Source organism: Sceloporus occidentalis, unplaced genomic scaffold (assembly GCF_023333645.1).
Source record: "Sceloporus occidentalis isolate IW3139 unplaced genomic scaffold, rSceOcc1.0.p SCAF_1, whole genome shotgun sequence".
Lineage (NCBI taxonomy): Eukaryota > Metazoa > Chordata > Lepidosauria > Squamata > Phrynosomatidae > Sceloporus > Sceloporus occidentalis.
The window spans coordinates 240,138,913-240,210,247 of NW_028316981.1; the positions used below are offsets into that span (position 1 = coordinate 240,138,913).

Below are 71,335 nucleotides of genomic sequence, written 5' to 3' on the forward strand. Positions count from 1 at the left end.
CCTGTCATTTCATAGAATCATAGAAGCAGCTGGCAGTCCCACTCCCTACCAATAGTAATCTCGGGTGCAACAGGTGAAAGAAGGAACCTTGTTGCAATTATGCTTTGCACTGGGGATTGCTCATGCAAAGGGTGGGGGGGGGGGAGGCAGTAGAGCTGTTAGCCAGCTGCTTCCCAATTGACAGGAATGGACCCTTGTCAATTGCAGTGGCTGTTCCCCAGTAAGAAGAGACTAGGGAACTTTAATGGTCCCTATGTCACCCTTAAACACCATAGGGCTTATAAATACAAAACAATTACAAGAGTGTATAACTCTAGGTTATGCATTTTTAAGTGGCCAACAAGATTCTAGCCATTATACCTAAGTGTTTGGATGGATTGAATCAACAATCCACTAGTGTGCTACAATATCTGTTGCTATGTCTTCATGGTGGGCAGCAGAGTTCATTGTGTCAAAGATCATTCTGAAGAGAATAAAGTAAAATATGAGAATGATTAATAGTAGGTATGGCTATTCTTCGCAGTCCATTAACGTTGTGAGTATTGGCTTCTTCCAGCTTTGTCATCCTGAATGATTCTTTGTTTTGTATAAGCTGACTTTGTTCCAACCAGGCTTGTGCTTGCAGAATTCAGTCTTCAAACAATGGCTTCAGGTAACAAAAGTTTAAATTTGACACCCCACAAAACAGTGATTCAGGCTTGGGCTTGATATGTAGTCATCTCATTACTGGCATTTCCATCCAGGCAGAAGCAAAAAGCACAGCCAAGACAATATACAAACTTCATTGTATTTTAACATTTAGCAGTGACTAACTGCCGTGTTTAAGCTTATAGGTTATGTTTAAGCCTATCACTAGCATCCCCCTCACATGTGTGCTCCAAAAGATCTATATTTTTCATTTAGCTAGACTTATGTACAAGGGCTTATTTTGTCCACTGTTTTTCCCCCTAGCCACAATCGGAGACAAAGTATCTTGAGATTCATTTGACATATAATGGTTACAATTCATCATGGCTCAGTTTAGCATAGTGGTTCCATATATCTACTTATGCTAGGCCAAGCTATACAAAACCATCACCCCAATTTACTGTACAACCTCTGAGGCCCACCCCACCTCTTCATGACTATTCTGTGCCTCATGGGACGTAGGCAGGAGTGAAGAAGCAACTGGCTATGTCCTTGTTGGCAGAAGGGAAATGATTGCATCAATACTGAGCTTTACTGGGTCTTTGGAGGTAATCATTTTGCCACTGGCTATGGGGACACAGTCAGATGTTTCTCCAATACTGCCCAGTTCCATATATATATCCATGAAATATAAAATGGCCATGTATGTGACCTTTAGAAGCTGCACAGTAAGTCCAGCAGGAACTTTGGGTACTACAGCAGGAGGAAAGCAATACCAACCTCTGTATTTAGAGCCTAAAACATGACATACAGAGGTACAAGGGAGACGTACATGTCTGTATCTCTCTAAAATAATACCAGCTAGAGTTAAGTATGTGTCTTGGAGCAGGGTACACTCCTAAGATGTTTTAGGTCCATAGCTGAACACATAAAACTTCTCTCTTTCAAGATATTAAATAAACCAACCTAAACCCACTTGCTAGTTCCAATTAGAGTAGACCTATGAGTTAATTGCTGGGTGGCAAGTTAACATTTAGGGATGTCCCATTGATTTAAATGATTTACTCTAGTTGGAACTGGCAGTAGGATTTACACTATGGGGTAGGGTCAAACTGAACATGTTACTGGACAGCAGCTCCCATCAACCCTAAACTGCACAACCAATATATAGTCTACCACCCCCTCACCATACATAGAACATTACTATGTATGAGTCATTTGTGTAAGCTGTCTGAATGTAGACACCCTACTTAGAGATGAATTTTTAACTGTGCATAAACTCACAAAGGCAGTGCAAGAGGAACAGTCTTCATCTGCACAAAGCTAGGTTTCCCGTTAGCTTTGCAAAGTCTAGTCAATGTGGGCTGAGAGCCAAAGATAATGGCATTCTTGTTTTGATCAATTACCCATAGCAAAAATTGTTGGGCAGAAAAATGTATTACTTCATAGATCACAAGGCTGGTAGCTGTGTGTGGTTTAATGGGAAACAAACACTTGCAACAGACAATTCAGCTGAAGTGACATTAGATGTAAGTTTGAACCTTTCTGTTTCCTCAGAAAAAAGAAGGTAGCTGACCAATTGTCTACTCTCTTCACTAACAGACACCAAGTGTGCTTTGGTTTTCTTCATATATGAGAGAAATTGAGACTGTCCGTTTTATATTCTGTGTCAGCAACAAAGGAACCATTTCAGAATGGCTTCATTTCTACTGATGTCAGCACAGTGGACATTTTTGGCCAGAATTGTGTTGGTGCACTATGCTGACACTATTAGCAGGCAGGGAAAAGAACAAGGACAAGGGTACTGTGGCCACAAAGGAAGGAACACATGGTAAACAGGCTGCTCAGAGCTCACAAATTTTGGCCAAGACATCAGAGTTATGTAGAGAAACTCTCTGCATAATTACATATTGCTTGTGATTACACAACCCTTGTGTTAAATGGCAATGTTAGGTAACTGAAAAGCAAATGCACAACTGAATGCAGAACCAAATCTGCATGAGTGTCCATGTGTATCCACATGTGCAACTCCACTTCAACAACCTTGAACAAGATGTGGATGTGCCATATGGGGCAAAAACATCTAGCTGCTTCCATGGGGGAACGTATACATATGTATAAGACACCAACAGGATTCAAGCCTTTGTCGGCTTTCCCTTGCCAACCTTGCATGACCTTGGGGGGGAAATAACTGCAAGTGCATCAACAGGATTCTGGCCCTTGTTTCATTTTTCAGCATCATCCTTTTCCCAATATACAGTGAAAAAGGAGGTGAACACAGAAAACATCAGAGGGCCATTAGCTGCTTTTTTGGTGTTTCTGCACGAAGGAAAGGTATTCTTGAACATCCTCAGGAGAGCCAACAATAAAGGGAACTCTTTGATGAATCGATTCTGGTTTCACGTCTAGCACTGCCCCAGTCCCAGTTGTAGCAATCCCTCCGGCCTGCTCAATGATGAAAGCTATAGGGTTGCACTCATAGAGGAGTCGGAGCTGAAATACAAGAGGAAACCCTTTATTGCAATGTTTTTGCATTAGTTCAGAAAAGTGAAAAGCGTGTCCTCTAGTTTCAACAGTTTTGAAAGTTACAGACACGCTTTTGTAGATTTACTTGTCAACCTCAGTTAAATTCCAATTCTGCTTTATTAAACAACAACCAAAATCAAACAATTCAACTAATGTTAAATGTTTTAAGCTTCAGTTTGTTTCAGTGGGGAAACATAGGCCATGCTAACATTTTCACCATTGATATCAATGGGACTTAACTCCTTAATCCTGCAATTTGGAGTCCCAATGAAATTGATTAGGAGTAGATTTATGATCAACACATGAAAGGACTTCTCCAAGTATCAATGTAAGGAAGTCACTCACGCACAGAGTGCTGTGATGTCCACTAGCTTCAACAGGGGAAACTAGACAAGCTCATGGTAGACAGCTCTAACAACAATGACCCATAATGGCATTATAAAACTTCCTTAATCTATATTTTCTTTTCTTCTTTTTCTTAGCTACATTTGTATCCTGCCTTTTCTTTCAGTGAGGTCAAGGTAAAATGCATTGTTCTCCTTCTTACTTAATCCTCACAATAACTCTGTAAGGGAGGTCAAGCTAAGAAAGAGTGAATTAGGTAGGATGGGAATTGCAGTTCAACAATATCTGCAAGGCCATTTGTGCAGCTATCCAGATATTGAGCTGCAACTCCTAGCAGCCTTAGGCATCTTTGCCAATGGTGAAGAATGGTGGGAGTTGCAGTTAAGCTGCTTTGAGAGCAGGTTTTTCAGAAAAGGCAAGGTATCACTGGTAATGGTGGTGGTGATGATGATGACAATTAAAACAAGATTTGCAGACCTGTCAGCAATTCACACACTTGTGAGACGTTAGACATTCAGGCTATTTTCTGTACACTTATCTTATATTTTGGATGCTATAGAAATACTACACCAAAGCATAGAGAAAAAGATCCTCCCCAGTCCCCATTAAATTAACTTTACAATTTCATTTGTAATTTTCTTCTTGTAGGTCAGTTTCATGCTTTTAATACATAATTTGATCCTATAATCAGCAGTGACAATTTCTTCCCAAATTAAGTTTCAAAAGTTTTTTTGTAGGGAAAAAAGGGAACCCTATATTGTTAAAAGCATTATGGCTGGAATCTTGCATCTGCTTACATGTGACTGAGTACTTAACTGAATCACTTCTTCTCTGACTCTCCTCCCCACATACTTGATGGACATGGCATTCAGCTGTGCTCCTAGCATTGGCAGGATAGGCCTCCTTATACATATTTATTATGGCACACAGCCTCCTTATCCCAATGAAGCTGATGACTAATAAAAGGGGATGGGGAGATTTACAATCATGGATGTGGCAATAGTATCAAAATTGTGACTAAGTAACAATTGTGAACACAAAACTGTTACAGTAACCCACCTTTCAACCTACTTTACTAGGCATCAGGTCCATTCTGCCGGTAATCAGAGCACAGGTGAATGTTGTTTCAATCAGGTTTGGATGGGTCAGGGTAGAAGAAGTTACTTAGGGGCTGTGTAGACCACTCCTTTTACAGCCAGATTGGGCCCACGGCAACTGCACATCGCAGCCCCAATCTGGCCTTTGCAGGGTGCAAAAAGGAGCTGCAAAAGGTGGCTCCTTTTTGCACCCTGCAAAGGGCTCGATAGCAGTGGCACCACAGCTTTACAGTGCTCCTTCAGCAATGCATCATGTGGACACAGCGCCAGAGGAACACTGTGATGCCGTGCGCTGTGTGGTGTGGCACACGGCATCAAGCCACCCTGGGAGTGGAGCCAGGGCATGTGTCATATGGACGCCATGCCCCAACTTCACCCCCAAGCCGGCCTTGCCTGCTGGTGTGCACAGCCCCTTTGTCATGTACATGTTTAAGCTAATATAGGACCTCAATTAATAAAATGGGTCCTTGGTATCTGATGGAATCTGGTTACCAAATCTGTGGATGCATAAGTCTCATTATATTCACAGGGGTAGTAAAATGATATCTCTTATATAGAATGGGAAAATCAGGGTTTGCTTTGGGGGGTGAGGGGTATGTTTATTCAAGCTGTGGATGGTTGACTCCATGGATACAGAGAGCCAACTGTAGTATTTGTATCTCTTGTTTAAGCAGGGAACTCATTTCTGAGTTGTGCCCTTTTTCAAGTGAAACACTAGGTTTCTTTCACAATTATTTTATATAGGCATTCAGATAGGGCACAACACTAATGGGTCCACAGAAACATTCTAAGACTAATAAATAAAACATCGTAATGACATTTTATCTTAATCTTAATAATGTACATTCCTGTGGAGTCAACTAATTTATTCTTATTAAAATTCCTGCCTGGCCGGGGGTTGGACTGAATGGCCCTTGAGGTCTCTTCCAACTCTATGATTCTTCTTTGATTTTATCAGAACCTTGCTATGGCTCCTTGAAAACCATGCACAGCAGACTAAGAAGGTTACAAGGCAAGGGCGCATCTGCACTTCAGAAATAATGCAGTTTGACCCCTCTTTAACTGCAATGGCTCCATCCTATGGAACTCTGGGATTTGTAGTTTTTTGTGGCACCAGAGCCCTCTGACAGAGAAGGCCAAATATCTCACAAAACTGCAAACCCAGAATTCCATAGCACTGAGCCATGGTAGTTAAAGCATTGACAAACTGCATTATTGCTACAGTGCAGATGCAGCCTAAAATGTAGTCTTGTAAACTTAGGAAACAACACAGTCACATTATTTCAAACATGGACTCTGCTGATAATTGGATTTATGATGAGCTACTTGACTTCTAAATACCATAAAGGCACCAAATCCTGTCTGACACTGGAAGCTAAGCAGGGTCAGCCCTGGTTAGTACTTGGATGGAAGTCTGCTAATGAATACCAGGTGCTGTAGGCTATGTTTCAGAGGAAGAAATTGGCAAACTACCTCTGAATATTCTTTCCCTATGAAAACCTGTGAAAATCAGGCAGTCACCATAAGTTGACAGGTGACTTGCAGAACAGTAGAACAGCAACCGCACAGTTATAGTGGACATTATTAAACTCTATTTTCATTTTTCTTTTGCTTCATACAAAAAGTTGTGATACACCATTCCCTTCTTATGTCTGCCTCAAAGAGTTTGGTGGCACCTTGATCCCTAACATAGTTTTCTTGAAGACCCTGGAAAACCCAGTTTTTATGGGAAGGAGGTCGATAACAATAATTGGGGGGGAAAAGGACTTACCTTTCCCTTTGGACTCTTCTGGTTAGCTGGATACAAAAAGATCCCACCATACACCAACGTACGGTGAACATCAGCCACCATGGAGCCAACATATCGGGCTCCATAGGGAGCAGCGCCTTCCTGTGGAATAGAGACAATTGATATATTAGTTAGTCCTTGTTCACATTTGCTTTTCAATGCAAACCTTGATGTTAGTTCTATTTCCAAGAGAACCACAGGAGCATAAATGCCCCGAAGGCACATCTGGTCCTGTCTGATCCTGGAAGCTATACAGTTCAAGTCTAGTTAGTACTGGCAAGGGGACTGCCAGGGATACTAGGTGCTGTAGGCTATATTTCAAAGGAAGGAACTGGCAAAGCCATTGCCTTGCCTAAGAAAACCCTAGGAAATTCATGGAGTCACCACAAGTTGATAGGCAGCTTGCAGGCACATAGACACACCCCATGTGCTGGCAGCCAGTACAATGTCCTGGTTTCTTGAATTGTATCAGCACATGAAGGCATATATTACTGGTACTAAAGAAAACATATATGGCCTTCCAGATGATATTGTCTCTCAGTTCCTATCAGCTCTACTCAGATGAGCCTATTTGGCTGGATCCAGTCACATCTGGAGTAGGGCTAGCCAGTCCCCATCCCATGAACTAGACTAAGCAATTGGGTGGTGGTGGAAACATTTAATTTCAGCTGTGCCTCCAGTTATATATATGTTTCTTAAAAGCTACTCCATGTATGATGGATTTGGCTTTGAAATCAATTAGGAAAAGTTAAATTATAGATCAAAGAGTCAACAAATCCTTAAATGAAATATGGGACCTATATCTTTAAATGCTCTTGGGCAACAAGAGAGGAAGTCAAAGCTTCATTTCTGCTAATGAACCTGCCTCAGCCTGCCTGATGTGGAAGAGGACAGCATTAAAATCCATGAGGCTATAGCAGGGGAAAGCAAAGAATGGGCAAGGGAACCAACAGTAAGTCAGTCTTAGAGTGGCCTATTGCCTGTGTAATTTCCCTCGGGAATTGTTACTCTGCTTTCATCACCTGTCATATGCTTATAGTCATTTCACTTACAGGTGGGAAGTTAACATCTCTTTCAGTTGATAAAGACTACAGATATTCACTGACATCTTGGAATTATTCTGGTTTCCATTCCTTAAAAAAGCTAATGAGAGGAAGGATGCTGTAATAATCTACTTGCATCTGCCTATGTGTTTCTACAGGGCATCTGATACTTCCTAAGTGACCCACATAAGAGTTATACAGTAAGATCCCCAGAACCATGGGACTGGTACCTGTGATTTCACTTACCCACTTCCAAAAAATATATATGTTTTCTCTGCATATTTTCTAGGTCCTCCAGCATGATTCTATGGTTTGTAAAGTGCTATGTAAAGTCTATGGCGCTATATAAACAAACATAGTAATAATAATAATAACAATAATAATAATAGTATGCTTCCCATGGAACTCATTCATTTCAATAGGGTTTGCTATTGTCCATGGTTGTCTTTCCATGGTAAGTCCAGGATAAGGGGGTCCTACTGGGTCGATATGGGCAGTTGGTGGCAGTGGCACCCATGTCTTTGGCATGGTGAATTTGCTCCAAGGTTTAGTATGAATTTTGCAGGTGTTACCCAAGGTGCTGTATCCCAACTACTAAATAAGTTCAGCATTGAGAATAACTTGAAATACATTTTAATTTTTACTGTGTCATGTTTTTAACTTTTAAAAATTGTTTAATTATTTTTAAAACTTTGTATCCACATTTTAATGCTTTTGTTTTGTCTTTACCGTGTACTGTTTTAGATTTGTTGTTAGCCACCTTGAGTTTCTAAATCAGGAGAAAAGCAGGATATAAATAAATAAAATGACAACAACTGTAGCAACAACTTCTTAAAAGTTTGGAGTAAAACCAGGAACGGATTCATCACCCACTGACATCAGAGCAAGCCACGGGGGGGGGGGGGGGGGGGGCAGGGGTTTAACATGAATTGGGACGCAAAATGTACTGTTGAAAATAACTTTGCAATTAGAAAACTCATAATGTACAGTTGTAAACACAGGAGGAAAACTAGGCACATTAGGTTTGTTAAATGACAAGGACAGCATGGACTTGAATCAACACTATTTCGAAACAAACTGTCCAAACACCATTAGAACACCTTCTTCTTTTTGACCAGCACCTCTGCCTTCTCACTGTCCTCTTCTGGCAGGTGATATTTTGTGGTGTCCTTGTAAATGCCCTTGTAGTACACTTATTTTTGTGTCTTTTTTTCCTGCTGCCAATGCAGAACAGCTGTCTCAGTTTGGCAAAGATGACATATTACTGAAAGACTGCATTGTAGGTCCTATTGACTGAAGTGCAAAATGAACTAGTTTTAACCTGTTGCTGAGTTGTGCTCAGGCAATCCTGGCAAAAAACAGGTAAACCCAAGTTTTGAAGAAATGAAGCCGCAGGAACAGCCCTTGCACTGGTGTCAGTGAGCTGGGATTTCCATTGCAGCACAAGCCAAGGGGATATCCCACTAGTTAATGAATTAAGGTGGATTCCCAAATGACCCATTGCTCTATAGCAGATATAAATTATTGATTCTTGTTTTGTTTGTTTTTAACTGCTGCTAATCCCAGGTGCAAGCAAAACTTGCTTTGGTTTGATTTTCCTTTACTCTGCTTTTTTCATTTGGGGTGTCAGATGTGGAATTTGTACAGTTGGAACATCAGCTTTTGAGGTCAGGAGCCCTGCTAGATGCCATTGAGTCTGAATATTGGTTCCATCCATGATCTTAAAGAACCATACAAGTCACTGTTTAAAAACAATAGCAACTTGTATTCTTAAAATGCTGAAAAGGCTATTTTCACTTGCTAGATTTGTGTGTGTGTGTGTGTGTGTGTGCGCGCGCACTTTCTCAGATTGTTCATTTGTGATATTATCTTGCACCTGTATTCTGAGAAGGAACTACTAACCACATAACAAAAGAAACAATCCTGTGATGAGCACTATCACTAGATGTTCTGTTTCTTTTCATTTTATCTCAGGAAGCTAGTCTCAATACACAATGCAAGAGCTCCAGCCACCTGGTATGAGAGGCCTTGGGTTGGTTGGGCCTTACAAGGGCATCGGATAATGGTTCATTTCTCTGACACAGCAAATGTCATAACACTTCTTCAGCAGCCTGTAAAAACCATTTTTACAGCTGGGATGAAGGAGGAAACTCTTTTGAGAGGAAAATGAGCAGCTGGACATTAAAAATGACAAACAACATTTACTGGCTTTCAAACCATGAATCAATTAATTGATCCTGTTCCTTTAGCTGAAGGTTTCTTTCCTCCCATCAAATTGCACAAAGAGATAAAGAAAGTACAGCTGGAGTCCTCTAAGGCAATTAGTGGATGCTCAAGTATCATTTACTCTTTTAAAATGAATAATTCTTTCCAGCATTGCTGGAGATACAAGTTTAAATAACGTTATCTTAAACTGGTTTTTATAATGTATGCTTAACCATACTAGTTTTATTAAGTTAACAGTATATTGAAAGTATTGGTTAAACAGATGCTGTTGATGTTAGCTGAGCAAGCTGAGGAACGGAAGTGAACCGTCAGTGAATTTTGCTGTCTGAAGTTTCTTTCTTTGAAATGTAGGCAGCATGAGATGTACTAATGTCACTAGTTCGTTTTTGTTTGTACCGTATTCATTTTGGAGTTATTTTGCATTAGCTTTACAAAATGTTTGGTTTCAAAGGTCAGGTTTTTAGGTCATGTCCTAACTTGTGCAAAAATACCCTGATAAAAAAAACCCTGACATTGGAAAAATACGTTTCTGTATTCTCATGCTTGCTGACTTTGTGAAAGTCATCAAGCCAAAGAGTTTAGCATTCCATGAAATCAAACCACTTCTTGAGAAACTGCATAAATTGTTGTAATGCAGTTTAGCACAAACAATAATTTTCAGATCTGAGGACCAGTTATTTGATCTCAGTCCATCAAACCAGAATTAAAGCCATGATGATCACAGTGTAAAATAATGTTTTATGGAAAAGAAGGAATTTTTTTTTAAACTGAATACAAGCATTCATTAATGGAATATCTTTAAGTCAAGATCAAAATAAACCCAAATTTGTAGTTACAATTGCAATCTGGAGCTCTCAGTACAGAATCAGATGAAACACTAACGTGTTTGGTTCACAAGTCACAGTAGACCTTAATGCTGAGTGTTCCCTGTTTCTGTTTACAGTTCTGCTATGGTCCATAGGAGAAGATTAGAAGTATCCTAAGCTAAAATAACATCAGGTAAATATTATATTGTATATTGGTTTGCCAGATAAATAAGACCGCATTGTCTAGTGCTATGAATGTGGTTTTAAAATTGCATAAATTCTGGCATAGGATTGGCATGATATTGACAGCTAAAGTATATAAATTGTATAACTTTTCAGTGTATAAATTTTAAACAGTACAACATTGTACATCGTAGCAAATAGATTTAGTTCAGCAAGGATACTACAGTAACATCTGTAATAAAGTGGCAGCAAAATGATATACAGTAATTCATTACCTCAGGAAATTTCTTCTTCTGTATGTACTCTGTTACAGCAGGATCAAAGTACTTCGCATAACCCTCATTCAGGCTGTAGATTTTCCCTTTCTTTTTTATTCTCACATCTTTTTCCACCAAGATGAATTCACCAAGAGCCTGCAAAATAGTTAATTGATGGCACAGTTATTAAATGTAGTAATGTCACCTTTATGACATTCAGGAGACTTATCACTTCTATTCATCTAACTTAATAGATTAATGTTCTCCATTCCTCCAAACAGTAAAAAAAAAGATCTCTGGTAATGTTTCAAGATTTGATGCAATTTAAAACAGACCTACAAGGGAGTAGGACCCACTGGACTTTACTTCCAAGTAAGCACAGAAGGGATTGCACTGTTAATTACTTTTGGATAAGAGGATTTGGAGACTAATGGTGTCTTTGGCACATTTCTTTTCTTTCCAGATACATAAAGTCAAAGTCAAAGCAAACAGGCACTCTGAAGCAGGAAGCATAACCCCCTGTACTACATCAGTTTCTCCAAAAGTATTGATCTCACACTTCTTCACCCCCATTATATCCACATCTCAAAATTATGTCTCTGATCTTCAATATTTAGACTACAAGACTAGTACTGGACTATTTCTCTGAAGAATATCACTTTCCCATTGAGGCTGTATTCCTAAATCCAAAACAAGAACTTTCCACCAATCTGGAAATAATCATTCCTCATGACCTTTCATCAGCTGATTATTCTAGCCTATCAACCAATCATCACTTTAATGCAGGAAGACCTTATAAAAGAAGTCCAGACCACAGAGAGAAAGCAAAGAGAGGATGCAGTGAATGTGTCAAATGTTGATGGCAGTGATGGGAAATGTGTAGCCTTTCAGATGTTGCTGGACTGTAATTTCCAACACACCTTGCCAGCCTCATCAATAGTGATGGATGATAGAGATGAATCTGGAGAGATCACTGTAGTTAAAGATTTCCCATGCCTTGGATCAATCATTGACTGGGAATAGCAGTCAAGAAATAAGATGAACACTGGGATTGGGAAGGGCAGCTATGAAAGAACTAGACAAAATCTTAAAGTGCAAAGATATATAAAGCAGAATACCAAAGTTGGGATTGCCCAAACCATGATATTTCCAATCACCATGTATGGATGTGAGAGCTGGACAGTGAAGAAAGTGGATAGAAAGAAAATTAAATCATTTGAGATATATTGCTGGAGAAGAGTGTTAAGTATACCATGGGTGGCCAAATGATAAGCAAATTGGTTCTGGAACAGATTAGGCCTGAACTCTCCATGGAAGCCAAGATGACATGGACCTGAAATGCATGGGCCAATAAAGCATCTTCTGACTGCTTTGTAGGCTTTGCATTTAGATGACACACACCCACATAATGGCCAAAAGCCATGCTGCACTAAAGGGCAAAAAGCTGGCCCAAAAAGAAAGTCAATTTAGATTGACTCCTGGCTAGAACAGCTTGTGAATGTGGTAGCGGCCCACTTGGGAGCGGGCCCTGTGGTTGCTGTGGTCCCAGCCTGATAACAGCTGTAGTGACCAGATGCTGCACCTATGGGGCCGTCTGCTTTGCCCCTAAATTGAAGCTGTCCTACTTAGGACATATCATGAGAAAAGATTACTCACTAGAAAAAAAAATAACAATGCTGGGAAAACTGGAGGGCAGTAGAAAGAGAAGAAGATTACATATTAGATGGATAGACTCAATCAAGGAGACCACAGCCATGATTCTGCAGGACCTTGGCTCCATCTGATAGAAATCTTGGGATGTGCAGTAGTTTGCTGTGGCACCAGAACTCTCTGAGAGAGAAGGCTAAAATATCATAGAAAACGGAAACTCCCAGGATTCCATAGGATGGAGGCTCAGCTGCTACGAAACTGATCTAATAATGGGATGTCGTGTGATGTAGACACAGCGTTAAGGAGTGCTCTGCTTTAAAGTCTGGAGGAAGGATGTTTTGCTAATTCCGCAAATCCTGATAAATGGCAAGGGACTCGCATCTTGTGCCCCTGATGGACACAGAGAAAGAGAGTTTCCCATGTTCTCTGCCTCAGATCAGCCCATCCTAGCCAATAGCCTGATCCAGGAGAAAAGCAGGCTAGAAATAACATAAACACATAAAAATAAAAATCAGGTGGTTTGTTTTGGAGAATCCATGGAGAAGGAGGGGGAACTGATTTTATCAATACAATAAAATAAATGTTACGGTCTTATCCTATAAGACCAGATATCCACATCGTGGTCATAGTGGCCTCATGAAATTAGACTTTAGGAAAGCTCCTCCTGCCTAATTATCTCTTTCAGTCTCAAAGGTGCTGTGAGACACTGACTTTACAGAGTAACAAGGGCATATATCTTTGAGTCAACCATGACAGCACAGCAGAACCCTGAGGTCATTTGAACTCACAATGGGAGTTCAGCTACATGGCTCAAAAGGTTCCAGAATGCATCCAGTTGGGCACTAGGGCTTTGAGAACCGAACATGGCTGGATATAGTCTAGTTCTCCTGCTGTTTCTGCCATTGTTGGTCTTCAGCCGGACAGGTCAAGAAGCCCCCACTGTAGAAGAAGAATCATTCTGTCTACAGATCTGCCATGGGGCCCTCGAGTCTTTTTGTGGATGTGGATTTTGGTGTTCGTGAATGTGGGTGGCTAAGCAATGGGGGAGCAGAAGACAGCAGAGGCCAGCCAGCAGCAGGAGGTTGTGGCAGGAGTGGGAAGCTTCAAAAGCCATTCCTCCAGACCTCAGGAAGACCAGCAGCCAAGCCAGAAGCAAGCCTTCCCTCTTCCCCAAACTTCAGCAGGGGCACAGAATGCAGCAGAAGCCAGGCAGGAGCAGGAGAGAGTGGCAAGAATGGTAAGCTTTAAAAAGCCACTCCTCCAGCCCTCAGGAAGACCAGCAGCCAAGCCAGAAGCAAGCCTTCCCTCTTCCCCCAACCTCACCAGGGGCACAGAAGGCAGCAGAGGCCAGGCAACAGCAGGAGGGCATGGCAGGAGTGGTAAGCTTCAAAAGCCACTCCTCCAGCCGTCAGGAAGCCAAGCATCCAAGCCAGAAGCAAGCCTTCCCTCTTCCCCCAACACCACCAGGGGCAAAGAAGGCAGCAAAGGGCAGGCAGCAGCAGGAGGTTGTGGCAGCAGTGGTAAGCTTCAAAAGCGACTCCTCCAGTCCCCCAGGAAGACCAGCAGCCAAGCCAGAAGCAAGCCTTCCGTCTTCCTCCAACTCCACCAGGGGCACAGAAGGCAGCAGAGGCCAGGCAGAAGCAGGAGGGCATGGCAGGAGTGCTAAGCTTTAAAAGCCACTCCTCCAGCCCTCAATAAGACAAGCAGCCAAGCCAGAAGCAAGCCTTCCCTCTTCTCCAAACTCCACCAGGGGCACAAAAGGCAGCACTGGCCAGGCAGCAGAAGGAGAGCATGGCAGCAGTGGTAAGCTTCAAAAGCCACTCCTCCAGTCCTCAGGAAGACCAGCAGCCAAGCCAGAAGCAAGCCTTCCGTCTTCCCCCAACTCCACCAGGGGCACAGAAGGCAGCAGAGGCCAGGCAGAAGCAGGAGGGCATGGCAGGAGTGGTAAGCTTTAAAAGCCACTCCTCCAGCCCTCAGGAAGCCAAGCAGCCAAGCCAGAAGCAAGCCTTCCCTCTTCCCCGAGCTCCACCAGGGACACAGAAGGCAGCAGAGGCCAGGCAGCAGCAGCAGAGCGTGGCAAGAGTGGCAAGCTTTAAAAGCCACTCCTCCAGCCCTCAGGAAGACCAGCAGCCAAGGAGGAAGCTAGCCTTCCATCTTCCCACAACTCCACCAGGAGCACAGAAGGCAGCAGAGGCCAGGCAGCAGCAGGAGGTTGTGGCAGGAGTTGGAAGCTTCAAAAGCCATTCCTCCAGACCTCAGGAAGACCAGCAGCCAAGCCAGAAGCAAGCCTTCCCTCTTCCACCAACTCCACAAGGGACAAAGAAGGCAGCAGAAGCCAGGCAGAAGCAGGAGGGGGTGGGAGGAGTTGTAAGCATCAAAGTCCAGTCCTCCAGCACTAAGAAAGACCAGCAGCCAAGCCAGAAGCAAGCCTTCCCTCTTCCACCAACTCCACAAGGGACAAAGAAGGCAGCAGAGGCCAGGCAGGAGCAGGAGGGCATGGCAGCAGTGGTAAGCTTCAAATGCCATTCCTCCAGCCCTCAGGAAGCCAAGCAGCCAAGCCAGAAGCAAGCCTTCCCTCTTTGCCCAACTCCATCAGGGGCACCGAAGGCAGCAGAGGCCAGGCAGCAGCAGGAGGGCACGGCAGTAGTGGTAAGCTTCAAAAGTCATTCCTCCAGTCCTCTGGAAGCCAAGCAGCCAAGCCAGAAGCAAGCCTTCCCTCTTCACCCAATTCCACCAGGGGCACAGAAGGCAGCAGAGGCAAGACAGCATTAGGAGGGCATGGCAGCAGTGGTAAGCTTCAAATGCCATTCCTCCAGCCCTCAGGAAGCCAAGCAGCCAAGCCAGAAGCAAGCCTTCCCTCTTTGCCCAATTCCACCAGGGGCACAGAAGGCAGCAGAGGCCAGGCAGCAGCAGGAGGGCACGGCAGTAGTGGTAAGCTTCAAAAGTCATTCCTCCAGTCCTCTGGAAGCCAAGCAGCCAAGCCAGAAGCAAGCCTTCCCTCTTTGCTCAACTCCACCAGGGGCACAGATGGCAGCAGAGGCCAGGCAGCAGCAGGAGGGCACGCAGCAGTGGTAAGCTTCAAAAGTCATTCCTCCAGCCCTCAGGAAGCCAAGCAGCCAAGCCAGAAGCAAGCCTTCCCTCTTTGCCCAACTCCACCAGGGGCACAGATGGCAGCAGAGGCCAGGCAGCAGCAGGAGGGCACGGCAGCAGTGGTAAGCTTCAAAAGTCATTCCTCAAGCCCTCAGGAAGCCAAGCAGCCAAGCCAGAAGCAAGCCTTCCCTCTTTGCCCAACTCCACCAGGGGCACAGAAGGCAGCAGAGGCCAGGCAGCAGCAGGAGGGCACGGCAGCAGTGGTAAGCTTCAAAAGTCATTCCTCCAGTCCTCTGGAAGCCAAGCAGCCAAGCCAGAAGCAAGCCTTCCCTCTTCCCGCAACTCCACCAGGGGCACAGATGGCAGCAGAGGCCAGGCAGCAGCAGGAGGGCGAGGCAGGCTTGGCAAGCTTCAAAAGCCATTCCTCCAGGCCTCAGGAAGAGCAGCACCCAAGCCAGAAGCAAGCCTTCCCTCTTCCCCCAACTCCACTAGGGGCACAGAAGGCAGCAGGCAGCAGCAGGAGGTTATGGCAGCAGTGGTAAGCTTCAAAAGCCATTCCTCCAGCCCTCAGGAAGACCAGCAGCCAAGTCAGAAGGAAGCCCTCCCTCTTCCCCCAACTCCACCTGGGACACAGAAGGCAGCAGAGGCCAGGCAGCAGCAGGAAAGCGAGGCAGGAGTGGCAAGCTTTTAAAGCCACTGCTCCAGCCCTCAGGACGACCAGCAGCCAAGGCAGAAGCAAGCCTTCCCTCTTCCCCCAACTCCACCAGGGGCAAAGAAGGCAACAGAGGACAGGCAGAAGCAGGAGGGCATGGCAGGAGTGGGAAACTTCAAAAGCCATTCCTCCAGCCCTCAGGAAGCCAAGCAGCAAAGCCAGAAGCAAGCCTTCCCTCTTCCCCCAACTCCACCAGGGGAAAAGAAGGCAACAGAGGCCAGGCAGCAGCAGGAGGGCATGGCAGCAGTGGTAAGCTTCAAAAGCCACTCCTCCAAAACTCAGGGAGACCAGCAACCAAGCCAGAAGCAAGCCTTCCGTCTTCCCCCAATTCCTTCAGGGGCACAGAAGGCAGCAGAGGCCAAGCAGCAGCAGGAGAGCATGGCAGGAGTGGTAAGCTTCAAAAGCCACTCCTCCAGCCCTCAGGAAGACCAGCCGCCAAGCTAGAAGCAAGCCTTCCTTCTTTGACCAACTCCACCAGGGGCACAGAAGGCAGCAGAGGCCAGGCAGAAGAAGGAGGTTGTGGCAGGAGTGGGAAGCTTCAAAAGCCATTCCTCCAGACCTCATGAAGACCAGCATCCAAACCGGAAGCAAGCCTTCCCTCTTCCACCAACTCCACCAGGGACAAAGAAGGCAACAGAGGCCAGGCAGAAGCAGAAGGGGTGGGAGGAGTTGTAAGCTTCAAAAGCCACTGCTCCAGCCCTCAGGAAGACCAGCAGCCAAGCCAGAATCAAGCCTTCCCTCTTCTCCAACCTCCACCAGGGGCAAAGAAGGTAGCAGAGGCCAGGCAGCAGCCGGAGGGCATGGCAGCAGTGGTAAGCTTCAAAAGCCGTTCCTTCAGCCCTCAGGAAGACCAGCAGCCGAGCCAGAATCAAGCCTTCCCTCTTTCCCCAACTCCACCAGGGGTCCAGAAGGCAGCAGAGGCCAGGCAGCAGCAGGAGAGCATGGCAAGAGTGGCAAGCTTTACAAGCCACTCCTCTAGCCCTCAGGGAGACCAGCAGCCAAGCCAGAAGCATGCCTTCCCTCTTTCCCCAACTCCACCAGGGGTCCAGAAGGCAGCAGAGGCCTGGCAGCAGCAGGAGAGCGTGGCAAGAGTGGCAAGCTTTACAAGCCACTCCTCTAGCCCTCAGGGAGACCAGCAGCCGAGCCAGAAGCAAGCCTTCCCTCTTCCCCCAACTCCACCAGGGGCACAGAAGGCAGCAGAGGCCAGGCAGCAGCAGGAGGCAGGAGTGGCAAGCTTCAAAAGCCACTCCTCCAGCCCTTACGAAGACCAGCAGCCAAGCCAGAATAAAGCCTTCCTTCTTTCGCCGACTCCACCAGGGGCACAGAAGGCAGCAGAGGCCAGGCAGCAGCAGGAGGGTGTGGCAGGAAAAGGATGCCATTATGCCTTTCCAAGCTGTGCCACTCGGACGTTGGGTGTGGACATTTCTCCATTTGGGGCTGTACAACCCCACCGGTTCCACCCAAGCTTAAAATGTGCCATCCAGGTTGAGCTGCCTTTGCCGGGTTCAAGTGACGGGACACAGATCTGCACCAATGGGGAAGACTAGGGGAACACTAGCACCCAAAAACGGGTCTGGATTGAACTCTGGGACTTCAACTCTCAGAGGCCAGCCGGGTGCTTTGAGCTCTGGCTGGATTCAAACCTCGGCTTAAGCAAAGAAGGAAGTAGCGAAGAGGAGGAAGAGGTGGAAGGAAGGAAGGAAGAGAGAACTATATTTCACAGCAGCCGCTGCCCACTATGCCCTTCCATCCCGCCACTGCTGGTCTGTTGGCTGGGCTCCCCTAAGCGACAACCAACTGACCAGCAGTGGCAGGATTGAAGGGCATGGTGGGCAGGGGCTGCTGGGAAATATAGTTCTCTCTTCTTTCCTTCCTTCCTTCCACCCCTTCCTCCTCTTTCCTCTCCCACTTTCCTCTCCCTCCTTCCTGTACCTCTTTCCTCTCCCTCCTTCCGCTACCTCTTTCCTGTCCCTCTTTCCTTCCCTTCATCTCCTTCCTCCTCTTTCCTCTTTTTTTACTCCCTCCCTCTCTCCTTTCTATGCTCCTTCTTTACTCTCTTCCTTCCTTCCTTCCTTCCTTCCCTCCCTCTCTTCTTTCTTTCTTTCTTTCTTTGCTTCCTCCCTCCCTTTCCTCCTCTCTTCTTTCTTCCCTCCTTTCCCTTCTGTTTCTACCTCATTCCCTCCTTCCCTCTTTTCTTTTTTCTACTTCCTGCCTTTCTGCTCCCTCTCTCTTTCCCTCCCTCCCTTCCTTTTGTCCTTTTTTCCTTCCCTCCCTCCCTCCCTCTTTCTTTCTTTCTTTCCTCCTTCCTTCCTTTCTACCTCTTTTTTTCTTCCTCCCTCCCTTCCTCCCACTCCTTACCTTCCCTCCTCTTACTTCACTCCCTCTTTCCCTTATTCCTCCCCCCTTCCCTTTTTCCTTTCTTTCTTTTGTTCCTTCCTTTCTTTTCCCCTTCCTTCCTTCTATCACTTCCTCCCTCCCTTCTCTGTTTCCTTTCTTTCTTTCATGCCTTCCTTCCTTCTTTCTTTTTTTCCTTCTTCATTCCTTCCTTTTCTTTCCCTCCTTCCATTTTTCTTTATTTCTTTCATTCCCTCTGTCCTTCCTTCCTTCCTTCTTTTTTCCCCTCCTTTCCTACATCCCTTTCCTTCCCTCCTTCCCAATTCCCCTCCTTCCTTCCCTCCTTCCCCCTTCCCCTCTTTCCTTCCTTTCTTCCCCTTCCCCTCCTTCCTTCCCTTCTTCCCCTTCCCCTCTCGATCCCTCCCTTCCCATGAGAGAGGAGGGCTCCCAATAATCCAGAAGGCAGCAGAGGCCAGGTAGCAGCAGGAGGGCATGGCAGGAGTGGTAAGCTTTAAAAGCCACTCCTGCAGCCCTCTGGATGACCAGCAGCCAAGCCAAAAACAAGGTTTCCATCTTCACCAGGGACACAGAAGGGAGCAGAGGCCAGGTAGCAGCAGGAGGGTGTGGCAGCAGTGGTAAGCTTCAAAAGGCACTCCTCCAGTCCCCAGGAAGACCAGCAGACAAGCCAGTAGCAAGCCTTCCTTCTTCCCCCAACTCCACCAGGGGCACAGAAGGCAACGGAGGCCAGGCAGCAGCAGGAGGGCATGGCAGCAGTGGTAAGCTTCAAAAGCCACTCCTCCAGCCCTCAGGAAGACCAGCAGGCAAGCCAGGAGCAAGCCTTCCCTCTTCACCCAACTCCACCTGGGGCACAGAAGGCAGCAGAGGCAAGACAGCATTAGGAGGGCATGGCAGGAGTGGGAAGCTTCAAAAGCTATTCCTCCAGCCCTCAGGAAGACCAGCAGCCAAACCAGAAGCAAGCCTTCCCTCTTTCCCCAACTCCACCAGGGGCACAGAAGGCAGCAGAGGCCAGGCAGCGGCAGGAGGGCGTGGCAGGAGAAGGATGCCATCATACCTTTCCAAGCTGTGCCACTCAGACGTTGGGTGTGGACATTTCCCCATTTGGGGCAGGACAATCCCACCGGTTCCACCCAGGCTTAAAATGTGCCATCCAGGTCGAGCTGCCTTTGCCGGGCTCAAGTGACGGGACGCAGCTCTGCACCAATGGGGAAGACGAGGGGAGCACTAACACCCCAACCCCGGTCTGGATTGAACTCTGGGGCTTCAACTCTCAGAGTCCAGCCAGGTGCTTTGAGCTCTGGCTGGATTCAAACCTCGGCTTAACCAAAGTAGGAAGTAACCAAGAGGAGGAAGGGGTGGAAGGAAGGAAGGAAGAGAGAACTATATCTCCCAGCAGCCCCTGCCCACTATGCCCTTCCATCCTGCCACTGCTGGTCAGTTGGCTGGCGCTTAGGGGAGCCCAGCCAACTGACCAGCAGTGGCAGGTTGGAAGGGCATGGTGGGCAGGGGCTGCCGAGGGATATAGTTCTCTCTTCTTTCCTTCCTTCCTTCCACCCCTTCCTCCTCTTTCCTCTCCCTCTTTCCTCTCCCTCCTTCCTTTTCCTCTTTCCTCTCTCTCTTTCCTCTCCCTCTTTCCTTTTCCTCTTTCCTCTCCCTCTTTCCTCTCCCTCTTCCCTTCCCTTCATCTCCTTCCTCCTCTTTCCTCTTCTTTCTTCTCTTTTCTCTCCTTCCTCTTCCTTCCTCTTCTTCCTCCTCTTGCTTTCCTTCCTCCTCTTTCCTCTTCTCCTTCATCATCTTCTTCCTTTCTTTCTTTTTTAAAAATATATTCATTATTAAATTTTTAAATAGATATAATATATAAAATTTAAACACACACATACAATTCATTTTCTTTCATAACAAACCACAGAGAAATCTAATTATATGTCTAAACCATATCAACTCTTCCTTCTTTTTACTTGAGATCTCCTGCCTTCTAGTATTAAATGAGGTCTCCAGACATTATTAAGGGTGAAATATATTACTTACTATCTAAAAGTAAACATACTCCATTTTCAAGAAGTATCTACAATCGCATAAATGTTTGTAAAGTCCATCTATCTGGTTGCTTTAAAGTATACTAACTATTTTACAAATATTTTTATCACTCCAGTCCAAAAGTAAAGTCTTTTCCTCATTCTGTTTTTAAAATTTTTATCAAAGGCTCCCATTGCTTTTCAGACGTATTCATTGAATTCTTCTTTAATAAATGTCTTAATTCATCAGTTTCTATAACATCATACAATTTTATCAACCAGTCCTTTACATTAGGTATTGTCTTCATTTTCCATTTCTGAGTATAAACCATTCTGCCAGCTGAAATCATATAAAATAGTAGTTTCCCATATTTTTTTTCTAATTTATCATCTGAGATAATATTAAATAAATATATTTTGGGGTCCTTTTCTATCTTCTAATATAATTTGTACTGACTTATGTATTTCATTCCAGTATTTTTTTTTGTTTCAACACATTCCCAGCACATACCGTGTTTTTTTCTCACATTTCCAACAAATTTTCGTTGTGTTTTTCAACATTTTTGCCTTTTAAAGGGGCTATACCAATGTTAATGTATCTTAACAATATTTGTTTTTGTAATTAACACTTAAAGTATACTTTAATCTCTTCGCTCCTGTTTTCTCCCACTGATCAAAATCTATATTTTGTCCCAAATTTTGCACCCATTTCACCATCTGGGTTTTGACTTGTTCATTCTCTAATTCAATTTTTAATAACATTTTATAAAAAATGTTGATTCTATGATTATCTTCTTATTGAACCATTTTTTTCCTATTCCATATCCGCTTTGCCAATTGCTAAAGTCTTAACATCCATTATAAACCTTTCCCTAATCTGTCTATAAGTAAACCAGGTACAGCTAAGACCTTATAATATCAATTGCTTTGTGACTTTATTTGTATGTCTTTTGCCTTTTTGATCAATCAGATCTTCATACCTTACCCATTTTTCTTGGCTTAGCTGGACACAGTTACAAAACACTTCCTTTATGGATGCCCATTTCGGAAGGACTGAACAACATTTAGGTTTAATATTCAACCAATACTCTTAATCCCTTCTTAGAATTTAATTTAGTATAAAATAGATATCCATACCATCCAAAACGAAGTTCTAGTCCCTTCCTTCCTTCCTACCTCCCTCCCTCCTTCGTTTCCTCCTTTTTTACTCCCTCCCTCCCTCTCTCCTTTCTTTTCTCCTTCTTTCCTTCCTTCCTTCTTCCTTCCATGCTTTCTTCCTTCTTTCTTTATTTCCTTCTTCCTTCCTTCCTTCCTTTTCATTCCCTCCTTCCGTTTTTCTGTCTTTCTTTCATTCCCTCTGTCCTTCCCTCCTTCCCCCTTCCCCTCCTTCCTTCACTCCTTCCCCGATACCTCCTTCCTTCACTCCTTCCCCCATACCTCCTTCCTTCCCTTCTTCCCCTTTTCCCCCTTTCCCCTTCCCCTCTCCCTCCCTCTCTTCCCATGAAAGAGGAGGGCTCCCAATAATACAGAACTAGACTCTGGGAGCCAGAGCCAGAGGATGATGATGGGTCTCTGCTGGAGCATGAGACTGGCATGGCCCTTCTGCTGCTCCCATCCTCTTCTCTATCCAGGAGGCAGCTCCAGTCTCAGGGGGAAATCTCCTTTTTCCCTTCCTTCCTTCCTTCCGTCCGTCCATCCGCCCGCCCGCCCGCCCGCCCGCCTGCCTGCCTGCCTGCCATCTGCAGCAGAGAATGGGAGGATGATGATGAACCAGCTCCCTGTTGATGAGCCCAGCAGCAGGCCAAAGAGGCAAAACCAGCAGCAGAGAGTCCAAAAAGGCTGGCAAAAGACAGTTCTAGTATGGTTATTTTATAATAAAAAATGGTTATGTTAAATAGTAATTTATGTGTTCATGCACTTTGCTTTGTTTTTTCTTCAGACCTTCTGACCTCCCAATTTCTCAGCTGCTTTTAATAATGTACCAGTTTCTCTTTCCCTTTTCCCCTTCATCCTCAGCTTCCTTCCATTGCAAACTCTCCAATTATCCCAGTTAATCCTTTCCCTTCCCACTATCTTGAATTATCTGTATTCCTGCATGGCCGAAGAGGGTTGGCTTATAATACCCTTAGTAGTAACTTTCAGCTCTAGGATCCTATGTATTCCTGCACGGCCAAAGAGGGTTGGCCTATATGACCCATAGTAGTAACTTTCAGCTCTAGGATCCTATGCATTCCTGCACGGCCTAAGAGGTTCAGCCTATATGCCCCTTAGTAGTAACTTCCAGGTCTAGGATCCTATGTATTCCTGCATGGCCGAAGTGGGTTGGCCTATATGGCCCTTAGTAGTAACTTCCAGCTCTCAGATCCTATGTATTCCTGCACGGCCGAAAAGGGCCGCCCTATAGGACCCTTAGGGGCCGTATGTTGTGCAGGCCTGATATAGACATCCGATTTGCCACAACTGCACTGATGGGTCTAATTAACTACTACTGCTGATGTGCCAAATTTTTAATTTTTATAAGCACAGTCATTCATCGCCAAAAACACAAATGGATGGATATTACCATCAGTGAAGACTTTTAAAGGACATGTTTATTTACTCGTTTTCGTCTTTGTTTACCACCCTTTCTGTTACAGAAACAGACTGGTCTGTTAAAATGGAGTTCCAGTTGTTGTTGTTGTTGTTGTTGTTGTTGTTGTTGTTAGGGGTCCTTCCCTTACGTTAGGGATCTCTTCCGGACCCCTGAGTAAGAGAAAAAGTGTGTGTGCTGAAACCCCATTGAAAATAATGGGGCGTGAGCTCACGGTGTGGTGCGGTGCACGTGCCATGAGCCCACACGCCATCGCTTTCCCCCACGCGGCGCTGTATAGGCCTATCCCTGGTTTTCCACTCCACCAAATACATCCAAAGGAAAGCCTGGGAAAGCTCATGCTGCCAACTGCTTTCTTTCAGTCAGTCTCAAACGGTGCCACAAGATCTCCATCCATATGACTCACAGGGGTAGTAAATTCAAACAAAAAATCCACCGAACAGTCATGCAGAGTTTCATCCCAGGTCTGTTCAGGTCCGTTTGGATCAATTATTCACACTAATTGTGATGTGGAGCTTTAGAAAAAAAACTCAAGAGGGAAAGCCAATATTGATTATCTGGATAAAGAAGGGGTTTTGGTAGCCCCAGCCCAACTTAATCTAGTGTGTTCAGGATGCGAGTGAACAATGGAGATTCAACTCAGATTCCTCCTGGATTATTTTCACAGTGTGAATAGCTCCCGAGTTTTTTTTTAAAAGATCCGCATCATCGGTAGTGTGAATAATCTTTTTTTCTAACAGCCTTGTTAACCAGAGGTTGGATGGCCATCAGTCGGGAGTGCTTTGTTCATGTCTTCCTGCATGGCAGAGGGTTGGACTAGATGTAATAATGGCCCTTGAGGTCTCTTCCAGCTCTATGCTTCTATGAGATTTGTTCAGAAAAGGTTTGCCATGGCCCTGCCCCGAGGCTGAGAGAGTGTGACTTGTCTAAGGTCACCCATTGAATCCAAGGCCAAGCGGGGAACTGAACCCTGGTCTCCAGAGTCATAGGCCAACACTCAAACCACTATGGCACTCAAGAAGCATGTAGAGAAAGCAGGGCTGACTTCCCACTCTGCAGGCGTGCTTGCCTTCAACTGACTGGGACTGGCATCGAAGTATTAGGATGGTGCGGCTCAGCTGCAAGCTTTGTTTTACTTCTCCTGGGAACAGGCACCTGGAGAGTTCAGAAATAGTGGTTTCTACACACCTGCCTACCAAAATAATTACTTTATTTATGTGTCACCTTGCATTATGTGTATGTATGTATGTATGTATGTATTATTATTATTATTATTATTATTATTATTATTATTACTGTGGGTCCTTGTTACCTGCTGGGGTTTGGTTCCAGGATCCCCTATGGATAGCAAAATCTGTGGATCCTCAAGTCCCATTAAATACAATGGCATACTGAAATGGTGTCCCTTATATAAAATGGCAAAATGGACATTTGCTATTTGGAATTTATATTTTTGGACTATTTTCAATCCATGAATACTTGAATCTGTGGATTAAAAAAATCTGTGGATATCGAGGGCTGACCGTATTAGTGTTTTTAGCTTGCATTTTGCATTTTGAAGGCCCTACATTTCACGGTGCCTGTCCTCCTTTCTGTTTAGAATATCTGGTCACTTGGGTACCATGGCCTTCCTAACAGATTTCTTCTCATGTATTAAGTACTTGTGATCAGATGTTAGGATTTTGATCTCATAAAACATCCAAGGCCGCTGTGATCCTCAGGGGAGGAACTACTCTGGATCCCACCACCTTCACACTTAATCAGAATGAGGGGCAGGGCCTTCTCTATGGCTGCTCCCAGTTTCTAAGAATATGGCTGCAATCTGGCATGGGACTTGGGTCTTTGTAATGGTACTTACATGTGTGGAGAACATAATTAAGTACTTTTGCAATATCCGTCTTCACCTCAATGGCTACTGTGACATTACAACATCGAGACAACCGCTGTGCAATAGTTGACGGTGGAGTGACTCATGCACCATGGACCCAATGTGCAACAGGCACTGATGGGCATTGAGGTAATCCTGATGGTCTTCCAGACGCCGGCTAGGAGGTGCCAGAATGTAAAAGGAATGCCTAATGTGGATTCTCAGTCTTGCTGCTATTTAATTACTGTCTTTTTGTAATCCTAAAATCATAGAGTTGGGGGAAACCGCAAGGACCATCCAATCTAACCCCATTCTGCCATGCAGGAAACCACTATCCAAGCCCTACCTGAGACAGATGGCCATCCAGCCTCTGTCTCAAGACCTCCAAAGAAGGAGACTACACCACTCTCCAAGGCAGCAGCATATTCCACTGTCAAACAGCTCTTACTGTCAGGAACTGCCTCCTAATGTTGAGTTAGAACCTCTTTTCCTGTAACTTGCATCCATTGTTCTGTATCCTGTTCTCTGGAGCAGCAGAAAACAAGCTTACTCCCTCCTCAATATGACATCCCTTCAAATATTTAAACAGGGCTATCATATCACCTCTTAATCGTCTCTTCTCCAGGCTAAACATCCCCAGCTCCCTAAGTCTTTCCTCATAGGGCTTCATGGTTTCAAGACCCTTCACCATTTTAGTCGCTGCCCTTTGGACACCGTTCCAGCTTCTCAACATGCTTTTTGAATTGTGGGGCCCAGACCTGGACACAGGATTATTCCAGATGAAGCCTGACGAAAGAAGAATACTGTCGGCCCTCCTTATCCATGGATTTTTATCCACAGATTTAAACAGCAAACCTTGATTTTCCATTTTATATAAGAGACACAATTTTGCTATGCCATTTTATTCAGTGGGGCTTGAGCACCCATGGACTTTGTTATCTGCAGGGGATCCTGGAACCAAACCCCAGCGGATAATAAGGGCCCACTGTACTATCATTTGCCTCAATCTAGATACCACACTTCTGTTGATGCAAACAAGAATTCCTTTGGCTTTCTTAGCTGAGGCATCACACTGACGGTCTTCTAAGACTCCTAGATCCCTTTCACATGAAATTCCTAAGCAACCAGTCAGCTGCCAAGAATAAAACGCTGAGATTTTACTATTGAAATCAAAGGTGTTTTCACGTTTCTGAACTTTGACTGCCAGTAAGTCTTTGGGGGTGAGGGTTTGACTCAACCACACGATTGGACCTGAAGGACCGCCAACTACCTCTTGGCAATGCTGCTTTGCAAAGTTTATGACAAATGGTCAAGAATTCTGGAAGTCCAAACCATCTGTCGCAAGTGGGGAAATCTCTCCCAAAATAAAGGAGATATCTGCGCAAAGCAGAAGGAGAAAGAGGATTCAGGCTGCCAATGTGGTGTTGCACTAGGAAGTTGGGAGGCAAGGGTTCAAATCTTGCCTCGGCCATGAAAACCCAGTGGGTGACCCTGGGCAAGGCACACTCTCTCAGTCTCAGAGAATAGCCATGGCAAAGAACCCCCGCCCCCCGAAGAAAGATGCCAAGGAAGCCCCCTGATAAGTTGGAAACGACTTCAAAGCACTTGGTCTAAAATTGGATGGAACCACAATAGAGGTGCAAAGAGGCCCCTGGCCATGTGCTGAATCCGAGGGAGGGGTGAACAACCTCTGCCTGACATCTGAAGTGCCTTCATCCATTTCAGCTTCCAGATCAGACCAGCCGTTTAAGAGCCCCAGCGGCTCTGGCCGGCCGGAATCCCTCTTTGGGAACTGAGCTGACAATGGGAAATGCCCTCACAGCAGCAATTCCATTTCAAGCCCACGCTGCTGCCACACTGCAGAATCAGTGTAGCCTGACACCGCTTTAACTGCCACGGCTCCATCCTATGGAAATCCTGGGATGCCCAGTTTGCTGTGGCACCAAAGCCATCTCACAAAAACTACACATCTCAGGCTTTCTGTAGCGCTGAGCCACGGTGCTTGAAGCAGCGTCAAACTGCATTCATTTCCACAGTGTAGCTACAGCCCACGTTTCCAGTGTAGGTTTAACTTTGGGTGCGTCTGCACTGTAGAAATAATGCAGCTTGACAGTGCCGTGGCTCCATCTGATAGAAATCTTGGGATGTGCAGTAGTTTGCTGTGGCACCAGAACTCTCTGAGAGAGAAGGCTAAAATATCATAGAAAACGGAAACTCCCAGGATTCCATAGGATGGAGGCTCAGCTGCTACGAAACTGATCTAATAATGGGATGTCGTGTGATGTAGACACAGCGTTAAGGAGTGCTCTGCTTTAAAGTCTGGAGGAAGGATGTTTTGCTAATTCCGCAAATCCTGATAAATGGCAAGGGACTCGCATCTTGTGCCCCTGATGGACACAGAGAAAGAGAGTTTCCCATGTTCTCTGCCTCAGATCAGCCCATCCTAGCCAATAGCCTGATCCAGGAGAAAAGCAGGCTAGAAATAACATAAACACATAAAAATAAAAATCAGGTGGTTTGTTTTGGAGAATCCATGGAGAAGGAGGGGGAACTGATTTTATCAATACAATAAAATAAATGTTACGGTCTTATCCTATAAGACCAGATATCCACATCGTGGTCATAGTGGCCTCATGAAATTAGACTTTAGGAAAGCTCCTCCTGCCTAATTATCTCTTTCAGTCTCAAAGGTGCTGTGAGACACTGACTTTACAGAGTAACAAGGGCATATATCTTTGAGTCAACCATGACAGCACAGCAGAACCCTGAGGTCATTTGAACTCACAATGGGAGTTCAGCTACATGGCTCAAAAGGTTCCAGAATGCATCCAGTTGGGCACTAGGGCTTTGAGAACCGAACATGGCTGGATATAGTCTAGTTCTCCTGCTGTTTCTGCCGTTGTTGGTCTTCAGCCTGAGAGGTCAAGAAGCCCCCACTGTAGAAGAAGAATCATTCTGTCTACAGATCTGCCATGGGGCCCTCGAGTCTTTTTGTGGATGTGGATTTTGGTGTTCGTGAATGTGGGTGGCTAAGCAATGGGGGAGCAGAAGACAGCAGAGGCCAGCCAGCAGCAGGAGGTTGTGGCAGGAGTGGGAAGCTTCAAAAGCCATTCCTCCAGACCTCAGGAAGACCAGCAGCCAAGCCAGAAGCCAGCCCTTCCTCTTCCCCAAACTTCAGCAGGGGCACAGAATGCAGCAGAAGCCAGGCAGGAGCAGGAGAGAGTGGCAAGAATGGTAAGCTTTAAAAAGCCACTCCTCCAGCCCTCAGGAAGACCAGCAGCCAAGCCAGAAGCAAGCCTTCCCTCTTCCCCCAACTTCACCAGGGGCACAGAAGGCAGCAGAGGCCAGGCAACAGCAGGAGGGCATGGCAGGAGTGGTAAGCTTCAAAAGCCACTCCTCCAGCCGTCAGGAAGCCAAGCATCCAAGCCAGAAGCAAGCCTTCCCTCTTCCCCCAACACCACCAGGGGCAAAGAAGGCAGCAAAGGGCAGGCAGCAGCAGGAGGTTGTGGCAGCAGTGGTAAGCTTCAAAAGCGACTCCTCCAGTCCCCAGGAAGACCAGCAGCCAAGCCAGAAGCAAGCCTTCCGTCTTCCTCCAACTCCACCAGGGGCACAGAAGGCAGCAGAGGCCAGGCAGAAGCAGGAGGGCATGGCAGGAGTGCTAAGCTTTAAAAGCCACTCCTCCAGCCCTCAATAAGACAAGCAGCCAAGCCAGAAGCAAGCCTTCCCTCTTCTCGAAACTCCACCAGGGGCACAAAAGGCAGCACTGGCCAGGCAGCAGAAGGAGAGCATGGCAGCAGTGGTAAGCTTCAAAAGCCACTCCTCCAGTCCTCAGGAAGACCAGCAGCCAAGCCAGAAGCAAGCCTTCCCTCTTCCCCAAACTTCAGCAGGGGCACAGAATGCAGCAGAAGCCAGGCAGGAGCAGGAGAGAGTGGCAAGAATGGTAAGCTTTAAAAAGCCACTCCTCCAGCCCTCAGGAAGACCAGCAGCCAAGCCAGAAGCAAGCCTTCCCTCTTCCCCCAACTTCACCAGGGGCACAGAAGGCAGCAGAGGCCAGGCAACAGCAGGAGGGCATGGCAGGAGTGGTAAGCTTCAAAAGCCACTCCTCCAGCCGTCAGGAAGCCAAGCATCCAAGCCAGAAGCAAGCCTTCCCTCTTCCCCCAACACCACCAGGGGCAAAGAAGGCAGCAAAGGGCAGGCAGCAGCAGGAGGTTGTGGCAGCAGTGGTAAGCTTCAAAAGCGACTCCTCCAGTCCCCAGGAAGACCAGCAGCCAAGCCAGAAGCAAGCCTTCCGTCTTCCTCCAACTCCACCAGGGGCACAGAAGGCAGCAGAGGCCAGGCAGAAGCAGGAGGGCATGGCAGGAGTGCTAAGCTTTAAAAGCCACTCCTCCAGCCCTCAATAAGACAAGCAGCCAAGCCAGAAGCAAGCCTTCCCTCTTCTCGAAACTCCACCAGGGGCACAAAAGGCAGCACTGGCCAGGCAGCAGAAGGAGAGCATGGCAGCAGTGGTAAGCTTCAAAAGCCACTCCTCCAGTCCTCAGGAAGACCAGCAGCCAAGCCAGAAGCAAGCCTTCCGTCTTCCCCCAACTCCACCAGGGGCACAGAAGGCAGCAGAGGCCAGGCAGAAGCAGGAGGGCATGGCAGGAGTGGTAAGCTTTAAAAGCCACTCCTCCAGCCCTCAGGAAGCCAAGCAGCCAAGCCAGAAGCAAGCCTTCCCTCTTCCCCGAACTCCACCAGGGACACAGAAGGCAGCAGAGGCCAGGCAGCAGCAGCAGAGCGTGGCAAGAGTGGCAAGCTTTAAAAGCCACTCCTCCAGCCCTCAGGAAGACCAGCAGCCAAGGAGGAAGCTAGCCTTCCATCTTCCCACAACTCCACCAGGAGCACAGAAGGCAGCAGAGGCCAGGCAGCAGCAGGAGGTTGTGGCAGGAGTTGGAAGCTTCAAAAGCCATTCCTCCAGACCTCAGGAAGACCAGCAGCCAAGCCAGAAGCAAGCCTTCCCTCTTCCACCAACTCCACAAGGGACAAAGAAGGCAGCAGAAGCCAGGCAGAAGCAGGAGGGGGTGGGAGGAGTTGTAAGCATCAAAGTCCAGTCCTCCAGCACTAAGAAAGACCAGCAGCCAAGCCAGAAGCAAGCCTTCCCTCTTCCACCAACTCCACAAGGGACAAAGAAGGCAGCAGAGGCCAGGCAGGAGCAGGAGGGCATGGCAGCAGTGGTAAGCTTCAAATGCCATTCCTCCAGCCCTCAGGAAGCCAAGCAGCCAAGCCAGAAGCAAGCCTTCCCTCTTTGCCCAACTCCATCAGGGGCACCGAAGGCAGCAGAGGCCAGGCAGCAGCAGGAGGGCACGGCAGTAGTGGTAAGCTTCAAAAGTCATTCCTCCAGTCCTCTGGAAGCCAAGCAGCCAAGCCAGAAGCAAGCCTTCCCTCTTCACCCAATTCCACCAGGGGCACAGAAGGCAGCAGAGGCAAGACAGCATTAGGAGGGCATGGCAGCAGTGGTAAGCTTCAAATGCCATTCCTCCAGCCCTCAGGAAGCCAAGCAGCCAAGCCAGAAGCAAGCCTTCCCTCTTTGCCCAATTCCACCAGGGGCACAGAAGGCAGCAGAGGCCAGGCAGCAGCAGGAGGGCACGGCAGTAGTGGTAAGCTTCAAAAGTCATTCCTCCAGTCCTCTGGAAGCCAAGCAGCCAAGCCAGAAGCAAGCCTTCCCTCTTTGCTCAACTCCACCAGGGGCACAGATGGCAGCAGAGGCCAGGCAGCAGCAGGAGGGCACGCAGCAGTGGTAAGCTTCAAAAGTCATTCCTCCAGCCCTCAGGAAGCCAAGCAGCCAAGCCAGAAGCAAGCCTTCCCTCTTTGCCCAACTCCACCAGGGGCACAGATGGCAGCAGAGGCCAGGCAGCAGCAGGAGGGCACGGCAGCAGTGGTAAGCTTCAAAAGTCATTCCTCAAGCCCTCAGGAAGCCAAGCAGCCAAGCCAGAAGCAAGCCTTCCCTCTTTGCCCAACTCCACCAGGGGCACAGAAGGCAGCAGAGGCCAGGCAGCAGCAGGAGGGCACGGCAGCAGTGGTAAGCTTCAAAAGTCATTCCTCCAGTCCTCTGGAAGCCAAGCAGCCAAGCCAGAAGCAAGCCTTCCCTCTTCCCGCAACTCCACCAGGGGCACAGATGGCAGCAGAGGCCAGGCAGCAGCAGGAGGGCGAGGCAGGCTTGGCAAGCTTCAAAAGCCATTCCTCCAGGCCTCAGGAAGAGCAGCACCCAAGCCAGAAGCAAGCCTTCCCTCTTCCCCCAACTCCACTAGGGGCACAGAAGGCAGCAGGCAGCAGCAGGAGGTTATGGCAGCAGTGGTAAGCTTCAAAAGCCATTCCTCCAGCCCTCAGGAAGACCAGCAGCCAAGTCAGAAGGAAGCCCTCCCTCTTCCCCCAACTCCACCTGGGACACAGAAGGCAGCAGAGGCCAGGCAGCAGCAGGAAAGCGAGGCAGGAGTGGCAAGCTTTTAAAGCCACTGCTCCAGCCCTCAGGACGACCAGCAGCCAAGGCAGAAGCAAGCCTTCCCTCTTCCCCCAACTCCACCAGGGGCAAAGAAGGCAACAGAGGACAGGCAGAAGCAGGAGGGCATGGCAGGAGTGGGAAACTTCAAAAGCCATTCCTCCAGCCCTCAGGAAGCCAAGCAGCAAAGCCAGAAGCAAGCCTTCCCTCTTCCCCCAACTCCACCAGGGGAAAAGAAGGCAACAGAGGCCAGGCAGCAGCAGGAGGGCATGGCAGCAGTGGTAAGCTTCAAAAGCCACTCCTCCAAAACTCAGGGAGACCAGCAACCAAGCCAGAAGCAAGCCTTCCGTCTTCCCCCAATTCCTTCAGGGGCACAGAAGGCAGCAGAGGCCAAGCAGCAGCAGGAGAGCATGGCAGGAGTGGTAAGCTTCAAAAGCCACTCCTCCAGCCCTCAGGAAGACCAGCCGCCAAGCTAGAAGCAAGCCTTCCTTCTTTGACCAACTCCACCAGGGGCACAGAAGGCAGCAGAGGCCAGGCAGAAGAAGGAGGTTGTGGCAGGAGTGGGAAGCTTCAAAAGCCATTCCTCCAGACCTCATGAAGACCAGCATCCAAACCGGAAGCAAGCCTTCCCTCTTCCACCAACTCCACCAGGGACAAAGAAGGCAACAGAGGCCAGGCAGAAGCAGAAGGGGTGGGAGGAGTTGTAAGCTTCAAAAGCCACTGCTCCAGCCCTCAGGAAGACCAGCAGCCAAGCCAGAATCAAGCCTTCCCTCTTCTCCAACCTCCACCAGGGGCAAAGAAGGTAGCAGAGGCCAGGCAGCAGCCGGAGGGCATGGCAGCAGTGGTAAGCTTCAAAAGCCGTTCCTTCAGCCCTCAGGAAGACCAGCAGCCGAGCCAGAATCAAGCCTTCCCTCTTTCCCCAACTCCACCAGGGGTCCAGAAGGCAGCAGAGGCCAGGCAGCAGCAGGAGAGCATGGCAAGAGTGGCAAGCTTTACAAGCCACTCCTCTAGCCCTCAGGGAGACCAGCAGCCAAGCCAGAAGCAAGTCTTCCCTCTTTCCCCAACTCCACCAGGGGTCCAGAAGGCAGCAGAGGCCTGGCAGCAGCAGGAGAGCGTGGCAAGAGTGGCAAGCTTTACAAGCCACTCCTCTAGCCCTCAGGGAGACCAGCAGCCGAGCCAGAAGCAAGCCTTCCCTCTTCCCCCAACTCCACCAGGGGCACAGAAGGCAGCAGAGGCCAGGCAGCAGCAGGAGGCAGGAGTGGCAAGCTTCAAAAGCCACTCCTCCAGCCCTTACGAAGACCAGCAGCCAAGCCAGAATAAAGCCTTCCTTCTTTCGCCGACTCCACCAGGGGCACAGAAGGCAGCAGAGGCCAGGCAGCAGCAGGAGGGTGTGGCAGGAAAAGGATGCCATTATGCCTTTCCAAGCTGTGCCACTCGGACGTTGGGTGTGGACATTTCTCCATTTGGGGCTGTACAACCCCACCGGTTCCACCCAAGCTTAAAATGTGCCATCCAGGTTGAGCTGCCTTTGCCGGGTTCAAGTGACGGGACACAGATCTGCACCAATGGGGAAGACTAGGGGAACACTAGCACCCAAAAACGGGTCTGGATTGAACTCTGGGACTTCAACTCTCAGAGGCCAGCCGGGTGCTTTGAGCTCTGGCTGGATTCAAACCTCGGCTTAAGCAAAGAAGGAAGTAGCGAAGAGGAGGAAGAGGTGGAAGGAAGGAAGGAAGAGAGAACTATATTTCACAGCAGCCGCTGCCCACTATGCCCTTCCATCCCGCCACTGCTGGTCTGTTGGCTGGGCTCCCCTAAGCGACAACCAACTGACCAGCAGTGGCAGGATTGAAGGGCATGGTGGGCAGGGGCTGCTGGGAAATATAGTTCTCTCTTCTTTCCTTCCTTCCTTCCACCCCTTCCTCCTCTTTCCTCTCCCACTTTCCTCTCCCTCCTTCCTGTACCTCTTTCCTCTCCCTCCTTCCGCTACCTCTTTCCTGTCCCTCTTTCCTTCCCTTCATCTCCTTCCTCCTCTTTCCTCTTTTTTTACTCCCTCCCTCTCTCCTTTCTATGCTCCTTCTTTACTCTCTTCCTTCCTTCCTTCCTTCCTTCCCTCCCTCTCTTCTTTCTTTCTTTCTTTCTTTGCTTCCTCCCTCCCTTTCCTCCTCTCTTCTTTCTTCCCTCCTTTCCCTTCTGTTTCTACCTCATTCCCTCCTTCCCTCTTTTCTTTTTTCTACTTCCTGCCTTTCTGCTCCCTCTCTCTTTCCCTCCCTCCCTTCCTTTTGTCCTTTTTTCCTTCCCTCCCTCCCTCCCTCTTTCTTTCTTTCTTTCCTCCTTCCTTCCTTTCTACCTCTTTTTTTCTTCCTCCCTCCCTTCCTCCCACTCCTTACCTTCCCTCCTCTTACTTCACTCCCTCTTTCCCTTATTCCTCCCCCCTTCCCTTTTTCCTTTCTTTCTTTTGTTCCTTCCTTTCTTTTCCCCTTCCTTCCTTCTATCACTTCCTCCCTCCCTTCTCTGTTTCCTTTCTTTCTTTCATGCCTTCCTTCCTTCTTTCTTTTTTTCCTTCTTCATTCCTTCCTTTTCTTTCCCTCCTTCCATTTTTCTTTATTTCTTTCATTCCCTCTGTCCTTCCTTCCTTCCTTCTTTTTTCCCCTCCTTTCCTACATCCCTTTCCTTCCCTCCTTCCCAATTCCCCTCCTTCCTTCCCTCCTTCCCCCTTCCCCTCTTTCCTTCCTTTCTTCCCCTTCCCCTCCTTCCTTCCCTTCTTCCCCTTCCCCTCTCGATCCCTCCCTTCCCATGAGAGAGGAGGGCTCCCAATAATCCAGAAGGCAGCAGAGGCCAGGTAGCAGCAGGAGGGCATGGCAGGAGTGGTAAGCTTTAAAAGCCACTCCTGCAGCCCTCTGGATGACCAGCAGCCAAGCCAAAAACAAGGTTTCCATCTTCACCAGGGACACAGAAGGGAGCAGAGGCCAGGTAGCAGCAGGAGGGTGTGGCAGCAGTGGTAAGCTTCAAAAGGCACTCCTCCAGTCCCCAGGAAGACCAGCAGACAAGCCAGTAGCAAGCCTTCCTTCTTCCCCCAACTCCACCAGGGGCACAGAAGGCAACGGAGGCCAGGCAGCAGCAGGAGGGCATGGCAGCAGTGGTAAGCTTCAAAAGCCACTCCTCCAGCCCTCAGGAAGACCAGCAGGCAAGCCAGGAGCAAGCCTTCCCTCTTCACCCAACTCCACCTGGGGCACAGAAGGCAGCAGAGGCAAGACAGCATTAGGAGGGCATGGCAGGAGTGGGAAGCTTCAAAAGCTATTCCTCCAGCCCTCAGGAAGACCAGCAGCCAAACCAGAAGCAAGCCTTCCCTCTTTCCCCAACTCCACCAGGGGCACAGAAGGCAGCAGAGGCCAGGCAGCGGCAGGAGGGCGTGGCAGGAGAAGGATGCCATCATACCTTTCCAAGCTGTGCCACTCAGACGTTGGGTGTGGACATTTCCCCATTTGGGGCAGGACAATCCCACCGGTTCCACCCAGGCTTAAAATGTGCCATCCAGGTCGAGCTGCCTTTGCCGGGCTCAAGTGACGGGACGCAGCTCTGCACCAATGGGGAAGACGAGGGGAGCACTAACACCCCAACCCCGGTCTGGATTGAACTCTGGGGCTTCAACTCTCAGAGTCCAGCCAGGTGCTTTGAGCTCTGGCTGGATTCAAACCTCGGCTTAACCAAAGTAGGAAGTAACCAAGAGGAGGAAGGGGTGGAAGGAAGGAAGGAAGAGAGAACTATATCTCCCAGCAGCCCCTGCCCACTATGCCCTTCCATCCTGCCACTGCTGGTCAGTTGGCTGGCGCTTAGGGGAGCCCAGCCAACTGACCAGCAGTGGCAGGTTGGAAGGGCATGGTGGGCAGGGGCTGCCGAGGGATATAGTTCTCTCTTCTTTCCTTCCTTCCTTCCACCCCTTCCTCCTCTTTCCTCTCCCTCTTTCCTCTCCCTCCTTCCTTTTCCTCTTTCCTCTCTCTCTTTCCTCTCCCTCTTTCCTTTTCCTCTTTCCTCTCCCTCTTTCCTCTCCCTCTTCCCTTCCCTTCATCTCCTTCCTCCTCTTTCCTCTTCTTTCTTCTCTTTTCTCTCCTTCCTCTTCCTTCCTCTTCTTCCTCCTCTTGCTTTCCTTCCTCCTCTTTCCTCTTCTCCTTCATCATCTTCTTCCTTTCTTTCTTTTTTAAAAATATATTCATTATTAAATTTTTAAATAGATATAATATATAAAATTTAAACACACACATACAATTCATTTTCTTTCATAACAAACCACAGAGAAATCTAATTATATGTCTAAACCATATCAACTCTTCCTTCTTTTTACTTGAGATCTCCTGCCTTCTAGTATTAAATGAGGTCTCCAGACATTATTAAGGGTGAAATATATTACTTACTATCTAAAAGTAAACATACTCCATTTTCAAGAAGTATCTACAATCGCATAAATGTTTGTAAAGTCCATCTATCTGGTTGCTTTAAAGTATACTAACTATTTTACAAATATTTTTATCACTCCAGTCCAAAAGTAAAGTCTTTTCCTCATTCTGTTTTTAAAATTTTTATCAAAGGCTCCCATTGCTTTTCAGACGTATTCATTGAATTCTTCTTTAATAAATGTCTTAATTCATCAGTTTCTATAACATCATACAATTTTATCAACCAGTCCTTTACATTAGGTATTGTCTTCATTTTCCATTTCTGAGTATAAACCATTCTGCCAGCTGAAATCATATAAAATAGTAGTTTCCCATATTTTTTTTCTAATTTATCATCTGAGATAATATTAAATAAATATATTTTGGGGTCCTTTTCTATCTTCTAATATAATTTGTACTGACTTATGTATTTCATTCCAGTATTTTTTTTTGTTTCAACACATTCCCAGCACATACCGTGTTTTTTTCTCACATTTCCAACAAATTTTCGTTGTGTTTTTCAACATTTTTGCCTTTTAAAGGGGCTATACCAATGTTAATGTATCTTAACAATATTTGTTTTTGTAATTAACACTTAAAGTATACTTTAATCTCTTCGCTCCTGTTTTCTCCCACTGATCAAAATCTATATTTTGTCCCAAATTTTGCACCCATTTCACCATCTGGGTTTTGACTTGTTCATTCTCTAATTCAATTTTTAATAACATTTTATAAAAAATGTTGATTCTATGATTATCTTCTTATTGAACCATTTTTTTCCTATTCCATATCCGCTTTGCCAATTGCTAAAGTCTTAACATCCATTATAAACCTTTCCCTAATCTGTCTATAAGTAAACCAGGTACAGCTAAGACCTTATAATATCAATTGCTTTGTGACTTTATTTGTATGTCTTTTGCCTTTTTGATCAATCAGATCTTCATACCTTACCCATTTTTCTTGGCTTAGCTGGACACAGTTACAAAACACTTCCTTTATGGATGCCCATTTCGGAAGGACTGAACAACATTTAGGTTTAATATTCAACCAATACTCTTAATCCCTTCTTAGAATTTAATTTAGTATAAAATAGATATCCATACCATCCAAAACGAAGTTCTAGTCCCTTCCTTCCTTCCTACCTCCCTCCCTCCTTCGTTTCCTCCTTTTTTACTCCCTCCCTCCCTCTCTCCTTTCTTTTCTCCTTCTTTCCTTCCTTCCTTCTTCCTTCCATGCTTTCCTTCCTTCTTTCTTTATTTCCTTCTTCCTTCCTTCCTTCCTTTTCATTCCCTCCTTCCGTTTTTCTGTCTTTCTTTCATTCCCTCTGTCCTTCCCTCCTTCCCCCTTCCCCTCCTTCCTTCACTCCTTCCCCGATACCTCCTTCCTTCACTCCTTCCCCCATACCTCCTTCCTTCCCTTCTTCCCCTTTTCCCCCTTTCCCCTTCCCCTCTCCCTCCCTCTCTTCCCATGAAAGAGGAGGGCTCCCAATAATACAGAACTAGACTCTGGGAGCCAGAGCCAGAGGATGATGATGGGTCTCTGCTGGAGCATGAGACTGGCATGGCCCTTCTGCTGCTCCCATCCTCTTCTCTATCCAGGAGGCAGCTCCAGTCTCAGGGGGAAATCTCCTTTTTCCCTTCCTTCCTTCCTTCCGTCCGTCCATCCGCCCGCCCGCCCGCCCGCCCGCCTGCCTGCCTGCCTGCCATCTGCAGCAGAGAATGGGAGGATGATGATGAACCAGCTCCCTGTTGATGAGCCCAGCAGCAGGCCAAAGAGGCAAAACCAGCAGCAGAGAGTCCAAAAAGGCTGGCAAAAGACAGTTCTAGTATGGTTATTTTATAATAAAAAATGGTTATGTTAAATAGTAATTTATGTGTTCATGCACTTTGCTTTGTTTTTTCTTCAGACCTTCTGACCTCCCAATTTCTCAGCTGCTTTTAATAATGTACCAGTTTCTCTTTCCCTTTTCCCCTTCATCCTCAGCTTCCTTCCATTGCAAACTCTCCAATTATCCCAGTTAATCCTTTCCCTTCCCACTATCTTGAATTATCTGTATTCCTGCATGGCCGAAGAGGGTTGGCTTATAATACCCTTAGTAGTAACTTTCAGCTCTAGGATCCTATGTATTCCTGCACGGCCAAAGAGGGTTGGCCTATATGACCCATAGTAGTAACTTTCAGCTCTAGGATCCTATGCATTCCTGCACGGCCTAAGAGGTTCAGCCTATATGCCCCTTAGTAGTAACTTCCAGGTCTAGGATCCTATGTATTCCTGCATGGCCGAAGTGGGTTGGCCTATATGGCCCTTAGTAGTAACTTCCAGCTCTCAGATCCTATGTATTCCTGCACGGCCGAAAAGGGCCGCCCTATAGGACCCTTAGGGGCCGTATGTTGTGCAGGCCTGATATAGACATCCGATTTGCCACAACTGCACTGATGGGTCTAATTAACTACTACTGCTGATGTGCCAAATTTTTAATTTTTATAAGCACAGTCATTCATCGCCAAAAACACAAATGGATGGATATTACCATCAGTGAAGACTTTTAAAGGACATGTTTATTTACTCGTTTTCGTCTTTGTTTACCACCCTTTCTGTTACAGAAACAGACTGGTCTGTTAAAATGGAGTTCCAGTTGTTGTTGTTGTTGTTGTTGTTGTTGTTGTTGTTGTTAGGGGTCCTTCCCTTACGTTAGGGATCTCTTCCGGACCCCTGAGTAAGAGAAAAAGTGTGTGTGCTGAAACCCCATTGAAAATAATGGGGCGTGAGCTCACGGTGTGGTGCGGTGCACGTGCCATGAGCCCACACGCCATCGCTTTCCCCCACGCGGCGCTGTATAGGCCTATCCCTGGTTTTCCACTCCACCAAATACATCCAAAGGAAAGCCTGGGAAAGCTCATGCTGCCAACTGCTTTCTTTCAGTCAGTCTCAAACGGTGCCACAAGATCTCCATCCATATGACTCACAGGGGTAGTAAATTCAAACAAAAAATCCACCGAACAGTCATGCAGAGTTTCATCCCAGGTCTGTTCAGGTCCGTTTGGATCAATTATTCACACTAATTGTGATGTGGAGCTTTAGAAAAAAAACTCAAGAGGGAAAGCCAATATTGATTATCTGGATAAAGAAGGGGTTTTGGTAGCCCCAGCCCAACTTAATCTAGTGTGTTCAGGATGCGAGTGAACAATGGAGATTCAACTCAGATTCCTCCTGGATTATTTTCACAGTGTGAATAGCTCCCGAGTTTTTTTTTAAAAGATCCGCATCATCGGTAGTGTGAATAATCTTTTTTTCTAACAGCCTTGTTAACCAGAGGTTGGATGGCCATCAGTCGGGAGTGCTTTGTTCATGTCTTCCTGCATGGCAGAGGGTTGGACTAGATGTAATAATGGCCCTTGAGGTCTCTTCCAGCTCTATGCTTCTATGAGATTTGTTCAGAAAAGGTTTGCCATGGCCCTGCCCCGAGGCTGAGAGAGTGTGACTTGTCTAAGGTCACCCATTGAATCCAAGGCCAAGCGGGGAACTGAACCCTGGTCTCCAGAGTCATAGGCCAACACTCAAACCACTATGGCACTCAAGAAGCATGTAGAGAAAGCAGGGCTGACTTCCCACTCTGCAGGCGTGCTTGCCTTCAACTGACTGGGACTGGCATCGAAGTATTAGGATGGTGCGGCTCAGCTGCAAGCTTTGTTTTACTTCTCCTGGGAACAGGCACCTGGAGAGTTCAGAAATAGTGGTTTCTACACACCTGCCTACCAAAATAATTACTTTATTTATGTGTCACCTTGCATTATGTGTATGTATGTATTATTATTATTATTATTATTATTATTATTATTACTGTGGGTCCTTGTTACCTGCTGGGGTTTGGTTCCAGGATCCCCTATGGATAGCAAAATCTGTGGATCCTCAAGTCCCATTAAATACAATGGCATACTGAAATGGTGTCCCTTATATAAAATGGCAAAATGGACATTTGCTATTTGGAATTTATATTTTTGGACTATTTTCAATCCATGAATACTTGAATCTGTGGATTAAAAAAATCTGTGGATATCGAGGGCTGACCGTATTAGTGTTTTTAGCTTGCATTTTGCATTTTGAAGGCCCTACATTTCACGGTGCCTGTCCTCCTTTCTGTTTAGAATATCTGGTCACTTGGGTACCATGGCCTTCCTAACAGATTTCTTCTCATGTATTAAGTACTTGTGATCAGATGTTAGGATTTTGATCTCATAAAACATCCAAGGCCGCTGTGATCCTCAGGGGAGGAACTACTCTGGATCCCACCACCTTCACACTTAATCAGAATGAGGGGCAGGGCCTTCTCTATGGCTGCTCCCAGTTTCTAAGAATATGGCTGCAATCTGGCATGGGACTTGGGTCTTTGTAATGGTACTTACATGTGTGGAGAACATAATTAAGTACTTTTGCAATATCCGTCTTCACCTCAATGGCTACTGTGACATTACAACATCGAGACAACCGCTGTGCAATAGTTGACGGTGGAGTGACTCATGCACCATGGACCCAATGTGCAACAGGCACTGATGGGCATTGAGGTAATCCTGATGGTCTTCCAGACGCCGGCTAGGCGGTGCCAGAATGTAAAAGGAATGCCTAATGTGGATTCTCAGTCTTGCTGCTATTTAATTACTGTCTTTTTGTAATCCTAAAATCATAGAGTTGGGGGAAACCGCAAGGACCATCCAATCTAACCCCATTCTGCCATGCAGGAAACCACTATCCAAGCCCTACCTGAGACAGATGGCCATCCAGCCTCTGTCTCAAGACCTCCAAAGAAGGAGACTACACCACTCTCCAAGGCAGCAGCATATTCCACTGTCAAACAGCTCTTACTGTCAGGAACTGCCTCCTAATGTTGAGTTAGAACCTCTTTTCCTGTAACTTGCATCCATTGTTCTGTATCCTGTTCTCTGGAGCAGCAGAAAACAAGCTTACTCCCTCCTCAATATGACATCCCTTCAAATATTTAAACAGGGCTATCATATCACCTCTTAATCGTCTCTTCTCCAGGCTAAACATCCCCAGCTCCCTAAGTCTTTCCTCATAGGGCTTCATGGTTTCAAGACCCTTCACCATTTTAGTCGCTGCCCTTTGGACACCGTTCCAGCTTCTCAACATGCTTTTTGAATTGTGGGGCCCAGACCTGGACACAGGATTATTCCAGATGAAGCCTGACGAAAGAAGAATACTGTCGGCCCTCCTTATCCATGGATTTTTATCCACAGATTTAAACAGCAAACCTTGATTTTCCATTTTATATAAGAGACACAATTTTGCTATGCCATTTTATTCAGTGGGGCTTGAGCACCCATGGACTTTGTTATCTGCAGGGGATCCTGGAACCAAACCCCAGCGGATAATAAGGGCCCACTGTACTATCATTTGCCTCAATCTAGATACCACACTTCTGTTGATGCAAACAAGAATTCCTTTGGCTTTCTTAGCTGAGGCATCACACTGACGGTCTTCTAAGACTCCTAGATCCCTTTCACATGAAATTCCTAAGCAACCAGTCAGCTGCCAAGAATAAAACGCTGAGATTTTACTATTGAAATCAAAGGTGTTTTCACGTTTCTGAACTTTGACTGCCAGTAAGTCTTTGGGGGTGAGGGTTTGACTCAACCACACGATTGGACCTGAAGGACCGCCAACTACCTCTTGGCAATGCTGCTTTGCAAAGTTTATGACAAATGGTCAAGAATTCTGGAAGTCCAAACCATCTGTCGCAAGTGGGGAAATCTCTCCCAAAATAAAGGAGATATCTGCGCAAAGCAGAAGGAGAAAGAGGATTCAGGCTGCCAATGTGGTGTTGCACTAGGAAGTTGGGAGGCAAGGGTTCAAATCTTGCCTCGGCCATGAAAACCCAGTGGGTGACCCTGGGCAAGGCACACTCTCTCAGTCTCAGAGAATAGCCATGGCAAAGAACCCCCGCCCCCCGAAGAAAGATGCCAAGGAAGCCCCCTGATAAGTTGGAAACGACTTCAAAGCACTTGGTCTAAAATTGGATGGAACCACAATAGAGGTGCAAAGAGGCCCCTGGCCATGTGCTGAATCCGAGGGAGGGGTGAACAACCTCTGCCTGACATCTGAAGTGCCTTCATCCATTTCAGCTTCCAGATCAGACCAGCCGTTTAAGAGCCCCAGCGGCTCTGGCCGGCCGGAATCCCTCTTTGGGAACTGAGCTGACAATGGGAAATGCCCTCACAGCAGCAATTCCATTTCAAGCCCACGCTGCTGCCACACTGCAGAATCAGTGTAGCCTGACACCGCTTTAACTGCCACGGCTCCATCCTATGGAAATCCTGGGATGCCCAGTTTGCTGTGGCACCAAAGCCATCTCACAAAAACTACACATCTCAGGCTTTCTGTAGCGCTGAGCCACGGTGCTTGAAGCAGCGTCAAACTGCATTCATTTCCACAGTGTAGCTACAGCCCACGTTTCCAGTGTAGGTTTAACTTTGGGTGCGTCTGCACTGTAGAAATAATGCAGCTTGACAGTGCCGTGGCTCCATCTGATAGAAATCTTGGGATGTGCAGTAGTTTGCTGTGGCACCAGAACTCTCTGAGAGAGAAGGCTAAAATATCATAGAAAACGGAAACTCCCAGGATTCCATAGGATGGAGGCTCAGCTGCTACGAAACTGATCTAATAATGGGATGTCGTGTGATGTAGACACAGCGTTAAGGAGTGCTCTGCTTTAAAGTCTGGAGGAAGGATGTTTTGCTAATTCCGCAAATCCTGATAAATGGCAAGGGACTCGCATCTTGTGCCCCTGATGGACACAGAGAAAGAGAGTTTCCCATGTTCTCTGCCTCAGATCAGCCCATCCTAGCCAATAGCCTGATCCAGGAGAAAAGCAGGCTAGAAATAACATAAACACATAAAAATAAAAATCAGGTGGTTTGTTTTGGAGAATCCATGGAGAAGGAGGGGGAACTGATTTTATCAATACAATAAAATAAATGTTACGGTCTTATCCTATAAGACCAGATATCCACATCGTGGTCATAGTGGCCTCATGAAATTAGACTTTAGGAAAGCTCCTCCTGCCTAATTATCTCTTTCAGTCTCAAAGGTGCTGTGAGACACTGACTTTACAGAGTAACAAGGGCATATATCTTTGAGTCAACCATGACAGCACAGCAGAACCCTGAGGTCATTTGAACTCACAATGGGAGTTCAGCTACATGGCTCAAAAGGTTCCAGAATGCATCCAGTTGGGCACTAGGGCTTTGAGAACCGAATATGGCTGGATATAGTCTACTTCTCCTGCTGTTTCTGCCGTTGTTGGTCTTCAGCCTGAGAGGTCAAGAAGCCCCCACTGTAGAAGAAGAATCATTCTGTCTACAGATCTGCCATGGGGCCCTCGAGTCTTTTTGTGGATGTGGATTTTGGTGTTCGTGAATGTGGGTGGCTAAGCAATGGGGGAGCAGAAGACAGCAGAGGCCAGCCAGCAGCAGGAGGTTGTGGCAGGAGTGGGAAGCTTCAAAAGCCATTCCTCCAGACCTCAGGAAGACCAGCAGCCAAGCCAGAAGCAAGCCTTCCCTCTTCCCCAAACTTCAGCAGGGACACAGAATGCAGCAGAAGCCAGGCAGGAGCAGGAGAGAGTGGCAAGAATGGTAAGCTTTAAAAAGCCACTCCTCCAGCCCTCAGGAAGACCAGCAGCCAAGCCAGAAGCAAGCCTTCCCTCTTCCCCCAACTTCACCAGGGGCACAGAAGGCAGCAGAGGCCAGGCAACAGCAGGAGGGCATGGCAGGAGTGGTAAGCTTCAAAAGCCACTCCTCCAGCCGTCAGGAAGCCAAGCATCCAAGCCAGAAGCAAGCCTTCCCTCTTCCCCCAACACCACCAGGGGCAAAGAAGGCAGCAAAGGGCAGGCAGCAGCAGGAGGTTGTGGCAGCAGTGGTAAGCTTCAAAAGCGACTCCTCCAGTCCCCAGGAAGACCAGCAGCCAAGCCAGAAGCAAGCCTTCCGTCTTCCTCCAACTCCACCAGGGGCACAGAAGGCAGCAGAGGCCAGGCAGAAGCAGGAGGGCATGGCAGGAGTGCTAAGCTTTAAAAGCCACTCCTCCAGCCCTCAATAAGACAAGCAGCCAAGCCAGAAGCAAGCCTTCCCTCTTCTCCAAACTCCACCAGGGGCACAAAAGGCAGCACTGGCCAGGCAGCAGAAGGAGAGCACAGCAGCAGTGGTAAGCTTCAAAAGCCACTCCTCCAGTCCTCAGGAAGACCAGCAGCCAAGCCAGAAGCAAGCCTTCCCTCTTCCCCAAACTTCAGCAGGGGCACAGAAGGCAGCAGAGGCCAGGCAACAGCAGGAGGGCATGGCAGCAGTGGTAAGCTTTAAAAGCCACTCCTCCAGCCCTCAGGAAGACCAGCAGCCAAGCCAGAAGCAAGCCTTCCCTCTTCCCCCAACTTCACCAGGGGCACAGAAGGCAGCAGAGGCCAGGCAACAGCAGGAGGGCATGGCAGGAGTGGTAAGCTTCAAAAGCCACTCCTCCAGCCGTCAGGAAGCCAAGCATCCAAGCCAGAAGCAAGCCTTCCCTCTTCCCCCAACACCACCAGGGGCAAAGAAGGCAGCAAAGGGCAGGCAGCAGCAGGAGGTTTTGGCAGCAGTGGTAAGCTTCAAAAGTGACTCCTCCAGTCCTCAGGAAGACCAGCAGCCAAGCCAGAAGCAAGCCTTCCGTCTTCCTCCAACTCCACCAGGGGCACAGAAGGCAGCAGAGGCCAGGCAGAAGCAGGAGGGCATGGCAGGAGTGGTAAGCTTTAAAAGCCACTCCTCCAGCCCTCAATAAGACAAGTAGCCAAGCCAGAAGCAAGCCTTCCCTCTTCTCCAAACTCCACTAGGGGCACAAAAGGCAGCACTGGCCAGGCAGCAGAAGGAGGGCATGGCAGCAGTGGTAAGCTTCAAAAGCCACTCCTCCAGTCCTCAGGAAGACCAGCAGCCAAGCCAGAAGCAAGCCTTCCGTCTTCCCCCAACTCCACCAGGGGCACAGAAGGCAGCAGAGGCCAGGCAGAAGCAGGAGGGCATGGCAGGAGTGGTAAGCTTTAAAAGCCACTCCTCCAGCCCTCAGGAAGCGAAGCAGCCAAGCCAGAAGCAAGCCTTCCCTCTTCCCCGAACTCCACCAGGGACACAGAAGGCAGCAGAGGCCAGGCAGCAGCAGCAGAGCGTGGCAAGAGTGGCAAGCTTTAAAAGCCACTCCTCCAGCCCTCAGGAAGACCAGCAGCCAAGGAAGAAGCTAGCCTTCCGTCTTCCCACAACTCCACCAGGAGCACAGAAGGCAGCAGAGGCCAGGCAGCAGCAGGAGGTTGTGGCAGGAGTTGGAAGCTTCAAAAGCCATTCCTCCAGACCTCAGGAAGACCAGCAGCCAAGCCAGAAGCAAGCCTTCCCTCTTCCCCAAACTCCACAAGGGACAAAGAAGGCAGCAGAAGCCAAGCAGAAGCAGCACGGGGTGGGAGGAGTTGTAAGCTTCAAAAGCCACTCCTCCAGCACTCAGGAAGAGGAGCAGCCAAGCCAGAAGGAAGCCTTCCCTCTTCCCCCAACTCCACCAGGGGCAAAGAAGGCAACAGAGGCCAGGCAGAAGCAGGAGGGCACGGCAGGAGTGGGAAACTTCAAAAGCCATTCCTCCAGCCCTCAGGAAGACCAGCAGCCAAGCCAGAAGCAAGCCTTCCCTCCTCCCCCAACTCCACCAGGGGCAAAGAAGGCAACAGAGGCCAGGCAGAAGCAGGAGGGCACGGCAGCAGTGGTAAGCTTCAAAAGCCATTCCTCCGGCCCTCAGGAAGCCAAGCAGCCAAGCCAGAAGCAAGCCTTCCGTCTTCCCCCAACTCCAACAGGGGCACATAAGGCAGAAGAGGCCAGGCAGCAGCCGGAGGGCGAGGCAGGAGTGGCAAGCTTCAAAAGCCATTCCTCCAGCCCTGAGGAAGACCAGCAGCCAAGCCAGAAGCAAGCCTTCCCTCTTACCCCAACTCCACCAGGGGTACAGAAGGCAGCAGAGGCCAGGCAGCAGCAGGAGGGCATGGCAGGAGTGGCAAGCTTCAAAAGCCATTCCTCCAGGCCTCAGGAAGAGCAGCACCCAAGCCAGAAGCAAGCCTTCCCTCTTCCCCCAACTCCACTAGGGGCACAGAAGGCAGCAGAAGCCAGGCAGCAGCAGGAGGGTATGGCAGCAGTGGTAAGCTTCAAAAGCCATTCCTCCAGCCCTCAGGAAGACCAGCAGCCAAGTCAGAAAGAAGCCTTCCCTCTTCTCCCAACTCCACCTGGGACACAGAAGGCAACAGAGGCCAGGCAGCAGCAGAAGAGCGAGGCAGGAGTGGCAAGCTTTAAAAGCCACTGCTCCAGCCCTCAGGACGACCAGCAGCCAAGGCAGAAGCAAGCCTTCCGTCTTCCCCCAACTCCACCAGGGGCAAAGAAGGCAACAGAAGACAGGCAGAAGCAGGAGGGCACGGCAGGAGTGGGAAACTTCAAAAGCCATTCCTCCAGCCCTCAGGAAGACCAGAAGCAAGCCTTCCCTCTTCCCCCAACTCCACCAGGGGTAAAGAAGGCAACAGAGGCCAGGCAGAAGCAGGAGGGCACGGCAGTAGTGGTAAGCTTCAAAAGCCATTCCTCCGGCCCTCAGGAAGCCAAGCAGCCAAGCCAGAAGCAAGCCTTCCCTCTTCCCCCAACTCCACCAGGGGCAAAGAAGGCAACAGAGGCCAGGCAGAAGCAGGAGGGCACGGCAGGAGTGGGAAGCTTCAAAAGCCATTCCTCCAGACCTCATGAAGACCAGCATCCAAACCGGAAGCAAGCCTTCCCTCTTCCACCAACTCCACCAGGGACAAAGAAGGCAGAAGAAGCCAGGCAGAAGAAGGAGGGGTGGGAGGATTTGTAAGCTTCAAAAGCCACTTCTCCAGCCCTCAGGAAGACCAGCAGCCAAGCCAGAAGCAAGCCTTCTGTCTTCCACCAACTCCACCAGGGGCAAAGAAGGCAACAGAGGCCAGGCAGAAGCAGAAGGGGTGGGAGGAGTTGTAAGGTTCAAAGGCCACTGCTCCAGCCCTCAGGAAGACCAGCAGCCAAGTCAGAATCAAGCCTTCCCTCTTCTCCAACCTCCACCAGGGGCAAAGAAGGTAGCAGAGGCCAGGCAGCAGCCGGAGGGCATGGCAGCAGTGGTAAGCTTCAAAAGCCATTCCTTCAGCCCTCAGGAAGACCAGAAGCCGAGCCAGAATCAAGCCTTCCCTCTTCCCCCAACTCCACCAGGGGCACAGAAGGTAGCAGAGGCCAGGCAGCAGCCGGAGGGCATGGCAGCAGTGGTAAGCTTCAAAAGCCATTCCTTCAGCCCTCAGGAAGACCAGAAGCCGAGCCAGAAGCAAGCCTTCCGTCTTCCCCCAACTCCACCAGGGGCACAGAAGGCAGCAGAGGCCAGGCAGCAGCAGGAGAGCGTGGCAAGAGTGGCAAGCTTTACAAGCCACTCCTCCAACACTCAGGGAGACCAGCAACCAAGCCAGAAGCAAGCCTTCCGTCTTCCCCCAATTCCTTCAGGAGCATAGAAGGCAGCAGAGGCCAGGCAGCAGGAGGGCACGGCAGCAGTGGTAAGCTTCAAAAGCCATTCCTCCAGCCTACAGGAAGCTAAGCAGCCAAGCCAGAAGCAAGCCTTCCTTCTTTGACCAACTCCACCAGGGGCACAGACGGCAGCAGAGGCCAGGCAGAAGAAGGAGGTTGTGGCAGGAGTGGGTAGCTTCAAAAGCCATTCCTCCACACCTCATGAAGACCAGCAACCAAACCGCAAGCACGCCTTCCCTCTTCCACCAAGCAGGAGGGTATTTGTTGACAGCGGGCCTAGGCGGTATCTCATTCACAGGGCTGCCATGAGTCAAGGCTGACCTAAGGGCAGTTAACAACAACATAGTGGCAGCAGAGATGGAAAAGAAAGCTATCTCTAGGATGAAACAGACAGCCTGAAGGGGGTGGCATGACACCACCCCTGAGAGAGCTGGATTGGGGCCACGGCAACCACATACTGCCGCCCCAGTCCAGCCGGCAGCCCTAGTCCAGCCAGCTTCCACCCCAAACAGGAGCTGAAAAAGTCTGCTCCCATTTGGGGCAGAAAAAAGCCACCCCTTCTCCTCTAAAGCCAGCTTTTTGCCAGCTCTGGGCCAAGTAAAGTCTGAACTACATGCCCCTGAGTCACCCAGAAGCAGCCAGCATGTAATCACCGGCATGGTTTCTGGGCGACTGGGTGTGTGTGTGTCATGTCTAAATGCCACACCCCCAAGCTGGCTAGAAGCCAGACTTTCAAGGCCGCCTGTCTCTGCCCTCTGTCATCAGAGAAAGATTTTCTTCTAGCTCCTAAGCATCTTGGGAACTGATAAAGCATCTTTCTGTTCTGATAAGCATGGCTTTTGCTGTTGTTGCTGGGCCTACAACCATTTTCCTCATCCAATTGTGGTGCTTCCTGTGAATTACATGGGCCAACAGGCTTGTAGTGTCTATACAGTTCTACCAGAATAAGAAGAAAATGAGTATCAGTCAGTCCTATGCAAAATGTGTTTAAGAGGTTTATAAGTTATTAATTAGACGGCTTTAATAGGCCCACCCCCAAATCTTCCACACAATCATTTTAAGCTTGTCTGAAGCGACCCATAAGTTGCTTCTGTGGCATTATTTCCCCCCAAACTTGTCCTCCTTACTGACTACATCATCTATTGAACTGATACTATAATGATATCTTGATGTGGTGAAGTCAAAAAGCCAACATGGAGTAGGGGTGGTGGAAATCATTGCACTCAGAATGTTGGAGAGAGACCTGAACAGTCAAAACTTTCTTTACTGTTTGCATGTGCTACTTAGGCAAATGGGGGATGCTAATCAACTAGGCAGCACTCAGAAAAATTAATTGTCTGGACTACTCCCAGCATCCCCAGCTACCCTGCCTACTCTCCAAACTCTGATAATATGAGATCACAGAAGAAGATGGAATAGGATTAGTAATTGGTATTTGTGCAGTACCGGATCCAGCATGAAGAAATCCACCCCTTCTCCTGTGGAAAGGGCCACCAGCGTAGCACTGCCATACAAAGCATAGCCCGCAGCGACGATGGTGCGTCCTGGTTGCAAGGCATCTTTTTCAGAAGGCTCATCTTCTGATGTCTTAGGGAAGAAGAAAAAAGAAAAGAAGGAATAGTAAACACAAATGCAAATAGGAAATTCTCTTAATCCCAGAAGTAGAGATTTCATCTTTCTGGCAACAGAGACTTGCCGAATATTTGTACACATACCTGATATAATGAGGTGAAGCTTGGGGGCATATTTGGCAAGAATTTAACTCCAAACAACAAATTAACACAATAATTTTTTTAACATGGTCATGGCCTGAATCCTGTTGTTATTCATATTAGAGATAACTCACTGAATCAGTGGAATTTACAAGGTTTACCAAACTATGAGTATTTCAATAGGTCTACTCTACCTGGGACTAACAATTGGCTTTAAGTCAAGGGTGTCACAATGTAATCTTTAGAATAGCTACCTACTTGTTAAAATGTCCACTTTTGCCCAGTTTCATGAACATTATTCTCACATTTTTCAAGATATACAGTACAAACAAGCCACATGGAAACCTTGTCCAAAAGCCCATTATTTCACAGAAGTAATTCCCACTTAGTGGAGATAGTTTCATCTGAGAAAATTAGCTGTATTGCTTATATGGCTGACATTCCTAGAAGCAGAACATCTCCCAGATTTTCATATATTTGCAAATACTTCCCGGAGACAAACTTTGCTGTGTATTGATATTAACTGGAAGGAATCGATACTAAGAGAATGCAGTCTTTTGTGAAATGCACATTCTATGCTTTGAAGATCTCCTCATTCTTGGGAGATTGAATCAATAAGACATTTAAGTTCTAAGCTGGACTCTTGGTGAGTCATCTTCAAGACTGCATAATTGGAAGGAAGATAGTAAGGGTATGTCAGTGACAAGAGAATAAAATAAAAACAAAAGATAAAGAAAAGCTATCTGCTATACCCTATAAAATGGAGAAATACAAATAAATTGTATTTTTAAACATGAGAAAGCAAAGTATGGACACTTCCCCTAATTTTTGCTTATTTTTGTGTAGGGTGCAAGCTGAAGATACTCCAGGAGATGAGCTAAAAATTGTGGCCCCACACAGTGCCTGTTTCTGCTGTATCCTATAGCTTCTGGTTACACTAAAACACCTACATTACTATTTTAATGAACTGATTAATTCATTTTTACTCTGCTTTTCAGCTGAAAATAATGTTCAGCACAGCTTACAATGATGAAATACAATTGGCCCTCCACAGCTTTTCCAGATTTGATTATTTGTGGTTTTGATTAATATGTTCCCTCTAGGAATCTCTACACCCTCCAGCACAACTGGAAAATCTGGACATGAAGGGGATTTGCAACAGGGTCCTGCTTGTGCCTGTTGCAATGGAGATTGCTTATGAGAGTGCTGGGAACACCTGTCAGCTGCTTCCCTACTAACAGGGGAACAGATACCCTTCAGCCACAATGGCTGCTTCCCAATAAGTGGAGACTGGGGGAGGTTGGGCTGGAATTCACTGCATATCTCCATTAACCATAATAGTTATGCATTCATAACTGCCCAGTAGGATTTTGGCCATAACTAGCACCCAGCCCATCAAGCCATGCATCAGATCTACAAATGGAGATCATGTCATCAGCTTCTTTCTTTCAGTTAGTGTCAAAGGTACTACAAGTTCCCTTTGCGTATAGTTCTAAAAGGCTGTAAATGCACTTGAAGATGTAAGACACTTTTAAAACTATTTATTAATTTTCAAGAAATTATATGTTTTTTCTTTAAAGGAGCCTAGGTGGCACAGTAGTTAAATGCAGTATTGCAGCCAGTACTACAGCCATAAGGTCGTGAGTTTGATCCCAGGGGCTCCAAGATTGACTCATCCTTTCATAGGCCGGTAAAATGAGTACCCAGTTTGTTGGGGGCAATTAGTGTACAGACTGTAAACTGCTTAGAGGGTGCTCAGTTCACTGATAAGTGGTATAGAGATGTACATGCTATGGCTATTGCTATTCTTTCACATATCAACTCACCTTCTTGTAGATAGCAAATATAGTTCCTATTGAAGCTAAACAGTCTATATTGGAAGAGCCATCTAGTGGATCAAAACACACCACATATTTACCCTGAAAGAGAAGAAATGAAAGCAGTCTTCAATGACATGTTTATCAGGATGAAGCTGCATCATATGTAGTTTTAAAAAGCAAAATAAAAGTTTAGCCAACAAAATTTGTTTGGGGAACTATACATCAATGTAGGCACATGGTTCTATAAAATAAAGGTTGCTGAAATGTAGTAAATTGGCAGAAAATAGCCACATACATACAAGGGAACCAGTGTGGTATAGTGGTTTGAGTGCTCCTCTGGACAAATCTTGCCAAGAAAACTCCATGATAAGGTTGTCATAAGTTGGAAACAACCTGAAGGCATACAACACATGTGCACATATAATATACAAAGGCTCTGGTAGGGTTATCAAATCAGTTGAACAGGTGTATTGTATCTCCTCCTGAATGATACTAGCTCATTTCATGTCAAGAACATTTTTACTGTATTCAGAAATTAAGTGCTTTTCAATAAAATCATTTGCATAGGTCATACCACAGACATGCTGATATAAACCTTCATGCTCCATGTAGTCTTGTAAACTGTAGTTTTCTGAAAGATAGCTAACAACAAAACTACAATTCCCAGGACTCCTCAGACAAAATATGTTTTCGGCTAGTGCATAGCTATCCGTGGTGGTGGTGATGGTGGTGGTGTGTACCTTCAAGTTATTTCCAACTTATGGCAACCCCAAGGCAATCTTATGGGGGTTTCTTGGCAAGATTTGTTCAGAGGCTGTTTGCCATTGCTTTCCCCTGAGAATGAGAAAATGTGACTTACCCAAGTTCAACCAGTGGGTTTCATGGCTACTGGAACCATATGCAAAGGAATCAAACCCTGATCTCCGGAGTCATAGTGCAACACTCAAACCACTATGCTGCTCTGGTTCTCAAAGCTACCCTTAGATAAACCCAATGTACTTCTCTCTTTGTTCATAGTTTACTTCAGTAATTACACTAAGCCTTCAATGTTAGGTATTCTCCCATTTTAGTTTTCTAATGTCTAGCTAATTTTTTAGCAATGCAACTGCGCCATCTACTGCTAAACGAAATACTAACCCCTCTTCCCAATCACTCTGAACATGTACAGACCCTTTTTTCTTTTGGCGTGATAATTGCTTCTTTATTCTCCTCTGAAACCAAGACACAAGTACTGTAAGAAGACTCTAACATGTTAATAACCAGAGAGTTTGATAGCACATCCAACTTCTTCTGCTCATCACCAGTCACATTCACAGTGCCTGCAATTCCAAACCTATGGGAAGAAGGGGACACCATTAAGATCATGAGCATATTTTATATAGTAAGAATTTGCTTTTAAATACTGTGGCTTGTTTTTGAGCTCCCTTCTTTTTCTTCCTGACATTCAGGATTCAAATTATTTAATAGTCCCATTGGAATTTCCTATAAAAATGTCTAACATGGCTCCTTTATGTAGCTAGTAGTTCTAAAACCTTTTACAACTGATATATGCCAATGATTATCTTTGTTGGAACTTATCTGCTCATGGGACTCCAGTGGAAGGTCATTGTCTTTTCAGTACTATGGTCTATGTTGAGTTTTAGCTTTTCTGATGATGTGCTACTTAGACTCCCAAACTACTGTTTACAATCACATAAAACTATCAGAAGATAACAGTCATTCTGCAACTGTACATCTGTCGGAAATGAACAGATCACACAAGTCAACTTTGTTGTTGTTGTTGTTAGTGGATGCATTCCAACTTATGTAAATAAATAATAAATAAAAATTTTATTTATATACCGCCCTTCCTCAGATCAGGGCGGTTTACAGCAATATTTAAACAACAATCCACATTAAAACATAGCACACAATAAAGCAGTTACCATAAAAACAAAAACAAAAAGCCCCGAGTTAGCTAGTCCTTTTGCCGGTGAGAAGGAAGGAGGTACATAGGACTCTTAGTCGGGGAATGCATTGCCAAAAAGGAAGGTCTTTAGATCCTTTTTGAATTGGGCCAGGGAGGTGGCCGAGCGGAGCTCTATGGGCAGCATATTCCAAAGGGCCGGGGCGGCGATGGAGAATGTCTTCCTAGAGGTGGAGACAAGCCTAGCCCCGGGAACCCTAAGTAGCTGCTGCCCAGATGTTCTGAGGGTGCGGGACGGAATATATGGGGAGAGGCGGTCCTTCAGGTATCCTGGGCCCAAGCCATTTAGGGCTTTATAGGTCAATACCAACACCTTATATTGCGCCCGGAAGCGAATGGGCAGCCAATGGAGATCTTTTAGCACTGGTGTTATGTGGCTGGCCCTGGAAGTACCAGTGACCAGCCTGGCTGCCATGTTCTGCACCATTTGTAGCTTCCGGGTTTGGTACAAGGGTTGCCCCATGTAGAGTGCATTGCAGAAATCCAGTCTCGAGGATACCAGAGCATGTACCACAGTTTCAAGGTCCCTCTGGGCCAGGTATGGGCGCAGCTGGCGAATAAGCCGAAGCTGATGACAGGTGCTCTTGACCGTCGCATTCACCTGAGCAGTCAGGTGAAGGTACGAGTCAAGAAGCACCCCCAGACTGCGCACGGAGTCCTTCACAGGGAGCATGACCCCGTTCAGGACAGGTGGAACCACCGCCATTCCTGGACCAGGGGAACCTATCACGAGTACCTCCGTTTTCTCTGGATTCAGTTTGAGTCGGTTTTCCCTCATCCAGCCCATTACTGACTCCAGACAGGCCACGAGAGGAGAGACGCCATCCTCAGTCACTGCATCAGTCGGAGACATAGAGAAGATTATTTGGGTGTCATCAGCGTACTGATAACCCCGCGCCCCATGTCTCCGGATGATCTCTCCCAGCGGTTTCATGTAAATGTTAAATAGCATGGGAGACAGAATGGTTCCTTGAGGGACCCCAGTTTTAAGGGCCCGCTCATCGGAGCACACGTCTCCCAGCTGCACCATCTGGGACCTCCCGGAGAGGTAGGATCGGAACCACTGGAGCGCAGTGCCCCCGATTCCCACCTCAACCAGGCGCCCCAGAAGGATACCATGGTCTATGGTATCGAAAGCCGCTGAGATGTCCAAGAGCACCAGCAGGGACACGCTTCCCCTGTCAGTGCCCAGACGGAGATCATCGACCAAGGCGACCATGGCCGTCTCAACCCCGTAGCCCGCCCGAAAGCCAGTTTGAAATGGGTCCAGATAATCCGTTTCATCCAAGACCCTCTGAAGCTGGAGTGCAACCGCCCTCTCGATCACCTTCCCCAAAAATGGCAGCAGTGAAACTGGCCGATAATTATTATACACCAGGGGGTCGAGGGAGGGCTTTTTTAATAAAGGTTTTACAATGGCCAATTTTAATTCTGATGGAAATTGCCCTTCCCTCAGGGATGTATTAATAATCCGTCGCAGCAACAAAGTTACTGCCGGTCCCCCCTGGGCTGCTAGCCACGAGGGACAGGGATCGAGAGAGCAGGTTGTCTTCCGAACACTTCCGAGGATCTTGTCCACATCATCAGTACTTACCAACTCAAATCGATCCAGTTTAACAACGTCCACGGAGGCTCTGGATGCCTCTACCCTAGGTTCTGCCTGAATGTCAGCGTTAAGACCTTCGCTTATCCGAGAAGTTTTATCCGCGAAGAAGTTATTAAATTGGTCACAGCAGGCCTTAGAAGGTTCAAGGATCTGGTTCAGGGCAGGAGGGAGCTGAGTTAGCTCCCTGACTACCCTGAACAACTCTGCTGGCCGCGACTCCGCGGACACGATACGAGCACCATAGAACAAGTTCTTTGCTGCTCGTATCGCCTCTCCGTAGTCCTCTAACCGTTGGGCTAGGAGAGTCTTGTCGTCTAAGCGAAGGTGTTTTCGCCAACGGTACTCTAGCCGTCGCAGCTCCCGCTTCCTTGCCCGGAGATCTTCCGTATACCAGGGCTTACGTTTGGAAGTGGGTCTGAGAGGGCGCTTGGGAGCGATACTGTGTATAGCCCTCGAGAGACCGGTATTCCAAATACCAGTCAGGGCATCAACAGAGTCGCCGTCACTTCCAACCATGTATCCCTCTAGGGCTTCCTGGAACCTTTTGGGTTCCATTAGCCTTCGAGGGTGGACCATCCTAATAGGTCCACCACCCCCGGGAGGGATCTGGGTAGAGACCTTGATTTTCGCCTCAACCAGGAAGTGATCCGTCCATGGCAGGGGGGAAATATTAGATATTTCCACCCACGGATTTTCCGCATCAGAACAGAAGACCAAATCGAGAGTATTACCCGCACAATGCGTAGGACCCAGATCTCAAGGTGACCCTATCATGGGGTTTCTTTGGTGAGATTTGTTCAGAGGGGGTTTGCCCTTGCCTTCCTCTGAGGCTGAGAGAGTGTGACTTGCCCAACATCACCCTGTGAGTTTCCATGGCCAAGCAGGGATTCAACTGATGGTCTCCAGAGTTGTAGTCCAATGCTCAAACCACTACAGCATGCTGGCTCTCACAAATCAACTATTAGTAAAACATTATTATTACACCCCTTGAGAAATGATACAGGACCACTTATGTGTGATTTGTAGCTCTGTCATGTACACTCAGAGGTAACACCTGTTGATTTCATTTGAGGGTAAGTGCTTAGGAAAACTTGAAAACTGTTGCCTCACTACTAATTAAATGAACCAGTTCTCAAACCATCCATTCATTCAACACATGAGTCACCTCTACCGATGAAGGTCTCCAAGTGGTATATACAAACACAAAATAAAGCACAGCAGTGTAAACTTAAAATAAGTTGACAAAATAAGACACAATATAAAATTCTGTTAATTATAATTTTAAAACCTGTAAGTAGCCAGAGATAGCTTAAGCAGATCTTAGAAAAGGTTACTTTTTAGATTACATCTTCCAGAATTCCCCAGCCAGCATAGCCAGACTTATGGTTGAAAAAGGTAATTTTTCAGACTCTTGAGTTTAAGATGAAGTCCTACAATGTTTGGAACACCAACTCCTATAAGATCTTCGTGCGATACTGAAAAATGGGCAAAGCTGGCATCAGATGTGCCTCTTGGAGAGGATATTCCACAACTGGATGACCACAGCTGAAACGACCATTCACACACAGCTACCCTCTGAATACCAATGTGTATTAATGCCAACAACAGGTTTTATGTATACATCTCTGTGTATAGAATAATCATTAAAAGAACGCAGTCTTCATGCACAAAAATATCATAGAACCTCAGAAGAGAAAAAGGACAACACATTATTAGGGAAAATTAAAAAAAAAAATCTGGAGTAACAACAGTGTAATGGTAAATCACTATGGTGAGCTTGGGGTTCAACATGCCTTTATTTCTAACTAGGCCAATGTACATCCTTTCATTAAATAGCAGGATATATTTATCTTGCAATCTGCTGTTTTGAATATTGCTTTATGGTCTCATTATATTTTTATTATTATATTTTGTTTTTTTAAAGAGTATTATAACTGGCCGCACAAACACTGGAGGACAGTACACAAATTTCTGAAATAAATTTGTAATACTTGTAGTAAGCTACAAGTAGAATTTTCTAAACTTTTACAAACAAGTGATGGGACCCAGACTTAGTCATGACAAGAGAAGACCCACTGAAATCAAACAGTATTAAGTTAGTATTAATATACCCCACTAAAATTCATTCCAAATTGACTAAACTTGAATCCAATCCAAAAACTGGGCAAATAGGATGGCAGATTTAGAGGCAGAGCTTGGAAGTACTGCAATAACAACAACAACAACAACAACTATTATTATTATTATTATTATTATTATTATTATTTCTACCCCACCTCTCCAATAAGATCGAGGCAGCATTATTTGCATTATAAACACCAGGTGGTGAAATGATGGGTAATGTAATTACATTTTTGTGTCGGAATACTGTATTATTCAGTTTTGTTTTGTTTTTCTTATTATGGGGGAGAAAAATATGTTCTGAACATTTTGGGTCAATTCTCTCTGCCTCTCCACCCCTTCTTCCTTTTTAAGATGGATGTCTCCACCCAGAACTGAAAGGTGGCAAGTTATGTAGTGAATTAAGTAACAACTACTATTATTTTTTTATTTATTGGTTAACTTTATTTATATGCCACCTTTCTCCCAAGGTAGCTTCCAGAAAAACAAATTAAAAACATTTACAAAATTTTTTGTTAAAACCAATGTAAAATCCCCACACTAGAATCATAGAATCATAGAGTTGGAAGAGACCAGAAGGGCCATCCAGTCCAACCCCCTGCCATGCAGGAAATCACAATCAAAGCATCCCCATTGACAGATGGCCATCCAGCCTCTGCTTGAAGACCTCTAAGGAAGGAAACTCCACTACACTTCGAGGGAGTGTGTTCCACTGTCGAACAGCCTTTACTGTCAGGAAGTTCCTTCTAATGTTGAGATGGAATCTCTTTTCCTGCAGCTTGCATCCATTGCTCCGGGTCCTAGTCTCTGGAGCAGCAGAAAACAAGCTTGCTCCCTCCTCACTAAAACACTAAAACACTATAAAACTGTTTGAAATCATACAAAAGTTAAAAACAGGTAATACATACATTTCCTTTACATGCAATGACTATGTAATGAGCAAATACTATGTAATGAGTTACACAATGAGTTACAACTGAAAAATAACTTTCCAAGTGCTGATGGGAGAAGTAGGATTATATCCAATCAACGAAGAGACATATGTGTATAAACTTGATCAAGGAAGTCACAACCCTGTGTTTACAAGATCTGAGCACAGCTATTGATAACAGGAACACTTGGAGATCTCTCATTCATAAGGGTTCTCTAAGTCTAAGTCAACTATTAACAATTAACAACAATAACATTGTGAAGAATGCCCAAACTTTAAGTGGACATTCTGTTATTGCAATCTTTCTTCACCCTTTCCATGGATTTATTGCAACATCTGCATAGTCCTACAATAATATAAGCCACATAATAAAAAGGAGGAGCAGTTAAATGAGTGTGTAACAAAGACTTGTCTCCCATGCATTTTTACAGCCTAATGCAGAATCTACTCCTTACCAATTATTAAAATATTTTGCTTCATAACTATAGATATATCAGGTAATAATTAACATGGCCATCATTGTAAGTAGGACTCTTTCACTCTGTAACTGGAAGGAACACCCTTATTACAGGTTAGGGAAAGAAGTGATGAAACACTAGTTTAAGAGGAATGGTTTTCCTTGGTGAAATATTAAGCATGTTTATTCAGAAGCAAGCCCAATGGAACTTATTTTCTAATAATTGTCCTTAGGATGAAGCCTTAGGGTGGAATCTTATGCATATTTATTTGGGAACAAGCTTCATAGTTCACAGTGGCCTTTATTTCCAGGTACATTTGCAAAGGATTACACTTATTGCTTTAGTTACTTGTTGAGATTCTCACAATTTGTATTGTACCACTTAAATTGTTTTGTGTATGCATGAGTGTGTGTGTGTTTCCTAGTGCAGACAATTGTAAAGAGTTATATTTTATTATTTATGGATGAATTGAAGACAGGACTTGATTCATTCATTTGAATATTGAATATTAAATCAGAAGAGTAGTCTGACTGGCTTTTATAGTATAGCTTAGAAACCCGCTTGTGTTGTTTGTGTTACGGAACCAATGGAGCTTGGTCTACTTCAGAGTATGCAATATTAAATGCATCTTCTGACTGCATCTTCTGTTACATTTGAAACCAAGTTGGCTAGCTTAGATCTATGGGCCAGCTTGTTTGACCTTGACTGCAACAGAGGTGGCAAAGTTATTCTTGTTTCTTTAAGCTGATTTCATAATGTTAAAGCAAGATATATGGGTTACGCAATCCACATTACTGAAATAGCTATAATACAAAAAGTAAGTGTTATTCCTCTTCTTACAAGTTTTGAAAGCTTAAGCGGTTTCATTGCTTTTGTGTTCTGATTCACTGAATCACAGAATATCCAAACACTGGTAAAAGGTTTTGTTTATACTCCTAGTCAAATCAAATTCTCTTTCCCTCTTCTGAAACTCGGCAAAATTTGGCCAAATAATGAATTAGGCAACATTTGGCAAATAGCCAGTTGAAAGATAGTAACAGAAATGTTTATTCACTTTTTCATTCGTTTTGATTCTAAGAGTAGGATTCCTTCCTTCCATGCAAAGGCTATAAAAGTTACTTTATGACGACAACTCCCAGAATTCCCCAGGCAATATGTTACTGGCTGTGCTGACTAGGGGATTCTTGGAGTTACAATCCTCAAAGGTAACTTTTCCAAGTTATATTATAGCTACATAGAATTTCCAAAGTGCAATTCGAGTTGTATTTTAGTGCATGCAGTGTTGAAACTATGGCTCCCTACATCCCAAATCTAGTAACACTGATTTTTTATTTTATTTTATTTTCCCCATTCTGTTCCACTTACATATGTGCAAGTCCTGCCTTTCGGACTGCTGAAGAGATGGCCTTGATGGCAGTGAGAATAGAGTTCAAGAGTTGGGTTAGTTCTCCTGTAGCCCCTTTAACCCGCCGTCCTTTCTCCATGACAAACCGGTTTAGGGTTAACATATCTGTTTCAAAGGGGCTTCTGTCCGACATCTTGGCTGGCAAACAGGATTTATTTTCTTAGATAGAATCGAGTGGTTCCTTTCCTCTCAGTGTTACTGCTGTTCAATGACAGTTTTATTTTAAGGAGAAGTTGTTGGCTTGCACGCTGGGGATGGTTTAGTAAAAGATTCCCGAGTCCATGTGACTTAAATACTTGGAATAGACATGCAATACAATTCCTCTGGTCTTCAAGGCTTCAAGAGGCTTATATACTGCCCGTCTGAGGCTGAAAGAGTAAGACTTGTGCAAGGTCACCCAGTGACCAAGTTGAGATTCAAACCCAGTTGTGGTCCAATCAGGGACATAGCCAAGTGGAGGGGGGTCCAAACACCCCCTTCCATTAGATACAATGAATGGTCTGCACCACTGCACGCAAGCCCCATTATAATGGTGGCACTTAGTCTGGAACCCCCCCTTCCCAAAATCCTGGCTACATCCCTGGTCCAGTGCTCAAATCACAGCACCACACTCGCTCTCACCTTAAGAGAATTTGTGTCCATTAGGCAGAGTAGACAAATATTGAAGAAAAAAATGATGGCAGATGTAAAGTGTAAGTAAAATAATAAATTAAAATTAACCTGTGGCAGAAACATATGAGAATGGAGTTTACAGTAGCAATACAAAAGATAGGAATAAAATAAAGCCCTGAGAAAAATGAACGTATGTAAGGATGAATCCAAACTTCCATAAAACCGTTGAGGGCTTATTGCTAGGGCTCCATAAAGCACTCTCTCTTAATGCCATTAAGCTTATTTCCACAAATGGCCCAAAATGAACCTCATTATCAGAGCAAATCTATTAATATCTACTCAGAAGTGAGCCTCGCTGAACTGAACTTATTTCTAGATAAGTGAATACAGTATGCTTCCTAAATGACCCAAGTCCATGACATGGAAAAGTGCCTCTTTGATAAAAATGGAGCAGTTGTTGAGATCCCAGCAGATGCTTCATTTTTTCCAGGGTGATTTCTCCAGGCTGCATGAACAGCTGTACTGTGTTTATCAAATGGCAAATGAAGAACTTTCCTGAGATCTTGAGACTGGCCCAATACAATTCTAAATTTAGCTCAGCAAGAGCAAAGCTAACTTGTACTTATATTGTAATATCCAAAAGTACCCAAGCAGATTTATCTGCCTTATCGAGCAAGGAGCACTTTGTGTATCATTACAGATTTTGTCAATGCTATATTGATGTCCTTTTTTAAAATGGTATTTGAGATGCACAGAAAACTTTTATGTTATAGAATATTTATGTTATATAGAATGTGTTTATTATTGTTTATCTCTTTGTCTCTTACATTTACAGAAGTACTGTATATGCTCGACTGTAAGTTGACCTCATGTTTAAGCTGAGAGCAGGTTTTCAGGCAACAATTACAGATTTTGATGTAACTCATGGATAAGTCGAGAGTAAAACTTAGGGTATGTAACAAATGGTGCAAAGGATGAAGCAAAGGAAAACAGTGCCAGAAAACTTACAAAATTCCAGTAGGCATAACTGTTTGTGCTCATATTAAAGGCTTAGCAGATAATATAAAGGGGGTATGCGTGCTTCCAGAACAGATGACAATCTTGCCTCTCACCAGGGTTTGGTTCCTTTTTTATAAGAATTAGAGTACAGTACTTACATTGACCTGTGGATAAGTCGATTCAAGTTTTTGGAATCAATTTTTGACTAAAATTTCTAGATGTATACATGAGTATATATAGTAAATCCCTTTTGTTCTTCCACTTGATTATAGTTCAGTTTATAGGATTATAGTGCCATGTAACATTTAACTAAATGCTGCAATCATCGTACAATATTCACACTAAAATCTATGGAGGTAGGTACTATGATTCTGGCAACCGGTGTCTGAATTCCGACTCAGCCATGGAAACCCACTGGGTGACCTTAGAAAAGTCATATTCTTTCATCCACAAAGAAAGGCAAAGACAAACCCCTTCAGAACAAATCTTGCCAAGAAAATCTCATGATAGGGTCACCATAAGCCAGAAACGACTTGAAGGTACACACAAGAATAACAGCAACAACAGAAATGGATTAATGGTTGCAGTCTAAACCTGTTTGTACTACTACATCTACCAAATAATAGTGCTATGGAATTCTGTGGTTTGTAATTTTGTGAGATATTTAGCCTTTGCTTTGCTCTAATGCTACAACACAGTACAAATCCCAGGATTCTATAGGATGGAGCCAAGAGAGTTAAAGCAGTGTCAAACTACATTAATTCTGCAGTGGGGCAGCAGCCATAGACTGACCAAGTTTTAAGATTGGGCCATCAATGCACTTTTCTGTGGCCCTTTTCCAACACTCTTCTTCTCCTTGGCAGAAATGTCATGACATTTCACTGCCTAAAGTGCAGTTCCCTAAAAGGAGATTATAGCATTCCTTCCATGTAGCTTAAATATCCACTAGTGGAGTTACTTTACACAACTAAATATCAACGTAGCACAATGTACGTGGCTAAATGGTCAAGGCATGGGGCTGACAACCTATTGTTGAACTACAGTACAATAAATAGAGGCAAATTGTTCTGTGTACTTTAATGTACTACCACATGTGCAATGGAGCCAAAGGTGTAACTCCACTTATACTATTAGCTGGACACAAGCTGTGACAGACTAGTTGGAGCCAGTCAATCACAGTTCAGGTAATGCTGGAGGGGGGGTTGTATGAGAGAAAGGATAGAGAGGTAAGGGAAAGATGTCAAGAGAGATAGGTTAAAGCTGTAATAGAAACAGGACAGAGCCAAAGAAGAACTAAATAGGGTTTGGGGGAGCTGTGAATGATTAAATAGTTCAGGGCTTAATGTGTGATTTAATTATGTATTAATGAAGTTGTTTATTGCAATTGTGTCTGGCTGTTCCTATTACGTTTTGATAGAGAATCTGGTCACGCTCACCATGGTGAATGCATAGAACAGCACATCCACTGGTCCATATAAGGACCATCTTGAAGCCCAAGTACCAGATCCAGGGAGGGATTTTGAGGGGGGAAAGAGGCAAGGGGAATGACAGGAGCTTGGATTAGTCTAGCGAGGGGTCCATCACTCAAGCATTGTACAATGTCCAAAAAAATAACTCCACATGCATAGTGCAACTTACATCTATGTCACTTAGATACAGCGTATGTGGCCCTAATTGTGTCTGTTCAATAGATGTCAAAGTTTAGCAGCCCCAATAAACAAATGATGTTTAATTTTCAATGAATGCTGTGACCATCTTGATTTTAGTTGCAGTTGAAAGTTGGGAAGGAATCCAAACCCTGTTCTTGAAATATGAAGCTACACTCTTCCCTAGAAGAACCATGGTGTTTCAAATGTATGTTTGTCATAGGGAGGGAGGGTTCTGTTTTCTATCTGCCGACTTCTAGCTACTTATGTCATAGAATCATATGCTTCTATGATTCTATGAAATAAGTAGCTAGAAGTTGCCTTTTAAAAGGTGGCAAATAAACGAAGAATTAAAAGCAGTTATCAAGGTTAAGTTCCAAGATTCTTTCCTTCATCAAGATAATGGATGCCACCGTGTTTTTTGAAGCAGAATATTAATTCTGCTTTCTTGCCTAATCACACATAGAACTGGTACAGGTATTGCAGAACTGCTAAACATCTTCTCATTTTGATTGAATTGATAGAGGGAAACTGATGTATTTCATAACCAAAAGAGGATTTGAACCATATGTACACTGGCCCTGTAGGAAAGGAAAATGACACTGGGAAGCCCCTAGCTATATTATGAAGGTATTCATAATAACATGCATAGAATATACGTATGTTATTTCCATTACCCAGCCGACTAAAACAGTTCCATTAAGGGGATACTTTCTTCCAACTCAGTTTAAATGCTAGTAGTCTGTGTTACTGAAACCATCTGTAACTAGAGCCAGTGACCTTTCACCAAATGCCAAAGTACTTTAGTCACTTAGTAGAACAGTAACTGTGGTGGTCAATAATGTTCTAGATAAAAACAGTGGGAAGAGTTACTCTTAGAATGAGAAACCTCATTTACCAGTTTAACCCCCTCCCACCCATCATCACCTTACATACAATCTTGAAATCCAATATAATCTGATATAGTTCACATCTAGATAATTGCTGGTGGCTTCCCCTCCACATATGGCTAAGAAACTGGGCCAGATGGACCAATTGTCTGACTCACTTTACTTCCTATATTCCTACTATATATTGTTCTCTGTACTTTGCCCCACATCTCACTTTGGCTTGCTTTACAATAGTACCAATTAAGTTAGCAATGATTAATTCCTAAGCTAATTAGTAATTACAATAGTATAACTAATATACTAATTCTGGATTGGAAGTGTAGTGGAGGTTTCTTTGCTTCCAAGGCTGGGTTGAAATAAACTCTCAAAAATCCCTTAACTCTGCATTGCCTTCTAAACCCCTAATGGTTGCACTATGAACTACCACACATATAAAACTACCTTAAAGGCACCAGATCTCAACTGATCTTCCCATCTAAGCAGGATCAGCCCTGATTAGTATTTAGATGGGCCCCTACCAATGAATACCATGTCCTGTCGGCCATATTTCCAAGGAAGGAACTGGCAAAGCCACATCTGAGTATTCCTTGCCTAAGAAAACCCTACGGAATTGATGGGGTCGCTGTAAGTCAGCAAGTGACTCAAAGTTACATTCATACACAGAACTGCAATTCCCAAAAGTCCCGGTCAGCAGAGCTTGTGGTCACAGATTGTGGGAGCTGTACTATTAAACACATGAATGCTGCTAGGTTGTCTATCTGACCTAGTCAATGAGAAGGAACAACCTATGTTTGTTGTGTGCCTTCAGGTCATTTCTGACTTTCTGCACATAAACACCTTGTGATAGAGTCGCCTTAACTCCTAATAATCTATTTAATTAGTCCAATGAGTTAGTGTTTTGATGTAACACCCATTTAGTGATGCATGTGCTTTCAGGTTCCCCAAATTCCCTCTATACTATTGGTGTGAAATGGACAATGTCTTTACTTCTGAATGACTCCAAAGGGCCATTGGCTAGTCCTTGTTCCATATATCTATCACTTTATATCTTGCCTTCTCCCCAACACTGGAATTCAAGATGGCTCTATCAGCCATTTTAGTAGCCAAAGGAAACAAAGCATAAAGTGCAGGTGGTATAGAGCTGAACAAATCTACCCCAGTTACCTCAATGCAGGATACCAATATATCTATAGTTTAGTATCAGGTCCTCTTACACTGCACAATTATAGCACCATGATTCCACTTTAACTGCCATGGCTGTATCCTGCAGAATCCTGGGGTTTGTAGTTTGGAGAGGCACTAGAACTTTCTGGATGAGAATTCTAAGTGTCCTTCCCTAGACTGCCACAGAAGGGAACCATGATAGTTAAAGTGAAATCACAGCACTATAATTGTCTAGTTTTAAAGAGACCCAAGCTTGTAATTTGGTGAGGCACTAGAGCTCTCTGGCTAATTTTTTAAACCTTGACTTCTCTATAAACTGCAAATCCTAGGATTCCATAACATGTTGCCATGGCAGTTAAAGTGGAATGATAACACTATAATTTAGTAGTGTGAAAGAGCCCATACGTATGTTACTCTTCAGCCAATGAAGACTCCTTATGACTGTGAACTAGGATTCAATTAATAGGCTTCCATGCAGGATGTTGTTTTTCCAGTCTAAATTAGACCTATATCCCAAATACTGCAGTCTTGAGGCTGAACAAAGAAGGCCCTAAGTCATGTGGGGACAAAGTGCATTTTTCTGGTGCATTTTTTTAACATACCCTCATCATTTTAAAAAAGTTTACATGTGGGACTACTGGTCTCAGCACTTCTCGATTCATAGGGAGAGGCAGATCATCACCATCACTACCGACTGTGTTGGCTAGGCAATCCAACAACATCTGGAGAGCTGCATAATTCCCACCATAGTGCTAAATCAGCACTGAGCTATAGGGTACACTTTTCTGATTCTCTAATGGTATTTTATCAAAATGGATTGTGTAGCTAAAAAATGAAATCACTTTCTTTAATTGGCACTTTTAATGGCACCATGAAGATAAGCACCAAGCACACTTTTTGTACACAGTGACATTACGGCTCTTTTGCACTCGTCAAAGGCTTCACAGTCAGAACTATGGCACAGTATGGTCTTTGGTCCAGGGGTAAGGCACTTCAGTTGGTAATGCAACAACTGCTTCCTCCACTTCATTTAGCAGAATGCTTCTTGACAAAGGCTAGGTATTCCTGCACATCATCTGGGGAACCCAAAACAATGGGCACACGCTGGTGAATGTTTTCTGGCACAATGTCCAGGACGGCCTCCTTGCCTGTTGTCGCCAGCCCTCCAGCCTTCTCCATGATGAAAGCCATGGGATTGCATTCATAGAGCAGCCTCAACTGGAATCACACAATTTGAAAATAAAAAGAAAGCCATCAGCTAGTACTGCACAAGCAAATAGGCACTTAACATTACAGTTCACCAAAAAAGCACTGCAGTTGTATCATGCTCCTTGTGTATTTTTTCAAATGTCAAACCCATGTTATACCAAAGTAACTTCCAGTGCATTCAAAGATTTAAGGAAAAGTGTAATTTGGACTGCAGTTTGTCTTACCTCACAGGGTTGTTATGAGCATAAAATGGAGGAAGAGAACTTTGAGCAGCTTGGAGAAAGAGTGCAAATTAAGTATGAAAGCATCGCTATATGCAGATTTTATCTATTAAAATATGCAAGAGAACCAGCACTATTAGTTATGTACATAAGAAATACTGTTCTCTTTTTAGGTAAAGGGGAAAAGTTTTGTTTGTGACATTCTATGTAAATGAGTAACTGCTTATCTACAAACTGAAGCATACACTGAAACAGTTTCAAAATTCAGATTAAAGTTGTTTGCTGAGCAACAGCCCTTCTCCTTTCCAAATGTGAACTAGGAAAGTGTTTGCCAAAGAAATCACTGTTGGCAGCTTATCCATTATTGAAACTGGAGCCTACACCTGAATCCTACCTAAAAATGTCAGTAAGTGAAAAGTGACTGCATTTCTTATACTGTAGATAAGCAGTGTAACTCTTTAGTGGTGTGGAATGTTTTGCCTTTCTTAAAATACACCGGCTATCAAAACTAGCATTGAAACAATTATTTTAATTAGCATTTGGGGTACTTGATGTTTTAATTACATACACTTGCCCCATAATTCCAGACCTGATCTACACAAGTAGTGGAATCCTGAATGGTAGAGGGGATTCTGCCACTTTGGATGGCAGATGCAATTTCCCACAAGGCTAAAAAAATGGACACATCGAGAGAAATTTTATTCCAGCCCACTGTCTGCTCAGCTAGTTTTCCAACCATAGAATTTCATCTTAATTTGTAACACTTAAAATATGGTCCTTCACCATCAGCCTGAAACCATTCACACTGTGTCTAGTTCTTTTCCACAGTGCCATGGCTGAAAACTCAAGAATGTCCACAGAAGTAGGTGCAAGTCTAGAATATAGAGGCAATAATAACATGAAATATAAAAAGAAGTATATTTGTGTTACCTTTCCCTTGGGGCTCTTTGAATTGGCTGGATACAGAAAGATTCCTCCATAGACCAGTGTACGATGCACATCAGCAACCATAGATCCAATGTATCTGCTTCCATAAGGGGAGCTACCATCCTAAGACAGCAATTGAAGAAAGCAGGGCATTACAATAAATGTTTCCTTTATTCCTTTATTTATTCCTTTAGGTGTTGTAGTCCAAAACAATAGGAGGGAAGACAATTTGGGAAGGCTGCACAGTATTTTATGAATGGATCACCATTACTCCCCATTAGGGCCAGTCCAGAAAACAGCTAAAATTTGTTTCTTCCTAAATGGGAAGAAATTGTAGCATCCAACTAGAACAGGATAACAGCTGGGCAAGTGACAGAGGTTAGGAGGCTGTGTTGACCCTCAGGAAATACTGGTGGGTTGATTCCCTCCCACTGCACTTCCCTGCAAACAAAACAAAACAAAAACAAAAATCTCTCCATCCTCAAATGACTCCAAACACACTCATTTTGTGTTGTTTTGGGGCCCAGGAGGAACCCTTTTTCTGCAACAGGAAATCACTTCTAGCATTGAAAAGAGCCACAGACAAAAATGATGTGCAAAGAGAATATGGCAAAACTGCCCACTCATCCTCCCTAAAGGGTGTTTAGAGGCATTTGGGGGCAATGTTTTTAACCTGGGGGCTCAGTGGGCTCACAAAACAGCCTGTGGGATGCACACAGTCAGTGCAGCATAGTATGCTCATCCTTAAACAAAAAGGACAAAATGCAACCAAAGGAACAGAAGAAGCCAACTCCTCCAGACGGTCATCATGTTCACTATAGGGAAGCTCATCATGCAGACCCTTCAATCACATCTGACTGCCCTATGAAAAGCCAAGGCAGTAGAAAACAATGTGTGAAGTGGATATACTGAAATATATCCACTTGGATATATTTAGGACTATTTTTAAAATTTTAAAATTCCTACACAAAGGAAAAGTATGAAAAACCTGAAGATGGCCCCATGCAGTGATCTACTAAAGCTTATCACACAGATTCCCAGCACTTTAACACAGCACATGAGAGGCCAGTGCAATATGACTGGCAGCAGCCCACAGGTATTTTTTTCACCCCTTTTCCTACAAAAGATTTTCATGCTGGGAATTTTAAAAGTACAAACCAATCCTTAAAGTTTCTTGGACATATCACATTTACCCTTCTTACTCTAGGGACCTTATCATATGGGAGGCAAAGTGCCCAAATCCTGCGGGTGAACGGGGTTTAGATCCCGGGAAAATCTGACAAAAGCAGGATTGTTTTCAGTCATGTCAGGCTAACTGAGCATTGACCCGACATTAACCTTTGCAGAAAGTGGGCAAAATTGGCTGCTTTTTACTTCCGGGAAAATCCTGAAAGTAAAAAGCAGCCGATTTTGCTCACTTTCTGCAAAGGTTAATGTTGAGTTAATGCTCAGTTAGCCCAACGTCATCTGAAAACAATCCTGCTATTGTGGGATTTCCCCGGATTTAATTCCCGTTTATCCACGGGATTTGGGCACTTCCCTCTCATGTGATAAGGTCCTAGGAATCAACCTTGCTTCTCAATTTGTATAAAAAATTATTGAAGCTTGTAGTTGGAAGGGACCACAAGTGCCATATAGTCCAAGCCCCTGCCACACAGAAATACACAATTACAGCAATTCTAAAATATGCCAATCCAACTTCTAGTTAAATACCTCCAAAGATTTGCCACCCTATGAGGCAGTCTATTCCACTATTTAAACAGCTCTTAGAGTATCAAATTTACAGCGGTCCCTCCATATTCGCTGGGGTTAGGGGCACGGAACTCCCTTGAAAGTGGAAAAATTGCAAATAAAAAACCACTATGATTTTATCTTGCCATTCCACTACCTGTACAAGTACAATATCTGCCAGAAATTGACCATAGAATCACACTGGAGGACTTACAAATATCAAGAAAATTGTTTTCTGTAGTAACCTCTAAGTCCCCCAGTGCAACTCTATGAACAATTTCCAGCAGAGCTGCATTGGAGAAGCTAGAGTCCTAGAGAGAACATATTAATCAAATCCTCAAATAATCAAAGCTGTAGAGGGCTGACTGTATTCACAATGTTTAGGTGGAATCTTCTTTCTTGTAGTTTGAATGAATTTGTTCATTTTTTTAGTCTCTGGAACAGCAGAAAACAAGTTTGGTCCACACACAGGACTGCTTAGATCCAGAGGGCTGGATGCAATCCATAGGATTCCATTCATATCAATGGATGGAGACAGTTAATGCAATACATGGAATCAAAGAAGTGATGATTCCCTGTGTATTTTGATACCAAGTCTATTAGCAGAAGCTTACCTGAGGAAATTTCTTTTGCTTAAGGTATTCTGTGACAGCCGGATCAAAGTAGGCAGCATATCCCTCATTAAGACTGTAGATATTTCCTTTTTTCTTTATTTTCACATCTCTGTTGACCAAAATGAATTCCCCAATTGCCTAGCATTAAAAAAAGAAAAGGAAGAAAATCATTCCCATTCTCATAGCAAGCACTTTATAGCCAAGCAAATTCCATGCATAGTTTAACAGCAACAGCGAACACCTTACTACAATGCAGAGTGATGTTGGACAAGTTAATACTAGCAGAATAATGTATTTTTATACATATGTACAAGTTAGAGAATGTACACCATCACATCAAGTGGACTGTATTTGCTGTAATTCCCCTGCAAAGTTTAAAAGTAATTAGGAATACCTTTGGCAATAGCAGAGGGCTATTTACTAGCATAGTTCCTCATTTTGGAACAGCCATATAAATCTTGTCCATACTAAAACCACTTATTCCTAAATGGTGTTTATGCTTTCATGATTATCTAAGGAAAGTGTTACTACATATACACAACATAAAACTCATAACAGCTAAGGGGAAACAAACAAAAAGCAAGTTACATGCAGCCATTTCAAACATACAGTAAGTTCTGCTATAAAGCGATAGTTGCATTCCTTAAAAAAATCTGTTATAATATTAATGTTCTAAAAATAACAGGACTTATATGGAAAATAGGTACAGCTGAGGTAGGTGGCTTTTCCTAGGGGCCTTTATAGACATCTAATTTTTGCTGCTTTGCCATTCTTTTTACTTGTAAAGAAGCTGCTGGTAGGGTGCAAGATAAGAGTTCGTGCTGAAAACTGCTACTCTGCTATGTTCAGCATTACATTCCCTTTTTTCTAAGACTTGCAATTGCTTTTTAATTTCTATCAGCACGTTTGCTAACACAGAAGTATAAAGCTCTCTTGGTTTTGTATTTCATCATCTTCATCTGCTGCAACCTCAGCAGTTGCGACAAGCTGCTGCATACCTTCCATGCAGGAATTTTCTTCATGTGATTCCAATAACTCATTGATATAATTTCCCACCTCCTGAGATCCGATCTGCTTTGCAGGTGGAGCACAGCTTTCTTTGATTGGTGCAGGCTTTTTTTAATGGCTTAAAGCCCGAAGAATCACAAACATACCCATAAAGGAATATTTTTCCCTCAACAAGTATGCACACAATCTTTAGTGACATCATTCCAAGCCTCAACAATGATGTTGACGCCATTCTTTATGTTAAAATTCTTCCAAAATTCAGCCAAACTTACCTTGTCACCTATGGTTGGCAAGCAACTTTGCCTCAAATAATAAATCTGATATAACCCCCTGATCCATAGGCTGTAGTAGAGAAGTTGTATTTGGTGGTAAAAAATATCACTTTGATGTGTTGTAAAAGCTCAGCAACTGTATAGGGATGACAGTGCATTGTCTAAAAGCAGGAGAATTTCAAAATTCGTATTCTTCTTCTTGCAGTATTTTCTAAAACTACTTCAAAAACATCAGTTAAGAGATCTGGAAAAAATTGCCCTGTCATCCATCCCTTCTAACTTGATCTAAAATATACACCTAAAGTTGACTTTAAATACTCCTTTGAAGCATGCAGGCTGCAGAGTGGTAATCAGCCACAAGCTTCAACTCCAAATCACCACTAGCATTTGAACC

General features: G+C 45.4%; 2 protein-coding genes across 2 annotated transcripts in view; both read right to left on the reverse strand.

The window, feature by feature from the left end:
• Positions 1–1,828: 1,828 nt before the first annotated feature.
• LOC149323669 (fructose-1,6-bisphosphatase isozyme 2) lies at positions 1,829–59,935 on the reverse strand. The gene is made up of 7 exons (XM_089490859.1): positions 59,609–59,935; positions 52,332–52,494; positions 51,168–51,260; positions 49,076–49,216; positions 10,918–11,055; positions 6,367–6,486; positions 1,829–3,120 (listed from the first exon to the last, which is right to left on the reverse strand). The coding sequence occupies exons 1-7, from the start codon at positions 59,779–59,781 to the stop codon at positions 2,926–2,928; spliced, it is 1,023 nt and encodes a 340-aa protein (XP_089346985.1). The 5' UTR covers positions 59,782–59,935; the 3' UTR covers positions 1,829–2,925.
• Positions 59,936–65,801: 5,866 nt separating this feature from the next.
• Positions 65,802–71,335, reverse strand: part of LOC149323670 (fructose-1,6-bisphosphatase 1-like) — an 18,111-nt gene continuing 12,577 nt past the window's right edge. Inside the window, exons 5-7 of the mRNA XM_089490869.1 lie at positions 69,662–69,799; positions 67,320–67,439; positions 65,802–66,177 (exon numbers count right to left, since the gene is read on the reverse strand). Of these exons, the coding sequence (XP_089346995.1) occupies positions 65,986–66,177; positions 67,320–67,439; positions 69,662–69,799 (450 nt within the window). The 3' untranslated portion in view covers positions 65,802–65,985. The remainder of the gene's footprint in view (positions 66,178–67,319; positions 67,440–69,661; positions 69,800–71,335) is intronic.

Bases quoted from the DNA above. Each gene is read 5' to 3' on its own strand.
- LOC149323669 (XM_089490859.1), bottom strand. From the start codon at position 59,781: ATGTCGGACAGAAGCCCCTTTGAAACAGATATGTTAACCCTAAACCGG. The intron at 52,495-59,608 runs GTAAGTGGAACA...TTCTTCCCATAG, and splicing joins AAGGCAGGACTTGCACATAT to GTTTGGAATTGCAGGCACTG. The intron at 49,217-51,167 runs GTGAGTTGATAT...TTCTTCCCTAAG, and splicing joins TATTTGCTATCTACAAGAAG to ACATCAGAAGATGAGCCTTC.